The sequence below is a fragment of the Quercus robur genome, chromosome 2, assembly GCF_932294415.1.
Source record: "Quercus robur chromosome 2, dhQueRobu3.1, whole genome shotgun sequence".
NCBI lineage: Eukaryota > Viridiplantae > Streptophyta > Magnoliopsida > Fagales > Fagaceae > Quercus > Quercus robur.
Genome location: NC_065535.1, coordinates 59,028,437 through 59,100,525, shown reverse-complemented (window position 1 = coordinate 59,100,525; position 72,089 = coordinate 59,028,437). Strand labels below are relative to the sequence as shown.

Here is a 72,089-nt window from a genome sequence, read left to right as displayed (position 1 = left end):
GTTTTTTTTGTTCCTTTTAATTTCGCTTCTTCTTTTTGTTCCACTCACTTTGCTTTCGGTTTGCACAAAATTTGTTGCACTTTTGTTTTGTGATCTGATGAATGTACGCGAAATTTTGGATGATTGATAGTAGGGTATTGCTTAATTTCAACATTTCCGAGGATTTCTATTTTCTACATAAGCTTGTAAATCAAACATCATAGAATCTGGGTCTTATAAATATATATTTACTAAAATTTTTGTTATTGTCACCCATTAAGATTTATTATGTTATGCCAATAATTAAGAAAAATAAAAGTTAGATTTGATTTGTTGTAAGAGTATATCATAGACACCAATTAGAAAAAATGTCAGGATTGTAATGAAAATTTGTACTTCTTTGAATGATGATCAGAATGCAGTGTTAATTTCTCATTCTGGGTGTTGATTCTTCTTTGTATTTCCATATGTTATTCTGGGTGTTGATGAATAAAGAAATAATCTTTAATTGGAGCGAGAAAGAATAGAGAGTCTGATGCTAGTGTATGTGAATGGTGGGTTAGCTGAAATCGAAATAGTAGGGGGTGTTAGTTTGAATTTGGCTTAAAATTTATTGAGCCTGATGTGAATGCTCTTTTACAACTTTCTCTAAATTTTGTGAAGCTTTGGCTTCACCATTGCTAGAGCCGGGTAGACAACTCTCTTTGGTTTTTTTGTAATTGTCAGAGATTTTGTAAATTGAAGCTTCAATGGCGACGAGATACTGGGTGGTCTCTCTTCCAGTTCAGAACTCTGCAACTTCTTTGTGGAACCGATTACAAGAGCAAATCTCCAAGCATTCCTTTGACACTCCTCTCTATAGAGTACTCAGTCATTCTCCCATTTCCTTGGAAGATCTGTTTCTCTTTGCTTCAATTTCATGTCATTATAGTCTTTCTTTCGTTTTTATATTTGATTTTTCCAGTTCAATGTTCCTAATCTACGTGTTGGCACCCTAGACTCACTTCTCTCTCTCAGCGATGATCTCCAAAAGGTAATTCCTCCAACATCTGAATCCAATTTTGAAGGTCTTTTTTCCTGATTCACAGAATGTGTTGCTTTTTTTTTTCTTTTTCTTTTTCTTTTTTGAATTTTAGATACAAATTTTGTAAATTTATTTTTATTTTTATCTTTATTTTGATTCACAGAATCTGTAATTTCTTGAACTAATTTCTTGAACTTATTTCTGTGGCTATTTAATTGCAAATTTGGCTTTGATCTGAATCCAATTTTGAAAACTTTTTTATTCACAGAATGTCTTTCTTTTAATTTTAAGTGCAAATTGTGTAGTTTTGTCTTCTTCTTCTTTTTTTTTATCAATATTTTATGAATTATTAAGATTCATGGAATCTGAAATTTCTTCAACTTTTTCTGTGGCAATTCGATTGCAAATTTGAAATTGATCTGTTATTTCCGTGATTTTCGTTGTTATTATTATTATTATTAAATTGGAGTTTTACTGTGGAATTTTGTAGTCAAACAGCTTTGTGGAAGGAGTGTCACACAAGATCAGGCGTCAAATCGAGGAATTAGAGAGGGTATCAGGTGTGGAGAGCAATGCTCTCACTGTTGACGGAGTACCAGTTGATTCGTACCTCACTAGGTGAATCACAATTCTGTAAAATCAATAAAGATATTTTGACTTAGGATTTTGGTTTTTTCTGTTATTGTGAGGGATCTGGGTATTATTAACTGAGAATTTTTGTTTTGGTTTTGTAATGGAAAAGGTTTGTTTGGGATGAAGCCAAGTACCCAACTATGTCACCCTTGAGGGAGACTGTGGATAGTATTCATAGTCAAGTGTCAAAGATTGAGGATGATCTCAAGGTAATAATTAATTTCGTCTTGATTTGATATGTTGGTTATCTATTATTTGAAGGCAGATACAAGGAACCATTGCTTGTTAGTAAACCAAGCCTTGACAACACTGTATAGTTAAGATTCTTCGAGATCAGCTGAGAGAGATAGAATAAGTTTCTTTACAATGACCTATGTGATTTGGTTAGGTGTTTATGGTAAATCAGCTGTTCACTGCACTTGACTACAATGTGTTTTGTTTTCTGTTTAGCTTATGACATGTGATATCTGTGGATTGTGGATGTCTTAAGTGTGGGGTTATCTTCCTTAGCTGGATGAATTGCTTGGGAGAATGCCAAAAATAGGAAGGATGAGCATCTGTGTACAAAGCATAGAGAATTACAATTGTAAAGCCAGGATATTTCAGAGAATGATGGGTATGGTGAACTCCTGTGGCTCATATTAAGATACAAAACCCTTCCAAGAACTCTTCTTAGTGTATAGGATCTTTTTTCTTTTTTTTTTCTTTTTTTAATTGGTGAGTCACACGCACATCTAGTGGGTCTTGGAGCACAATTCAGCTTCCACTCTATTCTTCTGAGGGAAGGATGTGTCATTTGAGCTAGAGCTCATTGAGTCATTGGCTTTAGTGTGTCAGATCTTTTGTACATGGTTATGAAACTTGAGTGTTTGTTTCACCTGCTTTCTTTAGGCTATATAGCACAGTCATGCACTGAACTAGGCAACTGATTAGTTTTGGCACAGACTCTATCATACTAGGAGGTAACAAAAAAGGAGGAGCATAGAATGTTGATTCCCTGACACCTTGTGATAAGTAGAGTGTGGTAAATTGCTGCATGAGTGTTTATGATTTTTTATTTTGATGGAAATAACAACAATTGATACCATGAGAGCAGTTGTTTACTTGTCTGTCCTCATATTTTCTAGGCATGTATTCATTTCTACTTTAATATGATTGGCTACCACCTTACAAACTTTAGTTTTCTCCCCGTCATTTATCATGTAGGTTTTTTTCCTCCACTTGGATTGATTAGATCTGTTATGTTTCTTGACTGAAGAAGTAAACCTCATAATTAAGCCAAAGCTCTTTAGTTTTTTAGATTGACATATAAATAAATCTTTATTTTTTAGATGAATATATATGGGTCTTAAAGCTTTGTCTCTTATATTAGGTTCGTGTTGCTGAATACAACAATGTGCGTAGTCAGCTTAATGCTATAAACCGAAAGCAAAGTGGAAGGTACATGTTTTTCTTCTTTCTTTCTTTCTTTCTCTTTTTCTCTTTTCTTTTTTTTTTTTTTTTTGGGGGGGGGGGGGGGGGGGGTGGTGGTGTTTAAAGTCTAATTGCACATATATGCAAAATAGTTGATTCTGGTTTTTGATCAGACCTAGCTTTCTGCATTTTTCAGCCTGGCTGTACGGGATCTCTCAAATCTAGTGAAACCAGAGGATATAATTACCTCAGAACATCTAGTGACTCTCCTTGCAGTTGTTCCCAAGTATTCACAGAAAGACTGGTTAGCCAGCTATGAGACTTTGACTAGCTATGTGGTATGGATTATTATTTCTGGTTATTTATTCTAGTTCCTGTTGGTTCGGCCTTGTTGATATTGTGGTAGAGTTGTGATTTAGTAGGCTACATTGCTTACAATTTGATATGGGTTCACTTTAATTGATCAACTTATCCATCATGCCCCTTAAATCTGTAGAACAGTTGTGCTACCTTTCTGACAATATGATATGGGTTACTTCAATTTATCCAACTTACCTATCATACCTGTTTAGCAAAAAACAAAAAAACTTTACCTGTGCAATAGTTGTAATCAGTAATCACATTGTTTTATTTTTAGTTTATCGTGATCTTACCTCAAGTCTGATTAATCTTGCTATGTGCTTTCAGGTCCCCAGGTCATCCAAGAAGTTGTTTGAGGATAATGAATATGCTCTTTATACTGTGACACTCTTTGGACGTGTTGCAGACAATTTTAGAACAGCTTCACGTGAAAAAGGTTTTCAGGTGAGTATGTTGTACAAGTGGCATGATCCAGGGATGTTACAACAATGAATCTTCATCATGTCATTTAAAATTTATATCCTGGCATGTTCATTTGTACTGTCTGCAAAGCAGAAATGCATAAAGAATTTGCTGCACTTATGCTAATTTCAGCATTTGACTAGGTGGAACATATCTAATTAGTGGCTTGTTATTTTAATATGTGATTCAGATTCGTGATTTTGAACATAGTCCAGAAGCACAAGAGAGTCGGAAGCAGGAGTTAGAAAAGTTAATTGAAGATCAGGGAAGTATGAGAAGTTCTCTTTTGCAGTGGTGCTATAACAGTTATGGGGAGGTATTTTTCTTTTTGTTTTTTTTATTATCTATAAGATGCATCTGACTAATGTGTGCACCTCTGTAGCCTATTTGCCTATATGTGGTCCCGTTTTTGTTCAGAATCTTTCAAATTGCTGTTTTGAACTAAAATTTTTTAGTTTTGCTGTTTGATCTATTATTATTACTCTTGTTGGTATACATTGTTGTTATACTTGTTCTCGTTGATGTTGTCTTGCCCTTTGCAATAGGTTTCATAATTTTCTTTTATACTGAATAGGTTTCCTGCCTGTAGGTTTTTAGCGCCTGGATGCACTTTTGTGCTGTGCGCGTTTTCACAGAGAGCATTTTGAGATATGGTCTGCCGCCATCTTTCTTGGTATGTAGACTCTTATGTTCGTTTGTGGTTTTCCAACCAAGAATTTGCCTTTTTTGACAGAGCATGGGTTGTTGAAATGATTTCAGGCATGCGTTTTAGCTCCGTCGGTAAAAAGTGAGAAGAAAGTGCGCTCAATCCTTGAAGGGTTGTGTGACACTGCAAACAGGCAAGTCCATAAGCCTTTGTGTATGTCTTATGGTATAGAATGAGTACACCTCAATAATTACAGTTAAGAATAAGAGGGTCAAGGTTGACATGATCTTAACTACCTAGGCCATATGTACTCAGTGTAGATGCAGATGAACTTAAGATCCATTATTTAGTTAACTAATGAGAACATGTTATTTGAGATTGTTACCTGATTCAGTGGTCATGGGAGGGTATATTACTCTGTATGGTGAAGAAAAATATGAAGGTTGTCAAGAGGTTTAAAATTCATTGCTTCAGTAACTGTTTGATGATAAAGCTAAACTCTAAACTATTTTCTAAACTTTTATAGGAACTTCTGACTCTTGAATTCTTTATGCCTTTTTAAGTTCAAAAAATTGGGAGCACATCTTGCAGTTCAATTATGATGTGTATTGTTTTGTTTGCTCACCTATGCAATAATACATAGGATGATACTAATTGCGATGTTGTATTTCTGGAAAATTTTTGTACATTTGTATATCTTAGTGGTTTTGTAATCTGATTTATGTTTCCTCATTTTGTTTTTCCTCTGATGTTTGGATGCAGCACATATTGGAAAACTGAAGATGAAGTCGGAGGAGGGGTGGCTGGTCTGGCAGGTGATGCTGATTCCCATCCATATGTCTCCTTCACAATCAATCTTGTGTGATCAGTGCTGACTCTGAGTTCATTATCTGTTTCGAAGTCAATAGTCCAAGGATTTTTCTAGACACCAATAATAATGGAAGTGTTCAGTGGTAATGTATATTAAATTTAGTTGCCCAATTCTTTGTGTTCAATTATAGTTTCAGCTTTGGGAGTTCCAGTGAGTCTGATGGTACGAGGGTGGAATCTGTGAGAAAGGTTTGCTCTGTAGAAATTTGTATTACAAGATTTATATTATGAGATTGCGGGATCTGCATTTTCAAAGTTGGTAATGCTCTTGGTGTATTTTATAATAATGTTATAATAATAATTTAAAAATGCAATACATTTTGTTTTTAATGTACTACATTCACTTGCCTTTGAAATGTGATTCTCTCAGAACTAGTCTAGATAGGTGATTACCGATTACAACCCTTGAATGTTTAACTGTTTAGTGTGGAGTACGGACCAGTGGGCACTGGTAGAGAAATTGGATGAGAAAATGCATGCTGGAGCTTGGCAAGGTTGATGAAGACTTGGACAGTGAGTCAGTGACATATGTTTGGATTTGGGCTTGGAAGAGCAGTGTGGATAGAGGTAGAGCTGGAATAAATAGAAATGGCTTAAGGGATCCGAGAGCCTGATTATTACTCCTCAGCCTTGGACTATGGCTTGTAGAGGCACTATGGCGCGTGTTGGTGGCTCTGCTGGCCATTACCCTAGATAATTTTTTCCTTTTTTCTATTTCAAGGTAACTTGCACACATTAGAGGGATGGAATTAGAGGTGGAATGTCATTTGGGGTAGAGCTTATTGGTATGTAGCCTGATCTTTATTTGGGCTACGGATCATTGGTATATGGCTTGATCTTTAAGATTATGACAACTCATCATCTAATTCTATGAAATATATATTTAGAGATAATTACAATATGTTGCTAACCCCACAACCTCACAACTCAAACCCTTTCCTTACTAGACCCCAAGTACTTTGTGTAAGGGAGGTGTTAATTCAACTCTAAGGCCCTTGGCAAATTATGCTATGAAATAATTTGGTTGTAACTTGTAATACATTTATTGAGAAATTACTTAGAAGGCAATATTGGGTCAATGATATGTAGTATATACTGTATAGTGTATATTAATTCTTCCTTTACCATCCTATCTATTTTTCCCTTATTTTCTTCTTCAGCCAGTTTGGTGGTGATCTCTCTCTCTCTCTCTCTCTCTCAATTTGCGTGTTTGATTACTAAGGAAGTTCAAGAAAAATAGGATAATATGAATCTGAATAGATTTCAAATATCAGAAGGCATTAGTATTGAATTGGATCGAGCAGCGGAGCAGGTAAAATCGCAAGTATGCCTTCAGGTAAAGTTGGATTGAGCAGGTATAACCGTTGCTCTATGATTCATAATAGGTTCAATGACTGAAAATATGTCATTAAACCTTATATTCATCGGGTTGGATTGAATGGTTCTTTGAGCCCTCCTAAGCCCAACTCACTCTAAAAATTGTATTGGGCAATTTATCCAGTCCAAATATTTCAGCTGGACTTCTAATTTCTAAACCCCCATTCAGACCGCACTAAGATGGAATTTCCTACTACGTTTTTCATACCAAATATTACTAATATGTTATGGGAAAATTTAATAGATGTCCTAAGAGTATTGATTTAGGAAATATTTTTAAAAAAAATTTATGGAAAAAAAATTATCGACTTTTCGATAGTTTTTATATTTTTCATGAAAGTATTATCAAAACATTTCTAAAATAGTTTATTAACAAATGTTCTAAGGGTATTCGTAAACCGGACTCATATTCAATTTATTCTTTGGTAAAGGTCTTTAAAGAGAGTTCAAATCGTCTGTTCCACTTTTCCTGCTCTATTATATACTCCACAAATAAAAACATGTCACATGTTCATCTATTTTATTAAATGCAAAATTTATGTCTTCTATTATTACAATTTCCTAAAATAAATAAATAAATAACCCATCATATTTAGGTAATTGAAAAATAGAAGGCATAAATTTAGTATTTAATAAAATAAATGAACATGTGGCATGTTTTTATTTGTAGAGTATATAGTGGAGCAGGAAGAGTGAGACAGAAAATTTGAACTCCTTTAAAGACCCATCTTCAAATACTTATTATGAATTAAGTAACGTATAGATACTATAGTTGTTACTGTAATTAATTATACATTGACATAATCATTTATGATTATACCAAGTGTGACGAACGATACTCATTATTATGCAAAAATAAATAATAATAAAAAGTACTCATTAGTTAAGAATGTAGCATATCAAATATGGTGAGTGAAGGTGATACTTTTTTTTTTAGCAAAAAATGTAATACGTTTGACTTGACAAATCAACAATCACATCCATTTGTATATATTTAAATAATAATAATAATAATACAATATACTCCAAGTATTTCTCTTATGAATTATATATAAATATGTCAAAAAAATAAATGTGCAATGAAAGATGCTTGTTTGATTGATTACAAGTTGCATGTGTTATCTCTCTCTCTCTCTCTCTCTCTCACATATTAGAATATGAAAATAAAAACTTATACCATAAGTAACATCTCCTAACTTGTGGGACCTTTAGGAAGCTGCATGCACAAGAGAATAATTGTAAAGGATAGGCATATATGTATGTGGAGCTATCATCGGCTAACCGGCCTAGCTAGGGCCATTTTTGCGTGTCAAAGTACTCATCACCTAATCAAACATGTTAGATCTATTATATATAGATAAGGAATCTCTTTTTGCATGAGTTGGAATGATTAGTTTTCGTGTTTTTCTTCTTATCTCTTAAATATGCAAATGGATAATATGTTGATCTCATTTGTAACGGCTGCGTGCACTTGTCACCGTAGAACAGTGACAGACTCTTGTTTTGTTTCAATGTCCTGACTTTTGTGATATCTCAGCCTCATATAAGTAGGTGATGTGTCATATATTCCATTGAAAAGGATAAGTAGTTAATGTTAGTTAAAACTTAAAGAACACTAAGACTGTCATATCCAATCTGCATATACAAAGTTTTCGCTTGATGTTAATTTGCCTCTAAGCCCCATCAGTACACAATCTCCAGATTTTAGTGAGGACGTTGCATGAAGAAATATTGAGTTGTTGAACTTATATATGTTAGAATAAGAACCCAAGCTTTCCAATTTTACTGCCACATAAGTCTTAAGTATTTAATTCCAGCAAAAAATTTGTTTTTGTTTTTGTTTTCTAGAAAACAAAAACAAAAACAAATTTTTGAAAATGGCTGTCATTGATTTTTCAACCTCTCTAGAGATCTCTAGAGAGGTTGAAAAATCAATGACAGCTACTTTCTTTTTAGAAAATAATAGATGACCTTTAACCCTTTAATTTTCACTCACAAGACTTAAAAGTGTCAATTGAAATATGAAGTCTTGGCACAAAAACGTTGAAGCTTAAGCAAGGAAAACATAAAGTACTATTACATTAAAAAAAAAAATGATGATAACTGATACAAGACCGTTGCCTCAGCATTTAAGACCTTGAGTCAATCTTAAGCAATCATCTTTTAGTAGTATTAAAAAAAGAGAGTCAACACACATGGAGATCTGAGTCATCTTGGATAAGGTGGTACGTGGATACATTGGATTGATACACCTTATGATATAGTTCAACTATTTGAAGTCTTGAAATCAAAAAAAAAAAAAAAAACTGTTTGAAGTCTTCAAGGTTAACTGTTTAACCCTGGTAAAATGTCTTTAAGGTCATAGCAACGACCACTTGACCTCATACGTATACAGAGAATCAAGTCAGTAAAATTATAAGTTAGAAAAGTAAGGTAGAAACGTTTTTTTTTTAGAAGCAGGTGGAAACGTTTGAATTGATTGATTGATAAATTTTGCATTAAATCAAGGGATGAGATATGTTAACAAGTATTCTTTGAACATTTGTTAATAGATCATTTTAAGAAAATTTTGAAATTATTTTATGAAAAATATAAAAAGCCGTCAAAGAAATTAATTGCTATTTTTCTTTTCTTATACAAAGTTTTTAAAAATATTTGTTAAACCAATATTCTTTGGACATTCGTTAACTTTTCTCATGGGTTTAAAAAATGTTTTTAGAAACATTTTATGGAAAAGGAAAAAAGCAACTGATTTTTTAGATAGGTTTTTTTTTTTTTTTTTTAATATTTCCCATAAAAATGATATTAAAATTTTCTTGAAATTGTCAATTAACAAATTTCCTATTGACAACCGTTAACAGACCATTTTTAATCACATCAAGCCTACTAATGAAGATATCAAGTACAATTTGAACCTTGAACATCAATCAGTTGATCTAAAGATTATTGGCTTTCTAATAACTAAGACCTAATTTAGTAAATTGGGCACCAAACTGATAAAAACATGAAATAAGTTTTTTTTTTTTGGGGGTAGCTACAAACCGATCTAACTTTTGAGAGACGAGGAATGCAAGCTACTCATGTCTGCATGAGTCAGGGGGTTGAACTTGAAGCCATTGTCCCTGCCAGTTGGTATATATGACCCAATTGCAACAAAATTTATGACATGGGTCTGGTCCCATTGACCCAATAGCCAACCACCCATGTACATATTGGGTTGGATAGGGAGGTTTAATAATTTTGAGCCTATACAGCTTCTCCTATAAGAGAAAATAATGCATTTCGGTTGAGAAAGAGGTAGGTGAGGACTCCTGCAATAATAAACATGGAGTTTATTTTGTCAATGTGAGCCTAATAATAGTTGTAGACTTCTTGAGAAATGTGATGTAGGTGGTAGTGGGTGAACAAAAATGAAATATTTGCTGTAGTTTCAATGTCAAGCAAAGCATGCGGACCTGCATTGGAAATTGAAAGATCTAGGACATTTAGCCGACAAAAAAATTTAAATGCAACAGGCCATGAAGTTTAACAACGAAAATATAATTTTGTTGAAACTTTAATTAGCAAACCTAATAGTAACTAAAATAATAGTAGTCAATGTCAATATATATTTATGTCATTCACTAAGCCATAACTAAACAAGTATAGAGACATTCAGGTTAACAAAGAAGTTAAATGTTTGTTAAGACTTCAATTTAGCTAACCTAAATCTAATCACTAATTAAAATAACAGTTGTCAAGTCAAATAATTATATCATTCTATATGGATAATTTTGTTACCAAGTTATGGCTAAAATATTATACTTAAATGGCTCCACTCCCATAAAATCTTTATATATATGTTAATCTTGGACTACCAAATTTAAAAAAAAAAAATATATATATATATATATATATAAATAAATTTGGATTAGTGTGACTAGTGGTCTAATCCAGCCAGGCAGAAAGGGACAAGGGCATGTGCATTAGTTCTCACTAAGGAGATGTGGACATGTTAGCGGAGGTTACATCTTAATGGATTAAGTTTGTTAGAAGCTTAATTAGCACTCTAAAATTAAGATAAACTACTCATTATTTTTAATTTGAATAGAAGATTCTCAAAAACATTAATTCAAGTTAACAAATACCTAAAACTTAGATGGTCGTTAATATTGATATATCATTTATGTCAAGATGGATTAGAAGTTAGGACATGTATGACTTGCTTGTCATGAAACTCTTTAACATTGAAAATATGATCTCATTCGGTACTTGAATCTTGTTCAAAGCTCAAAAACTATTTTGATATATGGTCACATTTAGTTTTTATTTTTGTTATTTGAAAGAGACAATCAAGATAATAAAAAATAAAAGTAACTAGAAACAAAAAAAAAAATTAAGTGATATAGACTATAGAGCATGAATGAGTCAAAAAGAGAGAAAGCAACATTCACATTATAAATGGATAGCTATGGTTAACCAACTTAATTAGCTTGTAATTAATTGATGGTGTTGATGATATAGAGCTTTGAGCCTCAACTATATGTATTATGCCATATACTATAATACCATCATATATGGATGTATTCATTTCATGATAGTATTCAAGCAAACTAAACCAACATAGTATATACTTGAAAATTTTCTAAGACATTGTGTGGAAACTGCAAAGCCTAGATAAGAAGAGAGAGACAATATTAACGCTTGTCTTTGGATCAGATAGAATTATGATCCCTCTTGTCCCCTTCATTGGATATATTAATCCGTCACCTTTTTGTCAACACGAGTTCGCTTTCAACTTTCCACCAATTTCTTTTATTTTTTAGGCTTCTGCCTTTGAATTTTTGAACAGAGAGAAGAAAAGAAAAAAGCGGGGGATTATCATTAATTTTTTTATATTAATAATGAAACAATTATTATTATTTTTTTATCGGAGAAACAATTATTATTGATCAATTATGATTGATCCATTAATTTGTTTCCCAGCTGGTTCCCATTGATAATAATGGTTCCCAGCAGCTCAATTCCTTCATTCAAAATTTTAATCCTAATTAAAATTCTAGAAAACAAATATGGAGGAGGGAGTCGGTGGATTTAAAATTAAATTGAACTTGAAAATGAATAACAGACAAAAAGATTTTATGCTATTTTGTGCAATTTAATTAATTCATAAGATCTAGAAAACCATATTCTCTAAATTAAGAACAAATTTAAAAACCATATATATAACTGATTGAAAGTTGAGTGGATTTATGATTGATTGTTTTTAGGATCACAATGCGTTAAGGGGCACAAAATTCTTCAATATTTTCATATAAACTAGGTTGACAAGTTATAATTGGAGTAACATCACTTTCATATGATTGCATCAATAATATATTTTATTAACACAAATCACAACATACCACCTCAATTATGAAATGTTGTGTCCTAAACTCATTATTGCTCTTAAGCATGGCCGTTAGGTTAGGTGTATAATGCATTGAACCTTTGCTTGAGCAAGTAGCTTGCAAATTGCAACTGTATGAACACTTCTAATATACGAGTAATTGATTTTGGATATAATCCCAAGTCTTCATCACTTGGGGCCCCATCCAATCAAAGAAATTGGGATATTGGTTGCAAATCAAGTGACTATGTGTGTAAAAACGTGGCACACTCATCCACATAACAAGAAAGACCAAACAAAACAGTCATCAACCTTTGCCTTATCATGAAAAGATTCTGTTCTCTCGGATGTGTCATTCATATCAATAGCTATGTTGCATGCATGAAATGAAAGCAATTCAAGATTGCCTCGTTAGAATTTGTGATAAAGAGAAAAACATAGAATGAGGGAGATAAGAAAGTGGGTTCCATATACCAAGCTGATGTGCCATTCTCATCATCTTCATAGTCTAAAAAATTTGCAATTCTCAAGCAAAGTATCATCTAAGAGATCTGACAAGCTTAGCTTTATGCTTTTCCAAAAGGCATTTGATTTCTGCCACATATCGAATTGTCAAGGGGGTTAGATAGATAGTACCCAGTATTAGTAGGCTTAGCGACACTGACAGGTTCTTTTCAAGCATAAAAATAAATACCTAAAAGAAAAAAGAAAAAGGAAAAAGGAGGGGTTGCTGGTTTGGGCTGCGGATTGGATGAAGCGTGGGGTTCCCAACTTTCTTGACATGATGGGCCCCAAACCAAGAAGTGAAAAATGGATTGAGAGTCTAGATAAAAAATCCCCCCCCCCCCCCCCCCCTCCCCCCCTTCATTTTTTTATGGATAAAACTAGTGACACTGTCATTATTACACATATTCTGTACACACTCCTTTGAAATTATGTTTCGATCAAATGCATGGTTTTAGTTAGAATTATGAAATTATAAAATTGTATTTTCAGAACACGATTTCAAATGAATGTATACAAAATATATGCAATAATGTGTGTGATAATTACTATTCTATTATCATCAGGTTTTGTTCACAAAGAAGGGCAAATTTTAGAAAAAGAGGGAAAAAAGAAGAAGAAGAATAACATTAAATTTAACCCCAAAAAAAAAGAAAAAAAGAAAGAAAGAAGAGGAAACAGAATTATTTAATTTCTCCTAAATCATTGAAGAGTACAATCCTAATAGCAAATAATTAGGATAGAGTTCATCACAATCTATTTGTCTAATAATAGTTAAGAGGTTTATCTATCCAACTAAAATAAAAAGTTCAGTGGAAAAGAAGAATAACAGCATGTTTTTTTTAACTTGGAAAATCAGTAAATAAAAAAATAGTCCATGTTGACCAAAAAAAAAAAAAAAGGTCCCGAACGAAAATTTACTTGTACGGCTTTTAATTTACTTTTGACTACTAACATGGGTATTCTTGTCTTTATAATTAAAATATTACTTTTTTTGAGAAATTAAAATATTACTTGATCATGGAACTTGACGAGGAAACTTTTTTTTTTTTTTTTTTGAGAAAAGACGTGGGGAACTAAATTTCTTTATAGAAGGGTCAGTCACTAAACTATGAAAAAAGAGATTAGGGACCCTCGTTATATTCTTTTGTTAAGTAAAATACACTGCATGACAAAGATTCAAAGAGACATGGCACTATTTTTGGGAATAAAAATCTATAGCGTTTTTCACATTTTATTAGTGGGGGACTGCCAAAGATTTTGATTTTGATTTAAAGATGAAAACGAAAGAAGATTGTCCAAATAAGGACAAACATTAGGCACACATACATACTTTTTTCACACCTTCTAATATAGACTTCTATTTTTTCTAACTTTTTTTTTTCACTCCTCCCTTTGTTAAAATTAGAACTAAATTACTCAGTGTGATGTTCATAATTTCAGTACAATTTATTATTATTATTTTTAATTAATGTCAAACTAGTAAACTACCACAAGGCAAAGCACTATTAAATAGAAGAAATAAATTACCCTACTTAAGATTTCCATTCCAGATAATAATTAGTAATAAGCAAAAAAATAATTTAATAAATCAAATATATAGAATTAATGCATGACTAAAATATTGTTTATATCCACACAAAAAAGAAGAAGAGAGATTTAATGTTTTATTTATCGAATCAAGGAATGTTAAGTGGTAGAAGTATGGTACAAAAAGGTTAAATTAATTCCACATCGTTGGGGTAACTGGGTAAGCAAGGTTTATTCGATTATTACTTTTTGTGCCTACAAATTAGGCAAAGTATCGTTCACTAAAGCTCCTTCTCTTTAATTCTGAGGAAAAGAAAAACATTTTTAAAAGCAAATAGCTAGTGATTCTTTTCACAATCTAATTATGTAGCCGCCTGAGCATAAAACTAAGATCCAGATGAATTATTTAATAATTTTAATTGATCTTTTTTAAATCCATTAGATATTTGAGTCATCTTTTGTGTTGTTATGATTGTTATCATCATCTTCTTTGTAACTAATTGAGTTACAAAGTTAGTGATTCTAATTGAACCCTCAATGTCTTCATTCGAAAAACCAAAAAATTTATTCAATTGAGCTATAAAGCTCTTGATTACAAGACTAAAATTTAGGTTAATGTTTTATGCTAACATAAAATGATATATTAAAAAAATCACAAAAGTTACCTAAAAAAAAGGAAGATATATATATATATATATATATATATATATATATATATCGAGAGACTAGCATTAGAGTCACTCATAGACTCATAGTCCTTATATTTGTTGTTTTGATGATAGTAACGGTGAAAACATCGGCTTGAAAGCCTTGTATGCCTATTTTCTTTGTTCCCTACTTTGTTTTTCTTTATTTGGGTCATATCATCTGGTTCCATCATGAAATTTGATGCGGACAAATTTTATCTGTAGGAAATGCTAAAAATATAGTAAAAATTAGGACCTATAAATATAAAAACATAATTTTTAAATAAAAACTAATTCAAACATTTATTTATTAAATTACTATTATGATTCAATTATATTTATTGTCAATTTATCACGCTTATTTTATAAACTTTCATGGTAAAATTGATAATAATTTTTTCTTTTTTCAATTACCTATTTAGATTTTTTTTTTTCTCTCTCTTTCTCTTCTTCTTTTTCTTTATTTTTAATTTTATTTTTTAAGGTGGACAATGACGACATAACGAGTTAACAACTACCATCATATCCTAAAAAAAAAGAAACAATAACTATCATCATAATGGGTCCGTTTGGATTGAGTTTATTGTTACTGAAACTGAAAACTGAAAACACTGTAGCAAAATAATTTTTAAATATATAAATAGTGCCGTGTGACCCATTTTTTATATTTTTTAATGTATGAATAGTGTTGCTACAGTGATTAACAGTGCGTAAACAGGAACATAATAGTACGTAAATAGTAAAATTTGTTTCATAAACAGTAAATTTTGCTCCCTTAAACGCGTGAAAGCAAAAAAAAAAGAAAAAAAAAGAAAAAAGAAAAAGGAAAACATGAGACGCAAACGCTCACAGTATCATACTAATGGGTACAGACGTTATAGGTCAACTGTTCATAAAAAAAAAAATATAGGTCAACTAGTGAGATTTGAGTTTTCGTGGAAGAAGCATGCTTGGGCGGTTGAGGGGAAGCTCTTGTCTCCTGATAAGAGCAAATAAAGTAATTACGTTTTCTTAATGACCATAAATTTTAAAGTAGGAAAATTTTGGACACATCTATTACCTAATTTGATCCATTGAATTTTGACAACTGCACAAAGTCAGCAATTCCTGCTAATATCTTTTTTTGATATGCAGATAGTAGAAAAAGGAGGTGGTGGAGTTGAAATCATATCACTTGAATCTTATGTTTAGTTTGTTTTGGAATAAAATATTTTTAGGAAAACTTTTTTATTTTATAGTATTTGATTTGTGTACATAAAAATGCTGTGAAATGAAAAAAAAAAAAAAAAAAAAAAAAAAAAAAAAAAAAAAAAAACCATTTTCAAAACCCACTGAATGCAAGCACAGCCACACACTACCACTAAACTACCACAAACCACTTAGAAAGAAAACAAAATTCCACTCTCAACGGTCAAAACATACACACAAATACATGTATAACAAAATAATGTTTCTATCGAAATTATTTTAGAGAGAAACTCTTTAAATTTTTCATATATTTTTTTATTAAATGTGAATTTTAAAATTTTAATTGTTTGATTGTATGTTCTTTATATTCTTAACATGTATGTAAAATTTTGTTTAAATTAAATGTTATTTTACTATTTGATCAATAAACTAATTTTTTATGTATAATATTTTACTACAAAAACTTGAAATTTAAACATGTCATTGATGATATAGCTATTAATTTTTTTATCTTTTTAAAATTTTACAACCATGAAGGATATAATAAGAACAATTTTTTGTCTCTGATAGGTAAGTAAGCATAGTTCATTTGATACGTGTGTTAACAACAATTTTTAGTTTTTTTAGAAATACGTGTAAGTAAAAAAATATGTAAAAATACGTGTAATGTTGTTTTAAAATTAAAAATATGTATTTAAACTTACGTACTAGACGGGGTCTAACTCACCGCAAATACAAAGGAATCATTTACTGTTTGTATGAATAAAGAGTGCATAGTATAACACACAGCATACGGAAAAAATACTCACAACCTTTATAATTTTACCGCAAGTACAGACGCCTACTAAGGCTCCCTCTCACAAAATACTCAATTATGGATTTTACCTTAGTTTAAACCAGCCACGAAGGCTCACAAAACATACACAAATTACATTAATCCCACATAGCCCAATATGTTTTCCCTTTTACCCGTGCTGTTGACACCCCAACAGTTGAGGAAAACACGTTTTCTCTCTCACAACACTCTCCCTTACCATCTAAACGCATCCTTTTCTACGTGTTGTTGTATTCCTCAACAACTTTTAATCATGTAGGAAATAATTATCATGGAAATTACTTTGCCAAGCAACTTCCCTGGACTTGTTACCCAATTTGAACTGCTCTTTGAGACCAACCATTTGCTGTCTTGGAGGTCTTCTATGCTGCTAACACATCTCTAACCATATTTACATGTCAACTACTTGGATAACTGCACTGCAAAATCTGGATGTTGTCACTTGCCCTGCACATTTGCACAACTTTTGCATATGCTCTAACCCATCACAAGTCATAGCCAACCTGATGCAGGTTGTGACCTGCTGGGTTGGCTAAATCAAAGATTTGACCAAAGAAATAAAATGATAGTTTTAGGATGCCACTTAACTAGAGGTAGCAAACACCACTCAATGCAACTAATCGCGAATGCCACTTAACACAACAAGGCACACGCTTGATTATTAGAAGGAGTCACTCAACTCCAAAGCAATAAAACTTGCAAATAATTTTTTGAATCAAATACGCTCTTCTTTGTTTCTGATTTCTCATTGATATTTATAGGTGATTACATTGCATAAGAGATACATGCATGCATACAAATAATGGTTAGAAAAAGATCATTGTCAATGCGGTATCTCTGGTGACCAGACCGCCAACAACAAGAGTCTTCGGTTACCGAACCTCCAACATCGATAGTAGTGCGGCATCTTTGGTCGCCAGTGTGGTGTCTCCAGCCATTGAACTATCGGCACCGATCGCTAATGAGGCTTCTCCTGCCACCAAACCACCAACACTAATTGCTAGAGTGGAGTCTTTGAACATTGGACCACCGACACAAGTCACGGGAGTGTAGTCTCTCTAGACACTGGACCGCCAACACCAGTCTCAAAGCAGAGTCACCGAACACCGAACTAATGGCACTGGTCGCCAAAGCAGTCTTCGGTCACCAGTTGCCAAAGCAGAGTCTCCAATCACAAGTCACGTGATCTGTGTCTCCAACCACCAGACTAGTGACGTAGCAGCCAAATGAGAAAGGGAAAACCATCGTGTGTTTTTAGAAAATGTTTTACTAAATCTTCAAAGGTAAAACATTTTATAAAGGATTTTACGGTTAATGGAAAATATTTTACAAGTTTGACTATATTCTACCTATAAAAAATACCCAAAAATGGAAAAATATTTTACTTCTAAACAAATATAATGTATATATATGTATATTTCATTTTCTGTTTTTCCGTTGGGATTTTTCAAAATTCCCAACGGTAACTTGTTATTGAATTCATATTTTGAAAATCTAACCGTTGGATTACATGTTCTATATGTTCTTAATATGCATGCTAAGTTTCATGCCAATCGGATGTAATTTACCATTTGATCCATAAACTCATCTTTTATGCATTATTTTAAACTTGAATTTAAATAATTGATTGATGACATAATTATTGATCTTTGATTATCTTTAAATTTTGTAAGCACAGAGAATATACAATTATGATTTAATCCAACAGTAGATTTATCAAAATTCACATCTAATTAAAAAACTATTAAGTGGTGTAACATTACTTAAACCCAACCACACACACATACACACACACACACACACACACACACACACACATATATACGATCTCTCTTTTACTCCATTGATTAAATTACAGTGTTTCTAATTAAGAAGGTGAAAGCTCAATTAGTGTGAAAACACTAATACTTGTTTAGACCCCTAATTTTAAAATTACGGCTTAATTGCTTTTACTCTAACTTATCTAAGTGCGGAACAAGAGTAAATGATACGTGTAGGGACGCATTTGGATCTTGGGCCCAAGGAATAACTGGATCCAAGCCCAATAAGTCCAATACAATAAATTTGTAGGGAGTAAGTTGAAAAACTAAGTTCTAATGAATGGGCCAATAGTTAAAATGGAGTTTAAAGGATAATTAAACAGAAATTAATTGGATTTCTCAAAGTAAATTGGTCCTCGGCCCAATTCGAGGAGGTATGTTCTAGTATATATTGATTGGAAATAGTTACAAGTATGGTTCAAGTTGCTACAGTGCTTTCTCCTACAATTTTCCGATCCCCTTCTTTGTCAGGGATCCCTTACATTATATATCTCCCTTCTAATGATCATAACCCTCTATTTGTTGATCATCCAGGCCACTATTTGAGTGCTTGTCGCATCAGACACCCTTTTTGGCCTTCTATAAGTTAGGATAGCCAATGCAATACTGTTCAGGGGTCTTCTCCAAATAAATGCGGTCAGAAAGTTAGTTGCATAGTATTTAATGCGGTAGCAGCAGCTTTCTCTTAGATATTTCTTGGCTCCCACTCTTCCAGTGCGTTCGTAATGCACGCCCTTATCAGTGAAATTTCCTAGAAGGTCACTTTGAGTGATAGGATATGCATTCGATCTGTACTTCGTTTATCCGAGGAGACACTCCTCCTTGGACCACCTGTCCCAACCTTTTTGTCTGCATGTTATTTATGGGGCTCTGAGCTTAACACATTTACTACTGTTTATTCGTCCTCAAACCAATCAACATCCTCGGCCAAGGCCCAATATATGATTTTGGGTCCTTATCCCTACAATACGCAATTACCGAAACTACTTTAGTGCATGAGCAAGCAATAAAAAATAAATGTAAAGCACAAAGAGTAAGGGAAGAGAGATGTAAACACAAGATAACATGATGATGTATTATCGAAAAGGAAATCGAAGAACTCGGCAAAAAACCTCTCCGCAATCCTCCAAGTCGAAATCAATCTACTGGTGAATAAGTTGGAGTACACGAATATCAAAAATACCCTCCAAGCCTAATTTACCCAATGTACTTGAGCCCTCCAAGCTCCAACTACTAACAGATTTCTCGAAGTTTTGTCTTCACTAGTTATCTAGATCCCACAATACCGCCTGATTGCATTCACCAAGCTTCACTAGCTTCTTTTGGCAAATTCCAAATGCTTCCCAAGCTCCAAAATACTTTCCACGCTCTTAATAGATGTGAGTTGTGTTTGGGTACAAATCTCCTCTCAAGATATAACAATGGGAGAGGAAAAGGAGAAGAGACTGTGAGAAACCGCAAACTGGGGGCCTCTAAAAAAAAAAGAGATTTTTTAGAGTGCTTTTCAGGGCACCCCTTTTTCTGGGTAAGTGGTGTGGAGTCGCCACTTATTTTTTTTATACAAAAATAAGAAAAACTAAATACAACATACATGACTGAATTGTTCCTGTGGGGCCCAATAATTTGTGGGCCAGGTCCATTTATTCGTTGGGGCCCAAAGGCCCAAGTCGAGGAAGGTTATGGCCCAGGCTCGGTAACATAAGTACAAAATAGCCTGGGAACACAGCCGAGGACGATTCAGTCCTCGACATGTCCGAGATCTCACAAGAAGAAAGGGCAAAAATGGTATAGAAACAACTTGGGAAAAAAATCTAAAATATTTGTGCCAATAGAAAAGGGTATGCTGGAAAGTATAAACGACCAGGGAAAGCTGCCCTTACTGCCATTCAATACTCTGCACCTGACAGAGCCATACTCTTCAGTTTTTACAACCACTCCCAACCACTCTGGGTATGGGCTGATGGGACAAGTATCAGTCTTGGAATATCGATCCTACACGTGGACGAAGGATAAAAAGACACAGGCTAGTATAAAAGGAAAATGAAGCAATTCAAAGAAGGCAGGCTGGGAAAGATGGCCAAAAACCAGAACCTCCCAGCTCGCCTCCAGGAGAAAGACTCCTAAGGCGAAAACGACGTAATTATGTATGAACATTACGAGAAACCCACCGTCTGGTGACTGAGGCCTAGCCTTTCAAACCCACGCTCTACAAATGATATTGTTTGGGCATTTTTACGCGCGAGCCCAACACTGTTACGGTTCGTTACGAATCGTGCCCTTACAATTGGCGCCGTCTGTGGGAAAGGCTTGTGTGTTGGCATAGACGGTAGGTCAAGGAAGTCCCCTTGTCATTTCTAACAGCCGGTTATAGTGTTCTAACGTAGAATTCCACTAGGGGCTATGATTCTTGACTAGGGGCTACGCTTTGTAGCGTCAATCGCATGGATGGTTTAAGGGGCTTGGCCGAGGAGCCAATCCCCCTAAAACCAGGGTCCCATGCCATAGCTGAGGGGTTATTTCCCCCGACTACCTATCGAAAACTGAGTTTTGGACAGAACCAAGGTATTGTATGGTCCTCAGACTCAAACCTATGGGGAAACCAACTACTTAGATGAGAAAACTGAGTTTTGGACAGAACCAAGGTATTGTATGGTCTTCGGACTCAAACCTATGGGGAAACCAACTACTTAGATGAGAAAACTGAGTTTTGGACAGAACCAAGGTATTGTATGGTCCTCGGACTCAAACCTATGGGGAAACCAACTACTTAGATGAGAAAACTGAGTTTTGGACAGAACCAAGGTATTGTATGGACTTCGGACTCAAACCTATGGGGAAACCAACTACTTAGATGAGAAAACTGAGTTTTGGACAGAATCAAGGTATTGTGTGGTCTTCGGACTCAAACTTATGGGGAAACCAACTACTTAGATGAGAAAACTGAGTTTTGGACAGAACCAAGGTATTGTATGGTCTTCGGACTCAAACCTATGGGGAAACCAACTACTTAGATGAGAAAACTGAGTTTTGGACAGAACCAAGGTATTGTATGGTCCTCGGACTCAAACCTATGGGGAAACCAACTACTTAGATGAGAAAACTGAGTTTTGGACAGAACCAAGGTATTGTATGGTCCTCGAACTCAACCTATAGGGAAACCAACTACTTAGATGAGAAAACTGAGTTTTGGACAGAACCAAGGTATTGTATGGTCCTCGGACTCAAACCTATGGGGAAACCAACTACTTAGATGAGAAAACTGAGTTTTGGACAGAACCAAGATATTGTATGGTCCTCGGACTCAAACCTATGGGGAAACCAACTACTTAGATGTGAAAACTGAGTTTTGGACAGAACCAAGGTATCACATGGTCCTCGGACTCAAACCTATGGGGAAACCAACTACTTAGATGAGAAAACTGAGTTTTGGACAGAACCAAGGTATTGTATGGTCCTCGGACTCAAACCTATGGGGAAACCAACTACTTAGATGAGAAAACTGAGTTTTGGACAGAACCAAGGTATTGCATGGTCCTCGGACTCAAACCTATGGGGAAACCAACTACTTAGATGAAAAAATCGAGTTTTGGACAGAACCAAGGTATTGCATGGTTCTCGGACTCAAACCTATGGAAAGGTCGGCTACTTAATAAATTTTTTAAGTTGCTCAATCCTTGGCTCAAATACCAGAAAAAGGTTAAGGCTATGGAAGTTGTAAGGAAGATGGTGAAACGCCCTATTACTCAGCAACCTGGAGGGGCTGTTCATTTTTGGGTTATATGTCTTCGGATGATTACCTCCTACACCGTGCCGAGCATTCAGTAGTCATCTCGGCTATTTTGGGGTAAGTGTTGTTTTCTTTTAGGTCGGCATTATTGTGCCAGACAACTCTATTAAATTCATGATAATTTTTTTTTTTTTTTTTTGCCTTAGCAAGAGTTTTGACCTAAAGTATCATTTGTTCAAGTCGGTATTATTGTGCCGAACAGCTCTCATAAGTTCGTAATAGTACATTTTTCCTTGATAAGGGATTTCGGTCCTAAGTATTGTGCTCTCAGGTCGGCGGTATTGTGCTAGACCGCTTCAATAAGCTCATCATAATATTCTGTCTTTTTTCTTCTTAATGTGGGTTTTAACCCTAAGTATCATTTGTTCGATTCAGTATTATTAAGTTGGATAGTTTCAATAAACACAGAGTAAGATCTTTCTATTAACTGAAATTTTGGTCCTAGACGTCGGCCAAAGTGTAAAAATAAAAAGGATTCACAAGATAGTATGTCTATTCACGACGTAACCATTTCAGAAATAAAGAGATAGAATATGTGAAGTAAAGCAATAACGACTTTTATTAATATAAAGATGTATTACAACGTACAAAGAAGGGGTTAAACAAGCCTATACAGAAGGTGGATTACAAAAACAATAAAAAAAAAACTACAACAATACAGACAAATAAATAGTTAGATGCCTTTTTAAACTCGTCTTCGAAATCCTTCCAAACTCTGCCCCAGTAGCGCCCATATTGAGAGGAGGACCTTCTTCAGAAGAAGAGGGAGGAGATGAAGAGAAAGATGGAGGAGAAGAAGAAGAAGAAGGAAAAGCACCAGGATGGATCTGGTGGTGGAAAGAAGAAGAAAGAGAGGTAAAAGGAGGCACCAGTGAACGAAGAGAGGAAGAAGAAGAGGCACTTAGTCCCTGCGTCAATCCTGACTCCTAACACACTGGTGCCATGTTAGTTATGCTCATGAGAGAGCGGCTGGTACTGATAATGGGTGACCCCAGCTCAGTCGCGCCGAAAGTTTGACGTGACGAGCCCCTGCTTCGGATTTTGGCTGAAAGGAGGGTAAGAAGGATCTTGAGTCTCCGCCATCCTTGCCCTGACCGAGCCATTTTGAGCTTCGTAAGAATGTGGTGTTTCTGGGAGGGGTATGGTTCTCTCATTACTTACTCCTATCTTGAGGGTGTCACAAGTTAAGATACAACTAGCGGATAAAGTAAACTCTGAAGGAAGCTAAAGGTTTCAGATTTCAGAAGGATTAAAAGGGTCTTTGTACAAGAGAAATAACCTCTTGCCTTCCTTCTTATATGAAGGGTAGAGCGGAAGGTATTTAATCCGTCCAGATTTCCAAGAAGATCTGTAAAACGAGAATGTACCCGTTCCACTTCCCCACATCATCAACAAACCATCGAATTTAAATAGTCTCGTAAAGGTAAGTCATTAAAGGCACGTTTTGGATAACCAAACGGCAGGAACGCATTATGAATGAATTCAGAGGAATGTCTCGTAGACCCAGTACGTTTCCTGGGCAGATGAAGAAATGCCAACATTAATGAAAAGCTGAGTTTAACGAGCCATAATAAAGGCTTGGTATTACCAAAACCCTTCTCTCCAACCAAGAGGTCGGACAGCAGGGTTTTGAGGGGCTGTTGTGGGGCCCAATAATTTGTGGGCCAGGTCCATTTATTCGTTGGGGCCCAAAGGCCCAAGCCGAGGAAGGTTATGGCCCAGGCTCGGTAACATAAGTACAAAATAGCTTGGGGACACAGCCGAGGACGATTCAGTCCTCGGCATGTCCGAGATCTCACAAGAAGAAAGGGCAAAAATGGTATAGAAACAACTTGGGAAAAAAATCTAAAATATCTGTGCCAATAGAAAAGGGTATGCTGGAAAGTATAAACGACCAGGGAAAGCTGCCCTTACTGCCATTCAATACTCTGCACCTGACAGAGCCATACTCTTCAGCTTTTACAACCACCCGCAACCACTCTGGGTATGGGCTGATAGGACAAGTATCAGTTTTGGAATGTCGATCCTACATGTGGACGAAGGATAAAAAGACACAGGCTAGTATAAAAGGAAAAGGAAGCAATTCAAAGAAGGCAGGCTAGGAAAGATGGCCAAAAACCAGAACCTCCCAGCCCGCCTCCAGGAGAAAGACTCCTAGGGCGAAGACGACTTAACCATGTATGGATATCACGAAAAACCCACTGCCTGGTGACCAAGGCCTAGCCTTTCAAACCCATGCTCTACAAATGATGTTGTTTGGGCCTTTTTACTTGCAAACCCAACATTGTTACGGTTCGTTACAAACCGTGTCCTTACAGTTCCATTTCATTAATTGAGTAAAAAAATACATGTTTAATAAATTAAAAATTATATGGCTTTGGGTCCTAGTTACAAACTACCAAAAATACATGGCTTTTTGTCTTAGTTACAATCTACCCAAAATAAATAAAGAACAAAGATAAAGCCTAGGTCTACCTATCCAAAGACTCTAAATTCGGAGGTTAGGCTACGAAATTGGAAGATGTTAGACACTCATTCCGCCCAGACAGAGTCTGGTCTTCTAGACTCTTGTGAGCAATGTACCCCTTTTATGCATGCTATGAATGACATGTTGTACAAATGAACAAAACTAAATCACACAAGTTTATTTATGAATGCATCCTCTTCTTTGTTAAAAAAAAAAAAATTCAGATTTGTGTTGTGAGTAAAAAATTAAATTTGGTTTAGAAAAATCAAATCTATTTTTGTTATGTAAAAAATGTCTTTTTGGAGAGAAAATGCAAATCTATTTTTTATTTTAATTAAAATAGAGTCTTTTAATTTGAAAAAAATATCAGATCTATTTTTGAGAACTTAGAAAAAATGGTTTTTGATTTGTAAATGATCAAATATGTTTTGTGATAATAAAAAAAATTAGATTTTTGTATTTTAGAAAAATCAGATCTATTTCATATGTGTAAAAAAAAATGAAAAAGATTTCTTGAGAAGAGGATTTCATTCATGAAATAAATTATGCTATGTCTACTAAATAAAACAAACACAACAAATACAAACATTCATGATCCTTTTTTATTTCAAAATCTGCAATGTTAAAAAAAATCAGATCTACATCTAATGAAAACGTAGATTAGTTTTTAATTTGAAAAAATGTGCAGATATGCATCTAATGAAGGTGTAGATCAGTTTTTAACTTGAGGAAAATTCAAATCTACATCTAAGGAAGATACATATACGTTTTTTATTTAAGAAAAATTTAGATCTGCATCTAAAGAAGATGCAGATCCATTTTTAGTTGAAAAAAAAATTGATAACATGCAAATTTTGAAACTAGGCAAGAGATCATATCAATAATAAAGAGAATCAAGAACATGTTTCAACAAAACAAGTTAACAATTCATGATATGAATATTTGACACAACTACACTAAAATAAATAAACATGCATCATCACAACAAGAGCAATATAAGAAAAAAGGGTTAACAAGAAACAACCTCTTGCATAGAGCACTCTTCTTCTTGAAATGATATTTTTGGGTTCAAAGAAGTTTATGCAATTATCTTTAAAACCTAAAAACCCTAGCTTGAGAGAATATCATAATAGGGATGAGAAATATGAGAAATTTAGGAGTGTGAGAAAGTGTCTCTCTGAGAACATAAAAGAGTCTGTTGAATTTTGAGATCCATAGAGGCTGGAATGCTTAAAAAAGAAGCAACTACGAGTAGAATGCGAATCATGACACGTCTTTCTACAAAAAAGTCGAAAAGGATGTGTCTTATCATCACCCGAAAAGCGTTGGGCCAAAGCCCTTAAGGGTGCCATTCGTCACTTTGAAAGTGCCAATCGGCACTCCAAAAGTGTTGAATGGTACTCTTTGATGTGAATCGCACTTTCGTTTTCGGATGCGTTTTGGACTCATTTTTTAGATTTTCTTGAGCCGGGCCTTGCACTTGGATGTGTTTTCAATTCGTATTTTAAGATTTTTATCTCTTTTCTGGATAATTCAGGTCTTTTCAGCAACAATTATCTTGTAGATAATTATTCTAAAATAAATCTTGATAAAGTTTAGATTATCCACAATTTTATTGTTATCCAATTATCCCATTTATTCACATGCAAGCAATCCTATTTTAGACACTAATTATCAACCAATCACAAAATCATTTAATTAATTTTAATTGTTTAATCAATCAGAACTAATTTAAACTAATCATGCGTGGTCGACTCTACTTAGACACCATGCATGCTAACCATGCAAACTTGATCATGCAATATCTTTCGATCCGACGGTCCAATTTGGAAATCGGACATACCATCGCGACCGTTAGAATCTCAAGATCATTTTTATGATATGCAATGAATGAATTAATGCATGTAATGCAATCATGATTTTTGGGGTACATGGATAGTCATTCCAATCATCTTCCTTGATTAAATCATGGGTGCAAAATTGAGTGTCTGCAGAGACTACTAAGGAATTCTCACTCAAGGATGAGTAGCTCTCTCTAAGATGGTGGTGTGTTGTAGAAACCTCTCTAGGGTTTTCTTTTGAATAGCCTCCTTACGATTTTGTGAATAAAGAGGGTATATATAGTATGGGTGAAGGGTATGAGAGTCACACTTAAAATCCTAGTAGTTAGTGCATTTCACGAGTCATCTCGCAAGTTGGCCAAGTCGCGAGATGTGTCGCGAAACTCACTGACTCTTCAACTTCTGACATATGCTCCTCATATGACCTTAATGCACTCTTAATGCACGCACTCTTAATGCACACACCCTATCACTTGACATGTTTTGCATATATTCATGCTAGTTAAGTCTTTTTAGACCTTTTAGCACATATAACATGTTCATGTGTCTTTGTTATGATCTTTTGATCCTATTTTAGGGCTTTTTTTTTTTTTCCTATTTTTGCTTGTTTTTGTACTAACTTGTATCTAATCAAGTTTGTTGCCATTTTTGTATATGGTTTGTGCTTGTGTGGCTATTTTGTAGATGCCTCATCGATCTTCACTCGGTAAAGAACCTTTGATTGATTTCACATCATCTCTGATATCAAAGAGGACCCACCAATCATTGGCAAACTTTGATTACAAGAGATTCAAGACTCTTCTGGACTCTCAATCCTTCAACAACAATTTCAAGAATGTCCCTACAGTGGTGGAAAGGATTGTGAGGTTTAACACATTGGGACCAACTTTTATCCCTAAAATCTTAGCTAACAAAGATTGGCCTAACTTGTTTGGTGGCTTTGAAGATCCTATTGAAGAGTTGGTCAAAGAATTCTACTCCAACGCATGGTTCACTAGAGCTGAACTGAAATGTTGGGTTTGTGGAAAAGACTTTGTCATCACTCCAGACTATCTAGCAAAGATCCTTCACATAAATCGTCCGACAAATATGGATACATCCCCTTATGATGATAGATTGGCTCCCGTTGTCGAAATTCTAGAAACTTTAGGAGCCCACCATGAAGTCTCCTCCACGGGTACATCAATTGGCACTTCAAGATTCAAGCCAGAAATGAAGACTCTCACCTTGATTATGCATTCAAACTTGTACCTTTTGATCAACATGGGTTTCATTAGCCTTGAAAGAGCCGAATTCCTATGTGATCTCATTAATGGAGGTCAAATCGACATTTGTGCTCACATCTTTCAAATTTTGGGAAGAATTGTGGGGCGATCAGCTGCAAGGACTTGTCTACCTTTCTGCAGCCTCATCATGAAGATCATGACTCTCAAGGGCATCCATCTTCCTAAAGATGGAACGGTCTTGTCTCGTCAAGGTCCAATTTCCTTGTATTCACTCCAAACCAGCAAGGTTCATTCCTCTGTTGAAAGGGCAAAGAAGAGCCCTTCCAAACTTCCTAAGAGTGGATTCTCCTCTCATGCCTTTCCCATTGGGAAAAGCTCAGCTGCTCCTAGTGTCTCCAAACTTCTCGAGACATCTTCTCCTCACACTCCGAAGCCTCAACCTTCCAACACTCATTCTCAGCTTGGATCATTTATCCCTCATGTGGATAGGATGATGACTTTGGTGGAGGGTTTACATGAACATATTTTTGGATTTGCAAATGTCATGTATTCTCACAATAATCATGTTCAACTTCGCTTGACCACCATTGAGACATAGTTGGATGAGATTCAACACAAGGTCAAGGCAAACCTTTAGCTATTCGTGCAAAAAAGGGGAAGAAAGCTTATTGTGTATATTGTGAATATATCATAGAGTAAGGAGAAGAGCATCACAAAGCAAGGGGGAGCGCATAAAGAAAGGGGAAGCACAGTAAGTTCAAAAGAAGAAAGCTAACATACAACAACACAACTTAAAAGTTCTAACATATGTTTTTATACTAATCGTGCCTTCAGAAGGCCTTCAAATTCAACAATTTAAATGGCTCGGAAGTTGTGCATTCTGATGGAAACAGGTATACAATAGAAGGCCTTCAAATTCAACAATTTTAATGCCTCGGAAGTTGTGCATTCTGATGGAAACAGGTATAAATAGAAGATGTGGACTGCTCGGTGCTTTCAATATGCATAATGGAGTTCTAGAATGACTTCATGCAACAGCAAAACATCCCCTTTTGTCGCACGGACATTGGGACACGCACACACAAAATGATTATCATACAGTTTTTTTTTTTTTGAGAACATTATCATATAGTTTTTACTTAAATAAAGTACAGGAATTCAATCTTACTATAATGTAAAGGTTTGTTAATTAAGTTGCTAGATGGAGATTTCGTGGGTAGGTACTAGGTCACCTAATCATAAGTTTCTTTAACAACCCCCGTGATTGATACATTTATTTCTTCTACTACTCTCGTGGATATTTGTTGATTATTATTTTTTTGCTGGTAGATTTTTGTTGATTAATACACTAATACAACAACAATAATATTGATGATAATAATTCTTACAAAATAAATGGCTTGCTTTTCAAGCTATGATTAATTAGTAAAGCAACAGCTGTTGCTCTATATTAGTTTTAAGAGGCATCATTGGGGTTAGCTTTCACATCAATTTAATCTAACTTGGTAGATATTTTCACTCAAGTCAAGAGTATATTATAAGCAAACGAGTAAAACTTTTGTACCAATTCTTCCTAGCTGAGACCATATTCATGATTAATACTAATGAGTATTTTTAATGATTCATATGTTTGGAATTTGAATAAATTAAAACATAGTGACATTCAACTTACAACACCAAATTAAACATCTATAATCTTGTCTGAAACTTGTGTCTTATCAAAAGGGTGTATATATTCAAAAAAAAAAAAAAAAAAATTTAATAAGAATCAAAAGTGTATATTGTATGCGTAGCCTGCAATTTTAGAAAAATGGGTAATGATTTTTCACGCACTATAGTCATCACTATAATTGGTGTTCTTTTATTTGCTTGTTCTGATAAAAAAAAAAAAAAAAAATTCACCCAACCCAGCTACCTTGCAGTGAGGTTTTGAACCTTTTCTCTGATTTGAAACTAATAATCTCGTGGATTATCAAATGGCCAATGGTAGCAGAGAGAGAGGGTATGTCCAAAGGAGAGGTTGGGTGGACAGGAATCAGGATAACGCTTGGAGTCAAAGGAAAAACGTCACATCGTATAAGTTATGCGGCAACTTGTGTGCTTTACCTGTTTCTGTTGCTTATCCACGGCAACAACAAAAAATTTTGGGTTAGTTTATTTTTATATATTTTAAAAAATAATTATTTTTGGCAACAAATGATATTTTAAAAAATTGTACCTAGCTAACTGAGTCTTTTGGGTTAATATTGTAAAATTCAAAGTTAATTTGCGTTATACGAATTGTTCAAAGATAATTGGAAAATTGAGGAGAGAGACTGAACTTCGGCAATTCCATTGCCGAAATTCAACCAAAAAGCAGGAGAGAGAATAAGGAAAAGGGGAGAGAGAAAATCTTTGAATTCCACTGCCCAGTGCTGCCCGGATTCTGTGTGCCCGAGTGTGGAGTGCTCTTAAAATTAAAAAAAAAAGGCAATAGCGGCAATGTCATTGCCAAAATAGGGGAATAATTTTTTTTTTTAAGCAATTGTGATAATGGCATTGCCGAAAATGGGAAAAAAAAAGTGGTTTCGAAATCTCTAGAAGAGTAAAAAACAGGTTTCATGTTCACAATATTTTTACAATAAATCACATATAATTAGTTATTATTAGTTAAAAAAAATTGTGACAACTAATTGTGGCAATGGCATTGCCGAAATAGGAAAAAAAAATTGTGGCAATATCATTGCCAAAATAGTGAGAAAAATAAAAGTGACAAACTACTTGAGACAATTGCATTGCCGAAATAGGGAGAAAAAAAATTGGAAATACAATTGCGAAAAAATATTTTCCCCTATTTCTATTGCCGTAAATGAAAAAAAAAAAAAAAAAAAAAAAAAAAAAAAAAAAAAACCGGCAATGGGATTGCCGAAATAGGGGGAAAAAAATTTCCCCCTATTTCCTTTTTCTCTTTTTTATTTTATTTTATTATATTTGTTACGGCAACAGTCTCTTTTTTATTTTATTTTATTTTATTTTATTATATTTGTTACGGCAACAGTCTCTTTTTTATTTTATTTTATTTTATTTTATTATATTTGTTACGGCAACAGTATTGCCGAAACAGGGGAAAAAATTTCCCCCTATTTCGGCAATCCCATTGCCGTTTTTTTTTTTTTTTTTTTTTTTTTTTTTCATTTACCGCAATGCTATTGACGAAATAGGGGAAAATATTTTTCCCACAGTATTTCCAATTTTTTCTCCCTATTTCTGCAATGCAATTGTCTCAAGTAGTTTGTCACTTTTATTTTTCTCACTATTTCAGCAATGATATTGCCACAATTTTTTTTTCCTATTTCGACAATGCCATTACCACAATTAGTTGTCACAAATTTTTTTAACTAATAATAACTAATTATATGTGATTTATTGTAAAAATATTGTGGACATGAAACCTGTTTTTTACTCTTCTAGAGATTTCGAAACCACTTTTTTTTTTTTTTCCATTTTCGGCAATGCCATTATCACAATTGCTATAAAAAAAAATTTATTCCCCTATTTCGGCAATGACATTGCCGCCATTGCCTTTTTTTTATTTTAAGAGCACTCCACACTCGGGCACACTCGGACACACAGAATTCGGGTTCTGGGCAGTGGAATTTCGGCAATGCCATTGCCGAAATTCAAAGATTTTCTCTCTCCTCCTTTCCTTATTCTCACTCCTGCTTTTTGGCTGAATTTCGGCAATGCCATTGCCGAAATTCAGTCTCTCTCCTCAATTTCCCAATTATCTTTGAACAGTTCGTATAACGCAAATTAACTTTGAATTTTACAATATTAACCCAAAAGACTCTAGCTAACTTGTACTAAACAAATCTCTCAAATTATAAAAAAACAAATCCAAAAAAACACTCACATTAAATTCATTTTTTCTTTTTTTGCCCCCTTTAGTTTTATCAGAAATGTTTTGACATTATTTGCACAAAGCCACAAACCCAGCTCTAAATATATTCCTCTCTCTCTCTCTCTCTCTCTCTCTCTCTTAAAATTGTCTGATTGATGGCAAGGATTGAATCATCTAGAAGAACCCCTGCGCATATAAAGGTGAGATTTCATCATGAACAAATTGGACTTTTTTTTTTTTTTTTTTTTCTTTTAGTGTCTAGAAAGTGAGAACGAGTTTGATTTTGGAGTAGAGGCTAGTGAAAAAAAAAATCATGAGAAACAAGGGGAAAAAAAATGAGGATTTTTTTTCTTTTGATGGGAAGAGGATTTTTTTTTTTTTTGTGCATCTTAATATCCAAAATATATAATCTTATTTTCAACTTAGAATTTAGCCTAATGACAATAAATCTATTTTTTCATAAAATAAAAATATTCTTATACCTCAATCGATACTTTTTAATATTTTTAACTATTTACCCATTTATTGTTATAACTATTAAATTATAAAAAAGGAATGCTATACTAAGGCACTAAAGAATGAATAGTTAATCATCATATTACACTTGTTATTCTTGATTGAAATGAACTATATCAATAATTATACGGCCATAATCTTTTTCACAACCGTTGAAGTGACAAATAGTAAATAGTTGGCGATAAAGTAATGTTAGTGATGGGTTCAAATAAAAAAAATAACAACTTGATAATTCAATAATTGAAAATTTTGTTATGAAAATATTGTGCATGCATACGTAACATTGTGAACTATTTAAGTTGTGATTGATATTGGCTGAAAAAGTCTGTTTTTTTATTATTTAGAGTCCATTTAGGATTTGTTTATTTTTTTGAAATTGAAAACTTTATATTGAAAGTACTGTAGATAAATGTAAAAGTTAACTGAAATAGTATAGTGTGATCTATGAATAGTACCAAAAAGTGTAGTAGAACCCATAAATGTTAGTAAAAATAAGCTAAATAGTAAAATAAATTGGCAAAAATAATCATTACCAAAGGAACACTTGGCTTATTTTTATTATTATTCAACTTATTTTTGCTATTATTCATGAGTCTCATTTCTATTGTACTATTTCAGCTAACTTTTAACTTTATTTACAGTATTTTCAACAAAAAAAATTTAATTTCAACTAAATAAACTATTTACAAACAAATACAAAGTGCATGTTTGGCTTCAAATTAAAAAGTCAGCTTATTTTATTATTCAGCTTATTTTTACGATTATTCATGGACTCATTATACTTTTTAGTATTATTTACGGGTTTCATTATAATATTTCAGTTAATTTTTACCTTTATTTATAATACTTTCATTAAAAAAATTTCAAATATAACAAAATAAACAGATCTAAACAAACCCTTAAAATTACAAATAACAAGCATACTGCGTACAAAGGAAAAGTCAGAAGTTTTTTTTTTTTTTTTTTTTTTGAGAAAAGAAAAGTCAGAAGTTGGAAATATATATTTTAAATAATTCTTTAATGTGACCATTTTTTATTGAAATAATATAATTTCTCACGTCAAATATCAAGGACACCACTAAAGAAAATTTATTGGGATTAAGGGAATCTTTCTGTAAATAAAAAACAGGAACAAATTGCACCTCGATTTGGCCCCTTCTCACTTTCTTAGACATTTGTCTTAAATGCTAATCTGATTATTTTTTTTACCGCTTATTACTTTTCCCAAAGCAAAAGCTTAAAAGGATACTTAATTGGGTGAGCCTAAGTTCCGTGTCAGGTAGGGTGAGGCCCCCCAAAAGTATGAAAAAACTGGGCCCCATATATTCACATTCTCAAATATTTATTATAAAAGCAATTGTGGAGCTTCTTATTCTTTCATCAACACACAACACCTAAAACTCTCACCCATCTATTCTTCCATGCACTTAACTATTATTACCTGCCAACTTATTATTAGCTTTCTTTTCATTCTTTAAAAGAATAGAAGTAGAAAGTGTTACAAAGTCCAAAAAACCAAACTCTCTCTCTCTCTCTCTCTCCCTCTGGAAGGATTTAAAACAATTTATTGTGTGTGAGGTAGCTACAAACACAAGCCAAAGGCCATTTTACTTTGAGAGACCAAATTGCTTGTTAATATGAGTTTCAGAATTCTAGTGTGCAACGTGTTATGGCCAAACATGTTCATCATGTTAGTGCTATTTTTTAGCACTCTGGTTTGTTCAGCTACAGCCTCTGTGAGTTATGATCACAGAGCTATCATAGTAGGTGGGAAGAGAAGGATTTTAATTTCTGGGTCAATTCACTATCCAAGAAGCACTCCCGAGGTACTGCTTTTATCATCATATATGCCAATGTGGTTCACGGGTTCTTGTTGTTTCTTATTTGTACTGTTTTTCATGTGTTTCTTGTCGATGGGTTTATGTGGGGTTTTGGTAATTTGCAGATTCTTTAGCTCAAAGTTTTTGACTTTTTGTGGGTTTCTCTTTGTGGTTGCAGATGTGGCCTGATCTTATACAGAAGGCCAAAGATGGAGGCTTGGATGTTATTCAGACATATGTGTTTTGGAATGGACATGAGCCTTCTCCTGGAAAAGTACTTCTTCTAATGCATTTTAATTTGTTTCTGATTTTAAATATTGTTCTCTTTTGTAGGTTGAGAAAATACTCACTGGCATTTCCTTGTTTTGAAATTTTCAGTATTATTTTGAGGATAGGTATGATTTGGTTAAGTTCATCAAGCTGGTACAACAAGCAGGCCTATATGTCCATCTCAGAATTGGGCCCTATGTTTGTGCTGAATGGAACTTTGGGTAATAATGTCGATAATATCTATGCAATTTTAACTAAGAGTTTCAATCCCAAGAAAATTTCTACCACCCAAAATAAAATAAAAAAACAAGAAATTAAAATTCTATTGTATTTCATATGTTCTGTTTTTGCTCTGTTTCTGATGCAGGGGATTTCCTGTTTGGCTGAAATATGTTCCAGGCATTGCTTTTAGAACAGACAATGAACCTTTCAAGGTTGGAACTTTGAATTCCTCACTCTGAAACTTTATTCTTTTTAACTTTTTTAACATTTTCTCTGAATTATTTATCGTTTTCTTCTTGTTTTCACTAAAATCAAGGGGGCAATGCAAAAATTCACAGAGAAGATTGTAAGTATGATGAAAGCAGAAAAGTTGTTTGAAACTCAAGGAGGCCCAATCATTCTGTCTCAGGTAGAAAAATTTGACTGAATTATTCTTTGCCACTCTTCTAGAAGTGGGTTTGAAATTGTGTGTTTAAATATGGACTTCAGTTTTCTCAGACACTGGCCGGTCAATCTTGTTAATATCTTAATTAATTTTTTAATTAAATTTTGACAGATTGAAAATGAATTTGGACCAGTGGAATGGGAAATTGGTGCCCCTGGTAAAGCTTATACTAAGTGGGCAGCACAAATGGCTGTTGCTCTTGACACTGGTGTCCCATGGGTAATGTGCAAGCAAGAGGATGCCCCTGACCCTGTTGTAAGTGTTATTCTGTCTCATATTTCCAACGTTTTCTTTTTTCTTGCTTTATATTTGTCATTTTCGAAATAGCGTTCTAGGTGACTTTCATTTATTAGTGTCACAACTTTATTGGTGGGGTTTCTAACACTAACAGTATGTTATGTGTAAAGGTTGTGGCTTTGTCTGATAGAGATTTGTTGGCCATACTTTTCCTTTTCCTGCACAACTATTTGGGTCCTATGATCTATACATCTCATCAGTTTTGTCTTTTCTTCCATTTCTCTAGGATTTGGGTTTTGAGTTTTGTAATGAATTCAATGATGAGCATGTCTCCTTTTCAATTCATCAAAATTTTTCCTGTTGTCCCGTGAGAGTTTAAGTTAAAAACATTTTCTTATTCTTGAGGAGGGAATATACAGTTTAAAAGGCCATGTATTTGGGGGTTAATTTTTTTAAGTAATTGGGCTTTCTATTGTCAACTATTTGACCAATTATTTTCAGTTTTCAAAGCTTCCTGCCATATCTCTCTCTCTCTCTCTCACCCAAATCTATATTTGTTTATGATGGGATAGATTGATACCTGCAACGGTTTCTACTGTGAAAACTTCAAGCCAAACAAGGACTATAAACCAAAAATGTGGACAGAAAACTGGACTGGTTGGTAAGTCAGACATATTGCTTGTGTAGGCCAAAAATTTATTGCTTTTCTTTACATGAATTTTATTATTCTATACCTTATCCTGTATCTGAGACTGCAATTACGTTGTGTTTTTATCCCAAAAAAAAAGGTTTTCAGATATAATTTTCCTCTCATATCTTTTGTATCCCCAGGTACACGGAATTTGGTGGTGCAGTTCCTTATAGACCAGCAGAAGACTTGGCATTTTCAGTTGCAAGGTTCATTCAGAACGGTGGTTCTTTCATGAATTATTATATGGTACACAATTTTTCATTCTGTTTGCACTTAATCTAATTTACCTGGTGTATGACCTCCTAGAGTAAATATAATCTTATTTATTTTAACTTTTTTGCAGTACCATGGAGGAACTAATTTTGGTCGGACAGCTGGTGGTCCCTTCATTGCAACCAGCTATGATTATGATGCTCCTCTTGATGAATTTGGTATGCATTTAGGATAAGGTTGCTAGAGTAGGTTGTGCTAAAGTTGTTTGCCTGCCTCATTAATATTTTTTCAAGTGTAACACCTAATATAAAAAGAATACATGTGCCGACACCAAATATTTGGGAACAAGGCTTTGTTGTTGTAACACCTCATATCATATTGGAGGAAGTTGACTAATATTTGCTCTATTTACTTGAAAACAAATATGTCACAATAGTCTCAACAAGTTTCTGTTCTATACCAGGACTACCAAGGGAACCAAAATGGGGACATTTGAGAGACCTGCATAAAGCCATCAAATTATGTGAATCAGCTTTAGTTTCAACAGATCCCACTGTGACAAAACTAGGAAATAATCAAGAGGTAAGGTTTTTCAATTAGCCAAAAGAAACTATGTATTAACTATTTTTTTTTTCCAGTATTTTTCTCATCTTCAGTGTCATATCTTAGGCTCATGTGTTCAAGTCGAAGTCTGGTGCTTGTGCTGCCTTTCTTGCAAATTATGACACATCATCATCTGCAAAGGTGTCCTTTGGAAATGCACAATATGACCTGCCACCTTGGTCCATCAGCATTCTTCCTGACTGCAAAACTGCAGTTTTCAACACTGCAAGGGTAAGAGAACACTTTACAGAATGTATATGTACGTAAATGGAAAGATTTAATCTAAAAGCCTTTACAGAATTTTTTAACAAAATTTTGAAGTGTAAATTTTATTTTGGAATGTCAAGTTGAGCTCTGCTTTATATTATATTTCTGTTTGAAGATTCCCAATGATGAATTTTAATATCTGATTGTAAATGGAAATTCTATACAGATTGGTGCCCAAAGCTCACAGAGGAAGATGACGCCTGTAAATAGTGCATTTCCGTGGCAGTCATACAATGAAGAAACTGCCTCTGCTGATGACGATGATGCAACTGTGATGGATGGGCTCTGGGAACAAGTAAATGTAACAAGAGATGCTACAGATTATTTGTGGTACATGACAGAGTAAGTAATTTATAACCAATCACTGCATTGCCTTGTTTGAGGTATTGGAGGAAAAAAAATTCTTGCAATCATGTTAGAACTCATATATTTTATCCCTGAACATTTATAAATCTTCTGTTGCTCAGTGTCAAGATAGATTCTGATGAAGGATTTATCAAGAATGGACAATCTCCACTTCTCACTATATTTTCAGCTGGCCATGCTTTGCATGTTTTCATCAATGGACAACTATCAGGTAATTATGGTTCAAGGAAATTAGGCCCAGTACTGCCGGTTGAACTTTGATTTGATTAATTCACTAGCTTCTTGTTCCTAATGCAGGATCTGCATATGGGGGACTCGAAAATCCTAAATTAACTTTTAGTAACAATGTGAATCTGAGGGTTGGCATTAACAAGATTTCTTTATTAAGTGTTTCTGTGGGTCTTCCGGTTAGTTCTCTCACAAGGATTCATGTTCTTTACAACAATATTAACAATAGAAAGATGTGACGTTTATGATCTTTACCTTGTCTTGTTGATGTGTATCAGAATGTTGGCGTGCATTTTGAGACATGGAATGCTGGGGTTTTAGGCCCAGTCACATTGAAGGGTCTCAATGAGGGTACAAGAGATTTGTCGAAGCAGAAATGGTCTTACAAGGTATTTATCAAAAAGAGAAATGGTCTTACAAGGTTTTTGTCTAAATGATTTATGTTCCACTCTCTATCATTGCCCCCATTAGACTTAAAGAGCCTAATCAAATCTTTATTAAAAGTAAATATTAAAACAAACTAGCATTCTGAAAAGGCAGGATTCTTAAGAGGAAAATAAGCTTGTCTTTATCAATTAAGGATTTGTTAAATAAATATAAAAATTTAAACTATGCTCTACGTGAGTAACAATAACAACTTATAACTTAAATTACAAATTGGGATATCTAGGCATGGTTAAAAGGTTTTACATTTTTTTCAATGAGAAATTTGTCCCTATGACAGTCAGTAGATAGTCACAAGAAGCTAAATGACTTATTTTGTATGTTCACTGAGCAGGTTGGTCTGAAAGGCGAAGCTTTAAGCCTTCATACTGTTAGTGGGAGTTCCTCTGTTGAATGGGAGGAAGGATCATTATTGGCTACAAAACAACCCTTGACATGGTACAAGGTTAGAACAATTTCAATACTCAGTTAACACATTCCTTCCAATAAACTGATTTGAGATTTGAGAAAAGCAAGTTTGCCAAACTTAAATTGATGTTGTGATATCTCTCCAGAGTACTTTTAGTGCACCAGGAGGCAATGACCCATTGGCTTTGGATATGAATAGCATGGGAAAAGGTCAAATATGGATAAATGGTCAGAGCATCGGACGCCACTGGCCTGCATATATTGCACATGGTAATTGTGGCAGTTGTAATTATGCTGGAACTTATGATGATAAGAAATGCAGAGCTAATTGTGGAGAGCCCTCCCAAAGATGGTGAGGAAAGATCTACTTAAGTTTTTTATTATTATTATATATTCATGCACTTTAGATATCTGTGATAAAGCTGTTATTTTTCAGGTACCATGTTCCACGCTCATGGCTGAATCCAAGCGGGAATCTATTGGTTGTGTTTGAAGAATTTGGTGGTGACCCAACTGGGATTTCATTGGTAAAAAGAACAACAGGAAGTGTCTGTGCTGATATCTATGAAGGGCAGCCAACACTGAAGAACTGGGGCATGCTAACCTCTGGCCAAATCAATAGACCAAAAGCCCATCTATGGTGCCCACCTGGGCAGAAAATCTCTCAAATAAAGTTTGCTAGTTATGGCCTGCCTCAGGGAACATGTGGAAGCTTTAAAGAAGGGAGCTGTCATGCTCACAAGTCCTATAATGCTCCACAAAGGGTATCTGATCAACTTTAATTGTTATTATTTCCTTTTTATTTCTAAGATATGTATAAATTTCCTAGACTTTTTAATCAATCATTTGTGACAAGCCCTTTGGAAGCTTATAGTTTTGCTTCATCTTAGAACAGTGGTCACTGAAAGAACATGGGTACTCACTGTTTCATTGCTAGGCCTCAAGTCTTCCTGTTATTTGTTGAATTATTCCTTTGATTGATTCTAGATAATTTAAGTCCCACTACAGAATCTGTATTGCTAGTGAACTTCTCTTATTATGCTTTTTTCCCAACTAACCTGGATTGTATCTTGCAGAATTGTATTGGAAAGGAATCTTGTTTAGTAACTGTAGCTCCCGAAGTCTTTGGGGGGGATCCATGTCCAGGAAACACGAAGAAGTATTCACTTGAGGCCGTCTGCAGCTAAACATAGCAGCTTCCATTCCATTAAGTACAGAATAAATGATGAGCTAGTTGTTCATCTTCAGTACATAGACATCTATACAAACCAGATTGTCAAGGCAACTGGTTTTACTATGCGCGAGGACATATGCATGGAGCCACGCCACATGCCACCTGGCCAAACCAAATGTATTAAGTACAGAATAAATGATGAGCTAGTTGTTCATCTTCAGTACATAGACATCTATACAAACCAGATTGTCAAGGCAACTGGTTTTACTTTGCGCGAGGACATGCATGGAGCCACGCCACATGCCACCTGGCCAAACCAAATGTAGATAGAGAAGATGATTCTAAACATGCATCAAAGATGCTTTAGCCCTTATGTGCATAGGCAAGCTGTGATTTGTCAAGTATAGGTTCATACGCTATACATAGGGTTTATTACAACACAAGAATCTCTACACAAGTATGAGGGCAAGCGCTTTAACCTGCTTGCTTGTATGGTACTTAACATTGTAACATTGTAGGAGAAAGCAATTCGGTTCTTGTAACAATAAATTGGCAAGTAAAAAAAAAAACCCAGCTGTTGGTATGCATTTTGATTTGTTAATTTCTACCATTGAACTAAAAGAACAATATCTTCCTCGTTTTACTTGAAAGTTGACCCACACTTTGCTACCTAATTAGATAATCTTTTATATCACATAAATACAATAATTTAATAATAAGCAATCACTATCGAGCAACATGTGGCAATTTCAAACTATTAATTTAAGCTTTAGGCTTGCTTTCTGACAAGGAAATTTCTTTTTGGAATTATGTAATGCGGACTCCTATTCCAGAGGTTGATTATTTGTCAGTCCAACCAAAAAAGACTTATACTCTGGTAAATATTTGGAGTAATACTAAGTGTGGGAGCTTCTTGAGGTGCGGAAAGGAAGCAGTGGTGTCAGCCATCTTTATAAATACTCATTAAGAAACAGAATATACAATATTTTTCTTACACCTTAGGGGTATTCATAGAACAAACAGAATAATACATTTTTATACCACCTTATCATTTCCCTACATGAGACAAAAATGGTTAGGAACAACTTCTGTACAGGGGGCCTATTCCTTTACAAAAGTGAAGATAATTTATTATTCAAGCTATTAATTACATCATCTAGATCTTTGTTAACCTGTGATACTTCTTGCCCTTGATTCCTCCACTTCACCAGTCTACTGCTGAGATCCATTAGCATCAGGACTCCATCTTCATCAATTCTGAAATGAATTAGCCTCTTGATACAATTAATCAAGTACTTGCACACCCTTACCTTCACCCAGAAAATAAATTGCAGTCCACTCTCTTCAGTTTCAAACATCAAGTTAGACATGCTCTCAACAGTATCTGTTAAACTGAAGACAAGACAGGCACCTTCTACAGCCTCTCTTTTATTAAAATTTTCAGTCCATCTAACTGATTCTTCTGACCCTACAGAACTCCGCTTGACATGATTCAATGTAGTGCTCTTGCTTTCTATTGACTGCAATATTCTACCAGTTGCAGCAAAATGTAGCAGCGTGTGACATCCCTCTTCATCTATATTATTAGGGCACCCTATCAAGACGCCTAATGGGATTCTTCTGAACAACACACTTTGCTGCAAGTTAAGACCATAGGATGTTTTTTCCTCACATGACGAATAGGTGTTGACAGTTTTATCCTGATACCACATGCATATGTCTTGGAATTCTTTCAGCCAGAGTCCAATGATTTGACAACCATGCTCTGTTGTGAGAGTGTAATCCTTGTTGTCACGAGATTTGAGTTTCTTCAGTTTCTTACCAAAACCAGCTGCTTCTTTGTCATGTGAAACTGAACCAAATTGTTTGGGCCTCCAGGACTCTGATATTTTAGTTAAAGAATCAACAAGCAAATCCTGATGAGATTTACTAATGGGGCTCAGAATCCATGCAATGTACCTTGCTCCAGCAGCAGAATAAGGTTGTTCCATGTCATGTCTTTGTCCAATTTTGGCTGTCCCCAGTGTGAATTTCATATGAAAATTGTCTGGAAGAGCTTCCTCAGTGAAGAGCAAAACAGAGGCAAAATAGAACCAATCTGGGAAGTTGATTGCCAGAGCCCTGCTATGCAACATTTAAAGATGAGTCTTGGAATTTAGATCAAGATGCTGTAAGAGCCATATTGCTTTCATTTGGACCTATGGGGTAGGAATTTACCAAGAAGATTTGTGATCAACTGTTGAAATCTTCATTGCAGCTGGCTTGGTTGTAGAATCAAAATGTTTTCTAGCACGAGAAACTGGTTCATTTACAGACGAAGTTAAATGCAGAAAGGTTTCAGATGAGATTGGTCCAGCCAAGGTCCTCAATAAGTGGTGATGGCTGTAGGGAAGATATGCATTAGAAAAAGGCAGCTTTAATCCCAATTCCACTGATATGCCCCACCATGTTGGTCTGGAGATTATATCTAGTATTATTGAGACCAACTTAGTTAGAAACTCTTGTACAGAGGCCAGACCCCTGTTGTACAAGTAAATTAGAAAACTGGATTAGATAAGCTGGCTAATTTGAGTATTTTATACTTATATGACACAATTTAAAAATAAGTATTAAATGTCATTATTAGATTTATCTGTAATAATTTATCTTAGATGTTAAATTCTGAAATCCAAACGACGTAATCTCAAAATGTTCACATTCATTAACACTAGGATTTTGTTCCCAAAATAAAGCCCTCATTTAACACGTACTACATCAACAAAACTATCAACATTTATTAAGTTTATATAAAAGGTTAATTGACACAAATTTATTTGAAAACATAAATGAACACAGCAGTGAAACTCCAAATAACCTAGTCACAGGACAAGGTGTTATTGACACAAACAGAAAGCATGATTATAATTTATAGCTTGGAAAAAGTAATCTACACATCAAAGACATCATTATGAGTCAGTCATGGAAATGATTATGAGAAAGTAAGATGCACACAAGAAGCACAACACATTTACAAACAACTTAACCTAAAACTTCAATCCCTTCAGGGATGATAGAGGGAACAACCAACAATGCAAATAGCTAAAGTATTCATGGGATCAAGAAACATGTACTCACGTCACTAGAAGCCAGTTATGTAACAAAGCTCTGGTCTCAATAAACATAGTGGGAGAAAGTACCAAGCAAACAATTGTAGAGCGCCAGTCCATCCTCTCATGAAATTCTTCATTTAAACAAATGAAAGGCCTCTCCATAGTGTCTTGTAAAATCTTCAAAACATCATGCTTTAGAGTTAAAGGGTCAAGATACCAGGACAACAACCTGAAAAGGGATAACATATAAATGACAAATTTACAAACTCACAAATATTGATAATGTAGAACAGTGTTACAATCTTAAAATTGCCATTGAAACAATAAGGGCCCGTTTGGATTGAGGTGGGAGGGAGGGAGAGTGGAGGGGAGTAGAGTAGAGTTGGCTGCAAATAGACTAATTTTGGGCTAACTCTACTCTACTCCCCCTTTCTCTCCCTCAATCCAAACGGACCATAAGGTTTCATGCAAATAATATGGCCTTTTTTTTTCTTGAATATGGATGAGAATACTTTACTTAAGTTGAAAGCATAATGGTAAAACTTAACATAACCCAAAAAGTAAAAGAGGAATGATAGCAGTATAAGGTGGAAAAATTAGATAGGTAAGTGAAGCATTTTGTGGGGGAGGGGGGGGGGGGGGGGATTGTTAAGTAAACTCTGTTCAAAGCAAACCTGAAAGGTATTTCATGGTTCTTAAGGGAGAACTCTCTGGGCAAATGGCAAAGCAGCTGTGAAACTGCTGTGCTTCTTCTATCAATTGATTTTGCATTAAGAACAGGAGTTGATGGCAAAAAATGTTGATAACAAGATGCAGAAACCACTACTCTTACAACAGCACATGCTAACATTTGAGAAAGCATCCCTGCAGTACATGAAAAAAATGTTCACAAACTCAATGAAAATGACCAAAATTGTTCGATAAATAACATAATTCAAAAGACAAAAATACAATTCCTGGTAAAATTTACACAAATGGTAAGTTCTAATTCATAGTCTCTACTCATATAACTACTAAAACTTTGTACATCATATCACAAAACCTATCACATTTTTAACAATGAACTAAAAGGGCTTAGAAATAAAATTCTCAAACAAAGACCTATCCTACATTTATAAAAAAATCATAAAGATGAGGAACTCATTTGGAATCCAATAGCAAAATACGGGTTTTCAAAATTTAACAACTTTTCCAATCACAAAATCTATTACACTTCTAACAATGAACTAAAAGGACTTAAGACATATAATTCTCAAAACCAAGACCCATCCTACATATCAAGAAAACATGAAAAAACTCAATTTACAATCCTACCATGTCCCTCCAATTTTCCGACAACATCGGCACACGCTTCCACCATTTCTGCACAATCTTGATGTGAAACCAAGCTACCGACCTGAAAAACCTCGTCTTTTTGAAACCAGAAAACCCGGCAAGCAATTGAAGATGACAAGACAGTAACAATAGTGTTGACCAAATACTGGAGCACCGAGTTGAAGACCTAAACAACAAAAAATCACACCAATTAGACATAAAAGAAGCTAGCTTTACCACATTTCCTACCTACCAAAAAAAAACCTAACCCTAGAAGCTCTGATTTCAGCTTACCTGTGGTGCTTTGAAGCACATTAGGGACAGTGCGGTGTCCAAAACCCTAACCCTAGAATCTTCGTTGCTGAGGTTCAGGGATTGGTTTAGCTTTGCAATTGAGAGGCTAAGAGCATCTTCTTCTTCGTGGTCTTGATTTAGGGTTTTGAGGTGCGAAGCGAGCTTCGCGAAGAGATCGGTGAGCTCTGGTACTGTGGTCATTGGCGCAGAGAATCGGAGGCGACGAATTCTGGGTTCGCGCCAAAATTTGCATCCTTTAAAGCTGTTGCTTAGAGTCTATGGGTCCTAGTGAAGCCCATTAACGTCATAAGCCCATAAATACAAATACTCTAGTCAGCTCGGTTATGAGTTGAATAAGATATATGGAATTGAATCCCAACACACACACACACACACATACACACACAAAACAACAACAACAACTGATTAGTGTTTTAGTTTAATGATAAAATTAGGAGTAGATGCCATAGGTTAAAATTTTCAACCAAAAAAAAAAAATACTATAAAGATAGTAAGGTAAGAAGATGGAATTCTAAGAGCATCCACAAATTTTTGTTACAATTTTGACGTGGTAGACTGTGAATGTCTATCAATTACCATGGATCTACCTTTTTTTTTTATCACTACTCACACTCTGTCACATCATAGTTGAGTAAAAAAATTCAAGTTGGGAAATAGTTTGTGGTACTATAATTTTTTTCCCATATATATGAGCTGATTTAATGCTTGGGATATTGTTAGAACAAACTAAGTATACTCTGTGTAATCCTATTTTTCTATCTAAAATCTCATAATCTTGTTTCTCAAAAAAAACAAAAACAAAAACAAAAACAAAAAATAATTTTGATTAGTTGATGATATGCACAAGAAAACGTGTAGTTTAAGTAAATTGGGTACGTAGCAACCCAATCTTTTATTTATATTATTCTCTTTCTGGATAAGGGTATTATCCATATATGGCCTAAAAAAGGGAGATATATATATATGATTAATATCTCACCAATAGCATGCCTTCTAGGTTTGTTATCTGGTCAAATTAATAACGTGTATCTAATGAATTGAAACTCTATCCACTTTTGGAAGAGGAAAATTTCATAAAATTTCAAGGCCATCGATATCAAGACCTCTGTATTTTAAATAGGGGATTAACGATAAGACAGGAATATATATATATATATATATATAGTTACTAAAGTTCTGTATTTGTACGTATCAAAAAAGAAAAAGCTGTTTGTCTGTATAACAATAATAGTATGACATCAACACCAGAAGTAATATACTAGAGATAATGATAGTATGACATCAATACTTGAAGTAACAGTAATACTAGAGAAGTAGAGATAATGATAACAATGATACATATAACAATTGAAAAAAAAAAAAAAAAAAAAAAAAAACACATCACATGATAATATTATGAGTTGGCTTCAAGTTATGTCTTATATAACTTTAAGTAATGTTACACAATTTAATATTTTTTAATTGAATGTGAATATTAACAAATCTACCATTAAATTACATTATTTTCATATATTCTCTATACTTGCAAAATTTCAAGGTGATAAAGATTAATAGTCATGTCATCAATTAATTGTTTAAATTCAAGTTTTTGTAGTTTAAAATAATGCATAAAAAATGAGTTTATGGATCGAATCGTAAATAACATCTAATTGGCATGAATGTTAAGAACATATAGAACACGTAATTCAATTGTAAGATTTTTAAAATATGAAGTCTATAACAAGTTATTAAGTGGTATAACAATTCAGGGGAGGACCTAGGATTTCAAGTTAGGGGGGCCGAAGTATAAGAAGAAGAAAAAAATCCAAATAGGTATCCATGTAGTACTAACAAACTATAAACCAAGATCAATACACAAAATCATTGTTCCTTAATACAAAGACATAAAAATACAAAATAATATTGTTTCTTAAGAGCATCAACTGTTGCCAAAAAAAAAAAAAAAATTCACAAACCAAAACTTACTTTTGCTACGTTAATATAGCATTTGAAATGTCTCGTAGAGTAGCATTTTTGGTATTTGGTGTTCTAAATACTAAATATTTACCATTTAGAACACCTAATGAGCTTACGATGGTTTGGAATTGCATTCCTAAGATTTTTCTTTTTAAATGGTGGCTAAAAATAATAATAATAATAATTAAAAAAAAAAAGGTAAAATTTTAAAATTAAGCTTGTTACGTGGAAGATTTGATTAAGAAGTGGTGCATGAACTAGTAAAGTTCAACTCTTAGTGAGATTTGCATTTTGAAATGGTGAAGCAATATATCTTCAAAGTCTGCTTATTTTTGTCTCTATCTATAATGAATCCCAGTTCTTGTACAAGTTTGTTCTCTATATCTTGGTATTCTTAGTTGAGGACAGTCCGAAATGAATTTCTTTGAAGTTAATTATAAGTTATAATGAGTGTTGGATCTAGGGGCGGCGCCACCTTAAGATGTTTCAGGTGTACTTTGTTCACCTTACATGTTTAGGGTTATTTTGGTCATAATTTAGGTTTCAGGGGTTTTTATCTATCATTTTTTTTAGGTTTTGGGGTTATTTTGGTCATTTTTTAGGTTTTGGGGTATTTCGATCATTTGTTAAGTTTAATGGCATTTTGGTTATTTTTTAGGTTTCAAAGGTATTTCGGTCATTTTTTAGGTTTAAGGGGTATTTTGGTAATTTTTGGGTTTTGGGGGTATTTTGATAATTTTTAGGTTTCGAGAGTATTTCGGTCATTTTTTAAGGTTTTGGGGGTATTTTGGTCATTTTATAGGTTTTGGGGCTATTTTATTGATAATTTTTTTAGGCTTTGGGGTTATTTTGGTTATTTTTTAGGTTATGGGGTATTTTGGTAATTTTTTAGGTTTCAAGGATATTTCAATCATTTTTTAGGTTTTGGAGGTATTTTTGTCATTTTTTAGGTTTAGGGGGTATTTTGGTAATTTTTTAGGTTTATGGTGTATTTTGGTAATTTTCAGGTTTCAGGGGTATTTTGGTTATTTTTTAGGTTTTGGAGATATTTTGGTCATTTTATAGGTTTTGGGGGTATTTTGGTCATTTTTTAGGTTTCGAGGGGTATTTTAGTCATTTTTTTAGGTTTCAAGGTATTTTGGTCATTTTTTAAGTTTAGGGGGTATTTTGGTAATTTTCTAAGTTTCGGGGGGTATTTCAGTCATTTTTTACAAGGTAATTTGGTAATTTTTTTAAGTTTTGGGGGTATTTTAGTAATTTTCTTAGTTTCAGAGGTATTTCAGTCATCTTTTAGGTTTCGAGGGTATTTTTTGTAATTTTAAGGTTTCGGAGGTATTTCAGTTATTTTTAGGTTTTTGGGGGTATTTTGGTCTTTTTTTTTGTTTTGGGGATATTTGGGACAATTTAGAGTTTTTGGGGGGGTATTTTGCTAATTTTAGAGATTTTGGAGGTATTTTGATTATTTTAGTGGTTTTTAAGCATATTTGGTGATTTTAGAGAAATCATGGGTATTTTGGTCATTTTAGATGTTTCATGGGTATTTTGCTCATTTTAGAGATTTTGGGGATAATTTTGGATGTCTAAGGGTATATTTGTAATTTTGGAAGTATAGGGGTATTTGCATCATTTTAGGTATTTAAGGTTATTTTGATAATTTTAGAGGTCAAGAGGGTATTCAAGTAGTTTTAGAGATATTTGGGTCATATTGGGTTAAATGGGTGGGTTACTATTTAAATGGGTTGGGTTGGTAATGAATAATTAATTTATATATAAACGGGTCATAAATAGATAAATGAATAATTACACACCCACCCATTTATGACCCAGCCCGTCCATTTGCCACTCCTATATGTGATACAATAATGGTTTGAACTTTTCACGGTTAAAAATGTACAAAATTTTCTTATAAGAAATAAAAACAGCTATATAGTTCTATGGTTATATGAAACATAGGCAAGAAATTATATATGCTTTAAAATTCTATTTGAGATTTTTAGAACAATGCTGATCAACTAGAAGAATTATATCCGTATAGATGAATTACATGCATGTTCTTTGTGTAAACCGGATGATATAGCAACTACATTAGTTTTTAATTACCTGAATCCAAAACTAAGCTATTTACAAATCTATAAGTCTAATGACACAATAATTTTTATTACACTTTTCATAATTGTTAATGTGATAAATTGTGATTTATACATAATAAAAACAATATCAATGGTAATTTCAACACTAATCAACTAAACAAGCTGTGAAATTTAATGTTGTCTTTGGCATTGTTGTTTACAAATTAATATAAAATTTTTCCACATATGCAAAACAATTTGTCATGAAGGACATTACAGAATAGTGATGGAGAAATGATGTATGAAGATATTTATTGATATTTATTTGCACATAGTTTGTGAACATAATTTATCTTCGTTTTTTAATGAAGTCTCCATTTTACAACCCAAAAAAAAAAAAAAATCTTCATTTCTCTTGTCAAATCACAGTTGTCAAATCTGTATTTATTTTTCCAAGTTAACAACAAAACAAGCTTGAAATGCAGTACACACAAATAGCTAGCATCATTTAATGTGAAATAGATAATGTCAAGTGCCCATATATTTGTAATTTTGCGGGAGTCTTTCAAAATTTATAGAGCTACTTTTCCCGTGGTACATGTGGATCATGCTAAAGGACTTGTGAAAAGTGAAGATTATTTGAGCGGGAAAGGGAAAGGAAAAGGAAAAATTAGGCTATTTTACAATTAGCGCCTGCATAACGGATGCATGCATTTATCAATGTTGAATTTTATAACACAGTTGATTGATATTTTTTATTAGGAATGAGCCATTTTCAATTTAGAAGATATTTATTTATTAGTTTTTGCTACTTCTCAATGTAAGTGAACCTGTTTGAAGTTAGATCCTTAATAAGTGTATAATGACTTCTGTTGACAAATACCTTACTAGTATTCAATAATTTGTACAATTTTTTGGGTCTGCCTAACAATTTTTGTCACCAAAGATTGTATAGTATAGAAATTGCTATTATTTGTGAACGTAGTTTTGTCCAATTCTTTTTTTTTTTTTTTTTGATCTACTAGTTTTGTCCAATTCTTGATTGTGAAATTAATGGTACGTGCTCTGTACAAAAAAAATTTCAAATTAATGATAGAGATGATGAGATTAAGTGTGTGTTTGGCAAAAATTAAAAAGCTAATTTATTTTACTGTTTAACTTATTTTTACTATTATTTATGGGTTTCACTGCACTTTTTGATACTATTCATAAGTCTCACCATACTATTTCATCTAATTTTTATTTTTATCTACAATACTTTTAGTAAAATGTTTTCAATTTTAACAAAATAAGCGGATTCTAAACAGATCCTAAATGTGAAATAGATGTTGCGATTAAATGACAAGTGTAGATTTGTTTATTTTTGTAATTTAATTTTGGTGGCGGCTCCCAAAATTCACGTGGTCACTTTCACCCATTGTAGGTTTAGCTAGCTAATAGAGTGCGGACCATCGTACTAGGAGCATTTGCATCAGGTTTCTTCAAACTATTCTATTTTACCATTTCAAAATCTACTTTATCATTTATACCGTACTATTTTACATCACTCTCAACATCCCAAATTTATATCTTCATATTCTACTCATTAAAATAATATTTCTACACAATAAAATAATATAATTTATACTACCCAATAAATTACCCACTACCATCACCACCAAGCCGCCACCACCACCACCACCATCAACCCAACCAAAATTAAAACTCTCATCCAACCACCACCATCAACACAACCAAAACCACCACCATCAACCCACAACCAACGCCGGACTCGCCAACAGAAACCCAGCCTCATACCAAAAACCCAGAAACATTGACCTTGCTGTGACCCATGCCAAAAAAAAAAAAAAAAAAAAGCAACCACAGAACCCACCAGATCGCAACCCACCATAAAAAATGAGCCACTATGATGTGTGATGTTTATGTTGGGAGGAGGATGGTGTTTGGGTTTGAAGAGAGGAGATAGCAGATGAGAAAGAGAGAGAAGAGAAGAGAAATAATGAGAGAGAGGAGAGAGAAATTTCGCATCAGGTGAGAATAAAATATATATATTTTTTACAATACTGTTACAATGCAATTCTACCTTTAGAATTGCATTGTAGTAGTATTGCAAATTTTTTTGCAATATTTGGTATATAGCATTCCGGATGTGGGAGGTTTTTGAGGGAAAAATATTAAATGAAGCTTAGATATGGCATTTACAATTCCAAGTGCGAATGCTCTAATGGTAGGGAAAGTAGTAGGGCAACTTTTATTGCCCTGAGCAGCAAGGAAAAACTTGTTTGTTTCATACAGGAATGGTGACAAGATTGCATACCCCCACATAATGCAATATTGGTGTTCCTTTCTTTGCTTTCTATTTGGTGGATATATAGGTTTTTATCTGTGGAAATTATTTAGGGTTAGGCTTTTAATCAACGTACGTACACACCATAGGTATATTCCTGTGGCATTATGTGTGTCCCATATGGCTATTTGTAGTTGTAAACTGCATTAACTCAAACATGGAAAATTTCAAGTATAGGGGTCCAATACATATAGAGCTTAGCGATAATGCAATTTTAGGATATAGTGGCTATTCTTCTGCAGAATCTAACTCATTTATACAACCCCACATGCATTTAAGACTTTTGGGTGTATATCATTATCATATGAATGGTAGGATTACAATCCTTGTAGTAAAATGAAAAAAAAAAAAAAAAAACTTTCGTTTTCATGGAAGATGAATGATTGTTGTCAGAGATAAATAATGTTGCTATCTAGTATTGGTGTAATCACATATACGTAAAATGGCTCTATGAAAAGTTTGAAAAGTTCTTTAAATACATACATACATATATATATATATATATATATATATATATATATATGATCTGCTTCTTGCCACGTTATTGGGATATTAAATACGCAACTCCCATTTGGATATAAATTTTTTAGGACTTTGTTAACAGATGTGGTTCATTAACAAGTGTCGGCCAGTACCTGTTAATGAACCAACTATGGTTAATTTATGATCTATCACAAATCCCACCTGCATAGGAAATTAGCAAAGTTTTTACTTTTCAACTATAATTTTGCAAAATGATTTGACTTTTTCCATCTAAACTGACACGCATTTAATACATATTCAGTTTTTTTCATATCTCTAAAAAAACGTGAATAACTTATTTTAAATTTTATCACATTAACGAGTGTTGTATAGCACCTGTTAACAGCACCCAATTTTTTATTACATAAATCAAACTATTATTGCTTTTAAAATGTATAGTATTTTCTTTATTTTTTTAAAAAAAAAATTATTGGCCAGCTTTCTTTTTTTTTTTTTTGAAAAAAAAGGGAAAGAAAAAAAGAAAGTCAATAATTTCTCATTCTTATAATTTATGCTACTCTACTATTGGGCTGATTGTAATTTTTTATTTTTTATTTCAAAATTTTGTTTTTGTTAAGTTTTTGAGTTGGGTAGTTGCTAGTTGTACTAGGCTAATTAAAAGAGATGGAGTCTAAGTTTTTGGAAGAGTGAGGCACAACTCTAGGGAAAAAAAAAAAAAAAAATATATATATATATATATATATAATCATTAAAAAAAATCCTTTTTTTTTCTTTGGGCTAGGGGGCCCAAATTTTTTTCTCATTTTTTTTCTTTGGGCCAAGGGGACTAGCCCCGCTATGGATCCATCACTGTGTAACATTGCTTAGAGTTATACTTAGACTTACACCGGCCATGTAAAACTTAAACCCAACCCTAATATTATATCACATATGTAACATATATAACAATACTAATATATCCAACTCAGTTGTTCTAGTTATTTTAATCAATTGCATTACTCTTATATTAAAAGAGAATGTAATAAGGTTGTTCATAGTCTTGCTTGATATGTTTAAATATCTTTGACTTTATTGTGTGGATAAAGGGTGTTTCACCATTGGTTTCTTTTGTACTTTAGGCTGATTTAGCCAATTTTATTTAATAAAAGTTAAGCAGTCTTCTTCCTAAAAAAAAAAAAAAAACATAATATTAATTAAATTGAAGTCAACCCTAATGATTCTCATCAATGGGAAATTTTATTTATTTTTTGTCATTTTATTCTATCTCGTATTGTATTTTATATGACCTTGTTCTTCATTAATTTTACATTTTAAGCAAAAAAAGCATGAGCCAATTTGGCTGAAGGGTGGGGGTAAGGCAATGTGGCGTGCACGTGAGCATGCATGTGGGCCCAAATAACCTCCTAGGCCATGGCATGCTTGCGTGATAAGATTGTTCATGTTATATTAAAATAATAATTTGTATTTTATATTAATAACCAATGATTTCCTTTCAATATGTATATCTCCAATGATTAATTGCCTATCTTTTTATGTGATGTTAACATATTCTCTCTCTCTCTCTCTCTCTCTCTCTCTCTCTCTCTCTCTCTCTCTATATATATATATATATATAATATTTATCTATATATTTTAATTAAAAAAAATTTAAGTATTTTTATTGATCAATAAAATGTATTAAAAATGCCACATTATATCTTAAAATAAAGAATACTGCACAATAACAATGCACACAACTTGATAGGACAAGACTGCACAGTGCTGTGTCCACAAGCCCTAACACATCACAAGGCCTAAACTAAGCTGGCCCCCAAACAATCCCACACTAATTAATGAGTTATCACATTTTTTTTTAATACAAACTCTTACTTTATCAATTATTATAAATTATCACACTAACTAATAATTTGATGTATATTATATCAACTCATTTGTATTATAGTGATATTAATTTATTGAACCATGTAATAAATTAATTTTTATCTGTGTAGATTTAGGTGGGGTTTGGATCCACGTTGCGCGTCTGCGTTTTCTTATTTGCACGTTTTCTCTCTCTCTCTTTCTCTCTTTTTTTTTTTTTTTTTTTTTTAGCCACAGATTTTGACCACAAATTCCACTTTTCAGCCACTTTTTCATTAAAAATGGGTCTCACGACACTATTCACATATTTAAAATTTATTTTGCTACAGTGTTTTCAATTTTCAGTTTCTAGAAAAAATTAGTTCTATCTAAATGGACCTTTAGACTTTAAAGTTTAAAAAAGAATCCACTTAATGGTACGTACTCTGTACAATTTTTTTTTTCAAATTAATGATAGAGATGATGAGATTAAGTGTATGTTTGGCAAAAATTAAAAGGCTAATTTATTTTACTATTTAGCTTATTTTTGCTATTATTTATAGGCCCCACTGCACTTTTTGGTACTATTTATGGGTCCCACTTTACTATTTCAACTAACTTTTACCTTTATTTACAATATTTTCAGTAAAAAAGTTTTCAATTTCAGCAAAATAAACAGATCCCAAACAGATTCACAATAACATATACGGTCTTTGTAGCCAAGTTTTTCTATTCATTTTGTGTGGAATGGAGGATTTTTTTTTTTTTTTTTTTTGAGGTGGAGAAGAACCTTTGAATGGGCAAATCTTTAAGTCTTGGCTTAAAAATAGGGAAAAGTGACTTAAAAAAAACGCTATAGGATAGAATTTCCTACAAATAATTGGGTGCAAGGTACGTAAGAAAATTATCCATATGTATCGTTAGCTTTTAATTAGATCTCACACACATATAGAAAGATCTGCCAACATTCCTCCAATTGGATTGAAAAAGAAGAATAAAAATAAATTTTTTTTATCCAACTCCCTATTTTCTCTCATAATTTGTTACTTCAATCAGTTTACTTAGTTTATGTACTAACTTTTTAAAATTTCACCTTTTTAAAAAAAAAATCTAAAATAAGCTGAGTAAAAACAAACCTAAATTCGCTCAGGCATCCTAATCACTCATTGTCTTTTTTTTTTTGTTAAAGGGATAATATATTAAAAAAACACTAACCAACCACAGCAATAAGTCTATTACAAGAGGTTGCTGCCCTATCAAGAGCAAGCAAATTCACCACCACATCCGGTGGACTATCAAAAGAAATCAACATAGCAGAAAACTTGGCCCCTAATCACTCATTGTCATTACTCGTCATAAATACACAGCTCGCTCTCTCCATTTCCAATACACAAATATTAATACGTACACAAATAGAACAAGACAATTATTTTCCTAGCTATATATATCTCTGCTTTTGTTGTGGTTTCTATACCAATATAAACAAAAACTTAAGGCTGTCAGAGGATGATGATGGATTCAAAAGTTATGGCGTCACAAGCATTGAGAACCAACGTGCTTTTTCTACTAATAATTTTCTCATATGTTTTGGCCGTAAAAGCCACAGTCTCTTACGATAACAAAGCTATCCTCATCGATGGAAAAAGAAGAATTCTCATTTCAGGCTCTATTCACTACCCAAGAAGCACTCCTGAGGTACCAATATATGCAAACTTCTTCTTCTTCTTTTATACTGCATTGGTTATATATATCAATATGTGTGTGTTAATATATTCATATGTATGTATATGTGTGTATATATTATACCCTTAAAAAGACATTGATATATGGTTTTCTTTGTGGTTACAGATGTGGCCTGGTCTAATTCAGAAAGCTAAAGATGGAGGCTTGGATGTTATCCAGACCTATGTTTTCTGGAATGGACATGAGCCTTCTCGTGGACAAGTATAAATCAAGAGCATATGTGTTATAATTTTATCTATTTTTTATATCAAATAAAGGAAAAAAGTTAATGGATGCACATAGATTTAGAAAAATCTTTTAGAAATTTGTTGTAAGGAAAGAAAAAAAGTAACTTATCGACAACTTTCTATATTTTCAATAAAAGTGGTATTCAAGCTTTTTTTGAAATATGGTCCATCAACAAATGTCTTAAAGAGCATTAACCGGAGTTTTAAATAAAAGTTAATGTCTTTCTTAATATATATTTTTGTTTCTATGCTTTCCAGTACAATTTCCAGGGAAGGTATGATCTAGTTGGCTTCATAAAACAAGTCCAGAGTGCAGGCCTTTATGTGCATCTTCGCATTGGTCCTTACGTATGTGCTGAATGGAATTTGGGGTAAGAGACATAACAGTAGTTACATATATAATTATATGACACATAGCTACAAAAAATTAAAAGCATAGAATAAAATTTTGTGACAGGTTTTAATTAGTTTATTATTCATTCTTATTCTGACCAACCTGTTTTTAAATGTTTAGGGGCTTTCCTACTTGGTTGAAGTACATTCCTGGAATTTCATTTAGAACCGACAATGCCCCATTCAAGGTTAGTTTTTTTTTTGTTTTTTTAACCGAATGATTTATGTAGGTTAAAATTAAAGTCGGGACATAATATTGATATCATATTACAAAAATGATAAAACTTAAATACAATACTTTAAGTGCTATTCTTTAAAAAAAAAATTTCTTAATATTCAGCATTTAAGTACTCTTCCTAAGTTCTACCCTTACAAAAATATTATAATATGTAAATTGTAATAAATAATAGTAATTGAAATTTTCATTCTACTAAAGTTTGGAACATTACTTCTAATAATGTATCAGAGTCCAAACTTGTTTGATATCTGTAATATATAAACAGTCAACTAACTATGATTTTAATTTATTTTGTGTATGATATTCTAAAATTGTAGGCGGAAATGCAAAGGTTCACAAAGAAGATTGTCAATATGATGAAGGCAGAAAAATTGTTTGAACCTCAAGGCGGCCCCATAATTCTAAGCCAGGTATGATATTAATAATTATTTTGTGTGAACAATAATAACAAATATATCCAGCTTTGTCTGTAGTATTGAATCTATTGGTTGTGAACGAATTTTAGACGTAGAAGAGAGAAAAAATATATTCGATCGGTAGACTACCAATCTTATTATCATATATTTATTGCTACGTTAGGCCAGTTTTATAATATAGCCACCTGCTTTTCATGATTGTGTAAATGATATTATGATGCCCTCTCGTGCACAACTGCACATAATCCTTACGAAACCTCATCAAAATTATTGCTTTTAATTACGAAGATTGAAAAAGATTGATTTTGAAGGGGAAAAGTACAGTCAAGTTTCAATCCTTTTAGTCAACTATTTTATTTATATATATATATATATATATATATACACACACATATGTATGTATGTATGTGTATGTATATTTGTGCATGTATGTATATCAAGATAGATAGTGCTCCTTTTAGGGCATTCAGATCAGTTCGTGTATAATAGAAAAATGTGTAAAATTTACATAGTTATGTCAAAAAATTAATCAAATCAATCTATGTAAATTTACACTGACACTATTAATTTTATATTTAATTATTTATTTTTTTCTTTATAAATCTCGAGGATAAAGGAAAAAAGTGAATGGTAATTGTTGTGTGTAAAAAAAAAAAAAAAAACAACTAATTTTTTTTAATTAATATTTAAATGAAATGTAATGTAAAATAGATAATCTGATGTAGAGTTTTTTGAAAATTAAGTACTCGTTTGGATCCCATGTCTAGCGTTTCATCTTTTTTTTTTTTTTTTAGAAGAGCGTTAACTGAGTTCCAGTGGGTCCCGTGCACTGTTTACAGGACCCATAAATCTTTTTTTTAACAAAACTTTTATTAAAAATGGGTCCCACAGCATTATTCACACATTTAAAAATTATTTTGCTACAGTGTTTTCAATTTTTAGCAAAATAAGCGGTATCGAAATGGACCCTAAGTATGTAAAATAGAAAAAGAAAGTTCTTATACTAAAATAAACAGAAATTTTTACACGAATCGATGCGAATGCTCTTACAATTTTTTAGAAACTTGTAAATTGTTTCACTAAATCAGATTTTCTTTTTCTTTGGAAGTGGTTCATTTATGGTTTTTATTTATTTATTAATATTTTATAACGGTGCAAAGCTTTTCTAATAAACCTTATCCACTACATTTTTATGACAGATAGAGAATGAGTATGAACTAGTGGAATATCAAATTGGTCGTCCTGGAGTAGATTATACGAATTGGGCAGCAGGAATGGCTGTGGGTTTAGGCACTGGAGTCCCTTGGGTCATGTGCAAGCAAGCGGATGCACCTGATCCAATCGTAAGAATTTTTTATAAGAATCTTCTCTATTTAAACTTGATTCATTTCATGATTCAGATTACCATGAATTAGAAATTTAAAAATGCATTTAATTTCGTATCATTAAATTTTTTAAATAAGGTGTCACGTCTAGTCCACATTAGCGAAATAAGAAAATTATGGTTTTTTCTATTAAGCCCATTTTTTTGTATTGGTATTACAGATAAACGCCTGCAATGGTTTCTATTGTGAAAATTTCTTGCCAAATAAAAACTACAAACCCAAAATGTGGACAGAAGTTTGGACTGGTTGGTAAGTCACACTCACAAAGATGTCTCCAATATGGTTCAATTATTTTCTTCAATTATTAATTTATTATGTCATTGGTTTCCAACCTATCTAGAAATTATAATGACATTAATTAGTCATTAAAGTCCTTTGTAAATATAATTTTTCATCTAGGTTTTCAAGCTTTGGTGATCCAGTTCCATATAGACCGGTAGAAGACTTGGCATATGCAGTGACAAGGTTCATACAAAATAATGGTTCATTTTTTAATTATTATATGGTAAGTCAATCCTTCCAAATATTTCTGATTATAATTTAATTTAATGTGATTTGAATTTCTCTCCAAAAAAAAAAGTGTGATTTGAATTAAATGAAATCATGCTTTAATTTTTTTTTGCCCTTTTTTATTATAGTATCATGGAGGAACAAACTTCGGCAGGACTTCTGGGGGTCCTTTTATTGCAACTAGTTATGATTATGATGCTCCAATTGATGAATATGGTGAGTGTTCAGGAACAGTAATCTACAGCATTGGAGTACTCCTGCAGAATTTTTTTGTGCTATATTTTAAGTTGATCATCTAAAATATGTCATGGCAGGTCTACCTAGGGAACCAAAATTTACACATTTGAGAAATTTGCATAGAGCCATCAAGCTAGCTGAACCAGCTCTAGTCTCCAACAATCCCATTGTGGCATCACTAGGGAAGAATCAAGAGGTTTTCTTCTATATTAGCTACCCTGAATATAAAACACTTTTTGTGCTATCTTGTGTTTATAAAGCAAGGAGTTTTGTCACAGTTAATGTTCTGATTTCTAGTTCTTCTTAAAACTAACTTGAGTTCTCAATTCTAATCATTGAAAGGCTCATGTTTTCAAGTCAAAATCTGGGGTTTGCGCTGCATTCCTATCAAACTATGACCCAACATATTCGGTAAAAGTGAGGTTTGGAAATGGTCAATATGATCTGCCACCCTGGTCTGTCAGCATTCTTCCTGACTGCAGAACTGAAAGTTTTAACACTGCAAAGGTAAGCAAATGAGAAAACTTCAAGTTATGTGGAGACAATCTTTTCTGGAACATAAGTAACTAATAATGATCATCTATAGTTTTGCAACTTGTGACTCAATGCCTTCCACATTGCAAAATACAAATTCTAGCTCTTGTCCTTAGATTATCTTCTTATAGTATTTAATTTCCTAAGTACACTCCTTCACATCAGATCAAATTTTGTATTCAGGTTAATATCAATGGCTTGCATTTGAAAATGGTGGCTTCGGGTGGTGCATTCAGGTGGCAGTCATACACGGAGAGAATTGCCACTGCTAATGATAAGAATGCATTCACAGCAAATGGGTTAAAGGAGCAAATAAGTGTCACCTGGGACACCACAGACTATTTGTGGTACATGACAGAGTGAGTACTGTAGTTACCTACTAATCATGGTGCTCTTTGAAATTTTGATCAGAATACATTTTGAGAGTTGCTAAACTATCAAATTGTAGTTATTGCTTATCACTTTTGGATCTTCTTTTGCTGCAACAGTGTCACCATAGGAGCCAATGAAGGATTTCTAAAGACAGGAAACCTTCCTGTCCTCACTGTTAAATCAGCAGGCCATGCTTTGCAAGTTTTTGTCAATGGTCAATCAATTGGTATACATCCTGGCAACACAAGCAAAGCTTTTGGCAAATAAAGCTGAGTGTACCTGAGTTTAACCTACTCATCATCATCCTTTAACTTACGGGTTTTTATACTCTTTGACAGGAACTGCATATGGGAGTAATGCAGATCCAAGACTAACATTTAGTAGCAAGGTGAACCTGAAAGCCGGTATCAACAAGATTGCTTTGTTAAGTGCAGGTGTTGGTCTCGCGGTCAGTATTTGCATTCCTGATAAGTCTACTTCTTTATTCTTGATGCCAAGAAACCTAACTGTTATACTTTTCTGGTCTCTATATTTGATTAATTTCAGAATATTGGCCTGCATTTTGATCAATGGAATGTCGGGGTTCTTGGCCCAGTCACCTTGGGCGGTCTCAATACAGGAACATGGGACATGTCTAAATGGAAGTGGTCCTACAAGGTTAGTTTCCTCAATCCTGCTGTACTGTTCTCAAACATCACACTTAAAAATCTGGAATTCAAAGTTACAAGAAGTGTGAATTGTTCACAACCCAAGTAGTAAATAAGAACATAAATTCAAAAGAGAATCAGATCACTGTTTTTTTTAGTAAGTAAATGAGAATCAGATCATTGTTGAGGCATAAAGAAAAGAAGAGCACTCGATGGTAACTTTTAGAATGATTTGGATAATAAATTTTTCTGAAGCAAACATGCTAAGATGAAAGCAATACACAATGTCATTCAACAAACAACTATAACAGATTATAAATCCACACAATTAGTACATGAAATCATATTATGTATGATTAATGATGTTGCGATAATTGTTAACAAAAACAAATAAGTAGAAGAATTAGGACAATGATAGGCAGCAAGTCATGCTAAGTACTCACTGGTGTGCTTGGTTTTGAGCAGAAAGGTCTAGCAGGTGAAACTTTAAATCTTTATTCATTCCAAGGAAGCTCCTCTGTCAAGTGGGCGGGCGGATCTTCATTGACCATCAAATACCCTCTGACTTGGTATAAGGTGAGAACCATCCAACTTATACCCTTTCCAATTCTCTTCAAGAATTTTTTGGGACAAAAATATGCAAACTTCTTTTAAAGAAATCTTGACTTGATGGTGGGAATTTGCAGACTACTTTTGATGCACCAGGAGGAACTGAGCCATTGGCTCTAGATATGAGTAGCATGGGAAAAGGTGAGATATGGATAAATGGCCAAAGCATTGGGCGCCACTTTGCTGCAAGTAAAGCATCTGGTTCCTGTGGCACATGCAGTTACACAGGCATATTTAAGGAAAACAAATGCCTAAGTGGTTGTGGAATGCCGACCCAAAAATGGTGAGACTAATTTTAATTTGTTTCAATATCATCCATTATTGCTTCCACATCTTAAATTTGAAAATGGTTTCTAATGAGGCTACTAATTCCAGGTACCATGTTCCGCATTCATGGCTGAACCCTAGTGGGAACCTACTGGTTGTGTTTGAAGAATGGGGTGGTGACCCAAGGGGGATTTTTTTGGTCAAAAGAACAAAATAAACAAAGTGTTGTGGAAAGACCATTGTCTGGGTGCTGTAAAGAAGAAGAGATGATTTTCTTTTTCTTTTTCACATACATACCACATGTATAGATGCACATAAAGACTGTACTCAGAAAATTCTAAGTGCAAGCTTTCTGATGCAGCAGAATAAATGGATAACACAATGTAAATTATATGGTGCGAAATTATATTCCTATAGCAACCTTGAACCATGTCTTGGCTTTGTTTGGAGCATTTGCTAGACCGTAGAGCCGATCTTGTGATTGCTGTATATTTAGCACAAGGTTTTCCAAGCTATCGTTTACATATTACATGTATCTAAAACCTAAGTGAAAAAGGTACAACAATTGCATAAACAAGCTAAGTGACATTCAAGAACATTAAAAAGCTTCTAATGGCAGTTTCTGTCCATAGCTTTGCCCCAAAATATGACTTAGAACGGTATAAAGCTAACAATTTAAACAAATAAGTGGCAACATATCTAGTTTTCCGGTGAAAAGTGAAAATAACAAAGGTGTTTGACTCATACAACTTGGTTAAGCAGATACAAAATCTAAAAAACAACCCCAAGTACCCCCCTTAAGAAATGCAAATATCCATATGACCTGCAAATTTTAGAAGGTTCTTAGAGTTTAGTTCGATCCAAAACTTGAGATAAGGGGTGTAATCCAAAAAAAGATTTATAACTGGTTGTTAATGGAGTCAATTCTTTCTTGATTTGCTTCATTATTGTAACTGTATTTATTAATAAATTTTTTTGTTAATTCAAGAAGTTAGCCATACACTTCACACATTTCTAGCGGTTCTGCATTGCTAATATTGACCCCAAAAAAGAAATAGTAGGTATAGCTAAACCCGAAACTCCTGGTGGATGACCATAAACCCAAGGAAAGGAAAGAATCAGCTGTATGCTTTGGAAGAAGCTTGTACAGTTTGGGAAGAGGCTTTGACTGCTTCACCTTAATTGTTGTTTGAACAATTAAAAGTTAAATAAATAAAAATGCGCAATTTGAGGGGCTCAAAACTTTCCATATATATAGAAATAGAAACAGATAGATTTTTTTTTCCTTTTTTTTTTTTTTTTTTTTAAAGCAAAAGGTATGCATAGGAGACTAAGAGACTAACAACCTTCTCGAGAAGTTAATACATACACACAGATACATGACTTTTTTGCATGACATATGGTAATCCAATCTATGAGTTATGTATAACAAAGTTTTATGAGGCATGTTACTAATTCAATTTTCCTAGTACTGCAGATTGTGAATCCCCAACATACCTCCCCCGCACCACCCCACCACACCACCCCCCCCCCCCCCCCCCCCACCCCCCACCCCCAAAAAAAAAAAACACCCAAGAAAAAATAAGAGTAATCTAGGCTACCTCGTTTTTTTTTTTTGGTTGAGAGTAATCTGGCTACCTTGAACTCTCATTCATTGGAGTAAAAAGAAAGTGCCTTAGCCAGGTGCAGAATGGAATATTAGAAATTATGATGGACCTTTTATTATTAAAATTAGGCCTAAGTGCAAAAACACTCTTGGGGTTTGGGCCAGTGGCAAAATCAACCCCTAGAGTTTTAATTCTTCCTTATAACTTCTTAAGGTTTCTATATCCTTCTAATTAACCCATGTGACTAACTTTTGCTAACTTCTTTGGACGGAAAAATGACCTAACCATCACATAAGCAATGACATAATAAGTTGGTGAATCTTCTTAATGTGGTCACATGATGATCACGTGATTTTACCGTCCAAAGAAGCTAATAAAAGCTAGTCCCAATGGTTAATTTGGCAGATATAAATACATGAAGGAGTTATAAGGAAGAATTGAAACTCCAAATATGTTTTTGCACCTAGTCCAAGCCCCAAAGGGTGTTTTGCATTTTGTCCTTAATATTATTATTAAAGTTACATTACATATGCTTGACGTTGGCATGGATCAATATGACTATATCTGTCATGGGTTAAGAGCAATGCCATTGTTGAAAGCCATTTTTTTTTCACTTGCTTTAATAAATCAAGGGTTAATTCAAAAGACATTGAATTTTTTTTTTTTGGAAAGGGTAAGACTTCCGTCAATTGCAATGGATCATTGGACGAGACATAATTTTAATACATGGTTATTTTTGGACATGTGTTGTGTCATTCTATTTATCAATGACGGAGGCAGGATTTGGAGTGAGGGGGCAGCTCTACTACTGGTTACGTGCAGTAACTCCAGCCTCTAACTTCACTGCTTAGACGTTGAGGGTTTTGTTTTTTTTTTTTTTTTTTTTTTTTTTTTTTTGGTTGTCTTTGATGTGTGTGTTTGCTACTAGGTAAGACAAAATTATTTTGCTAAATTTTTTTTAAAGAGTCAGGTTGTTTGTTTTGGGTAAAATTTGTTCACTGGACTTAATTTTTTTAGTTTTGCTATAGGTAATTTTTGTTGTTGCGCTAATGTTTTTGGCCTTGTATATTTTGTTTTAGATTTTTAGATCTATAAATTTTTTATGGCCTTTAAAAAGAGAAAAATGTTAAGGATACAAACTTGTTTTATAAATTAATTATGTGATGAGTGGTATTGGTAAATAAAAAAATGATATAAGTGGCGAACTCAAATACAAACCAATAAGAATTTGCTATCTCAACACTTTGTAAAAATATTGTAGAAAAGTTTGTGACTATAGTATTACTCTTAAAAGAATCAATGATATTGTTAGGGGCGAAAGTCTAATTTTATATATTGGGTTAAAATGAATTGACCATTTACAAATTAATTAATTACCCAAGTTAATTAATTAGTCAAATTACATGCAATAGCGTGGCAGCACAAACAAATCACCAAATAACTAAATGCAGTGAAAAATAAATTTGACACGGGTGATTTGTTTACGAATGGGGAAAACAACCGAGGCAAAACCCCACCGGGTGAATTTAAGGTCACCAGTCCCAAGAATCCACTATTATCAATCACAAGCGATTATGAGTATAAGGAACTTTACCAAACCCTTTGGCCTATCTTGAAATACCAACATACAGTTGAATTCTTACCCCAATATCCAATTGAACTTGTATTGTAGCGACAATCTCTCCTTTCAATGCACGAATTCCAGTATGTGACTAATCAATGATACATGGATTCCAGTACGTGACTAACTTACCAACTTGAGAAAGATTGTTGGTTACAAAGTTTTTCAGTTCATCAATAATAAAGATCAGGAAACTTCTTGGTCACAAAACCTTTGGCGTAAAGACGTAATAGCTTCTACAGAGAGAATGATGAACTAGAGCAATTTTTGCCTCCGATCACAATATGCATGTATTATCACTTTGAATCACCTCGTGACGGCTCTTAAAATAATCCTTATATATGTCTAAGGTTGTGAGAAAAGAAACCCTACATAAATACTTAAGGATATGCGTGTAATCAGATCTGAAAAATCTGATTTCGTAATTCTCGACAGATACAGCTTCCGTCAAGCTTCTATCGAGCTTCAACATTAAATCCCGATAGAAGTCTTTCTGTTGAGATTGCTGTCGAGTTTTAATGAACAGCACTTCCTTCACTTGTTTCTTGGTCAGACTTGCATGACTTCAATACTTAACTTGAACACTTACTTCTTGAAGTACTAAACTCATTCTAGATCTACCCAATTACAAATAAAATGTGTTTTGTCAAAGGATTAACTAATTACATAAAAATTTCCCTAACATTATAAAACAAAATGGCTAAAATTAATACCCATATATATACAAATATTTTTTTAAAAAAAATTAGGGGGCGAAGTCCAAGCTTAGCTCTGTCCATGCCTCATGCCCTTCTTGGGATAGGAGAAACCCATATAATGCAGAATTGGAGCAAGTCCAAGCAAGATGAGTTGGGGGTACTTGCTATTTTAATAAGGTGGCTTTGATATTAAAAAGTAAAGATAAAAAAAATAACAAAAGATTAAATCATACGTATAAAAAATTAAGTATATATTAAATAAAAATGTATATACACACATTCAGAGCAAGATCAGATGGGGTAAGCATAATCCATCCCCCTATCATCTCTTTAAATCGGGAAAAATTTATGTGGAATAGGTAAGATATGATGAATCAAACAAGATGGAGAATTTTTGTTATCCTCACAAACGCTATTTGTTGTTTCAAACTTTCAAGAGCAATTATAACTCCTTTAGTCTAAAAAAATAATAATTAAAAAAAAAAAAATTACACGCTTTATCTAATGGTTTTCGTAACTTGCAGGCTTGCAGCAAGTAAAATGTTACCACCAAATTTAAATGATAAGATGTATTTTTAATATGACAAGTTAAAAAAATTATACGAAAAAAGTTTTTTTTTTTTTCTTTTTTGAGAAATATTATATGAAAAACGTTAATTATATGAAATGGCTTAATTTTTTTTAAAGGATGACTTGATTTTATTAGTTCGGAGTATAGACTAACTAATTATGTTTCCTGCATTGAAAGTGATCTTGGACATCTCAATAAGGTTCCAATTTCCTTTTCTTTTTCTTTTTCTTTTTCTTTTTCTTTTTAGAGTAGATAGAGGAGAAGGGAGAGGGGACATCTCAATGATTTTATTCCTATAGCTTTTCATGATCAGGACAATGGTTTTTTTTTTTTTTTTTTTTTTTTTTTTAATTCGATAATTGTAGGAGAAACCGAAAAAGAATTTGAATTCTAAACGTTTAAGGTGAAAATGCCAGAAAGTATTAGTTGGGCTAGGCCCTTGACCATTTGGCAATGTTAGTCGCATTGGATTTGGAAACAGAGGCAGTGTCAAATGTCAATGACCCTAATCCTAGTATTTTGCTCGAATGTTTCTTTGACATAAGAAACCGATGTACCTCCTTAATCCGGGCTTTTCTGAAAGTAAGAAACGTACAGGCCCATTTAGCCCTTTTCCAATATGGGCTTTTTTCATTCTATTGGTTATGGGCTTAAGATCTTGCTCTGAACTACTGACTTGATCACTTACGAGCGAATAGAACAAATTTGGGCTCACGTTGGGCCGATTCTTATGGGGTTGAGGATTTATTCAACCCGAAGCAATTCATTCAAATCGTTAAGTTTAGCCGGCAAGGTTCCATTTCCAACGTAGGAAAATCCTTTACATGTGATTAATGAAACCTAATAACATAATATAATAATAAATGAAAAACAAAGTTTGGCTACAAACTTGATTATAGCCAATAGTTACAACTCCACAAAATATCTTTTTATGAGCTGTGTATTTTGACAAATTCACCATTAGATTACATTTTCTTCTTATATCCTCTATATTTGCAAAAATTTCAGAAAATCAAAGATCAGTAACTATATCACAGATTAATAACTATGTCACCAATCAACTATTTATATTTTAAATTTTTTCCATCTAAAATTATGCATAAAAAACAAGTTTACAGATCAAATAATAAATAATATTAGATTTATATGAAATTTGACATATATGTTAAAAACATACAATCCAACTATTAAATTATCAAAATATGCAGTCATACTAATTTTTTTATCGAGAGTTGTAGCCACTGACTAAAACAAAGTTTGTATAAATAAATATATTAGTTATTATTTGTTTAGAATAATGTTAAAGGTACTTCTAATTTTACGAAAAAATTTAACAAATTGGCATGACTAAAAATATGAGTGGTGCCAAATCAACAACATAATAAATAAACATCCTATTTACTATTTTTTGTGTATTTTAAAAGTTAAAATATCAACTTTTTAAGGTAATGTAATAAAATTTGTAGTACTTGTAGCATGACTCTTTTTTTTATATTGTAAAGTTAACACATCAATTTCTAAAATTTAACTAGTAAATTTTGTAGTATTTAGCATCATCTTTCTACAAAACCTAGAATATATCTATATTAGCCTATGTATCAAATATCAGGATTTAGGTCTTGTGGATTTTTTATTTGGGTGCTTAAATCAAAATATCTTATTTGGATAGTTTAAAAGTTCAAAGATTTACATTGCACCAAATACACAAGGGATTTGGTTGAATTTGAGTTATAATATGTTCAATGGACATTTCAAAAAATATTATGTATAATATTAATTATTAATTGTAGGGGCAATTTGATATATCCAATAAAACAATTAATTATTAACTTGACTAAAATCACCTCCCCCTTCTTTTTCCTGATCAATGCAATCCCAACCATTAGATTTTAGTGTCTATTTGGGAACAGTTAATCTTTTTTTTTTTCTTTTCCTCTAAAAGTACTATAGATAAAAGGTAAAAACTATTTAAAATAAGTAGATAACTCACATAGAACCCAAAAATAATATGAAAAATAAACAATAAACTGATTTATAACTTAGAAGTGCATTCCAAATAGGCACTAATGAAAATGAGCTGATAATAGGATTTTATGGTTGAAATTTTTTATATAAAAATCATATAAGAAATGTGAACAGCGTTGATGGTCCGAATAAAGACAATTAGTATCAAAAGATTGGGTAAGCACCATATCCACTTATGTTTGTCCCTTCATCCTTGATTTGGAATTTGTTCTTAGTGAGATTTGCTCATATGATGCTGGCACTATATTCCTCTAAAATATGTATGTTATTATTGGAATAAGCATTTCAGAGTTTCAAGTGGGATATGTAAAGGCAAAATTTTTGAGGGCCTAACTTTTAAACCAACCATTAGTATATCACATCGAATTTGAACATTTTCTTAAAAGCGATATAGTATGAAAATCCAAATCTAAAATTTTCAATTTCTCCATAGTGGGAATACAATATTGAAAACACTGTGTACGAGATATATAATTGAAATCATATTTTCAAAACACGATTTCAATTGGGTGTGTATGACAGTGAATAACTCAATGTGTGCAACAATATTTAGCGATCGAAAATGAAGAAATTGCTCATATGATGATGACACCATGTTCAGGGCAGCTCTAAGAATTTTTTTTAGGGTGATTACTAAGAAATTTAAATTACCACAACATTTCTCTTGGTACCATTTTTTAAAGAAAAATGAAAAATGAAATTATTTTTATTGAATAGGTTGAACAAGTTACAAATTTTATCTTTTTGTTTTATACTAGGCTTTTTGTTGAATAATTTTTTCATTTGTTGTTGTTTGGTCTTGTCTTGTTTTTGTTTGGTTTATGTTTGTTGTTATTTGAGCTAATATTTATTGTTGTTATTTGAGCTTTAAAAAAAAGGATTAAGAATTATGTTTGGAGGCAGAATTAATTTTGGAGTAATACTACATCCACAACATTTTTACAATAAATTTTATGCAAAAAGCTGTTATTAGTGGGTAAAAAAATAATCTTAGTATTTGGCCCAAATTAGAATTAGTAACAGCTTACTACATTAGATTTATTGTAAAATTATTGTGAAAATGTTGCGAATATACTAGCACTACTCTTGAACCCAAATCTATATATATCTAAAGTAAAAGCTAAGACATAGAGTTTAATGTTGTTATACTCCTATTGAGCCACCTCATTAGCCACATCATACTTTAAAAAAAATTCCTTTGTGATTTTTCTATTTTATTTTATTTAAATAATTAAATATAATTCATGGACAAACCTGTTAATGCACTCCATTACTATTCAACATATTACTATTCATTTGTTTTAAATACAAATATTTGACTATTCAGCTGCCTATATTGATTTCAACTTTTCATTTTCTTCTTTCTAATTTCAAATAATTATTTTTGGATACTAATTTCAAGTAATTGTTCAAATTGAATAATTTTTTATTTTTTTAGTGGATATATATACATGTTTGACTATTCATTACAAATATTACTATTAATTTGATGCAAATGTTTGACTATATTCAGCTACCCAAATTGATTTCAACTTTTCGTTTTCTTCTTTCTAATTTCAAGTAATTGTTAAAATTGAATATTTAAAATTTTTCATCTTCCTATTCTAAAAAAAAAAAAAAAAAAAAAAAAAAAAAAAAACTCTTCTTCTCTTACTCCAACCTTTCCCCTCCCTCTTTACCTTTTTATCTCCTTACTACTATTTATTTTACTATTAAACTTTCTTCATCATTTCCTCTGTCTTATATTTTAACTCTTCTTCTCCCCACTTATTTTGTATAAATTTGATATCATTTATTCCATTCAATCCCTATTTTTTCCACACAAAAACTATGAGTACTCTCTCTCTCTCTCTCTCTCTCTCTCTCTCTCTCTCTCTCTCTACTGTTTGATGTTTGTTTTTTCTTATAACTCTAATTTCGGTTGATAATTTTTTTATTTAATTTTTTTGTTGTTGTATTTTTTAAATTTCCCATCACAAATCACTCTTGTAGCTTTGGTTGAATTTTGGTTTGGGTTAATACGTAGTTTTTTTTTTTAAATAGAAATTTCAGTTTATATCAAAACAAAATATACATGGCTATGAATTTGAATGTGCCTACCAATGGACTTCCACTGAACAAAGATGTATTCACAATGTTTTTAGCTTCGTATACTTCTTTGGTAATGTGAATTTGAGAAAGAGAAAAGGGTAGGCAAAGGATGTATGGTCTTCCATAATCCCCTATGTCTTGAAGAAAGTAGAAGGCCTATTAATCTCCCTTTTACTGGAATTTTGTATAGAAAGTCTTTTGCTATAAATTCCTTGACTTTTTGCTATTTTATAATGAAATGGAACTAAAAGTTTTCCTTTGCTTGACTAAACAGCTAGAGATAGATTTACAAATACTTATGGAGAAAGCTAATATGATTTTTAAAAAGTACAAGATGCATATGGTTGTGGCAAATGAGCTTTTAACTCACAAAGACGAGGTTGTAGTTGTTGCAAACAATGAAAAGATATTAGTTCGCTGTTACAAGACTCAGGATGGTGATGTTGTGGAGAATCCCCTGATTAGACTTATTGTGGAGAGACATTCAGCTTATGTTAAGAAGCCGGATCTATGATCTCTAAGCCTAAAATATCATCAAATGTTTGATATTTGGTAGGTTGACTTGCCTTTGGGAAAAAAATGAAAAAGAAATAAAAAGCGAATATAATAAACATTGTAATTGCTTATAAAAATGAAAAAGAAATATCATCAAAGTGCTTATAAAATAACCTCTAAGGGGGGGGGGGGGGTGGGGGGAGGATATAATAAACATTGTAATTGCTCTATAGTCTATACTGTGACAAAAAGCGAATAAAGTTGTTTTATTTGTAGTGTATCAAAAAAGTCAAAAAAATATTCAGTGTGGTAATTATGTGCTTTTCTCAAATCTATTTGTTATTTTTATTTTGGTCATTTTGTTACAAATAATTATCATCTCCACCATCAAATTTTTAGTTAATTTAAACTTTCTTGGTAAGCTTTTACTTTGCTTAGTTGATCATCTTTACTGAAAATGCCAAAAAGTGAATAAGATTAAAAATATATATATATATTTACTCTAGAACATCGTTATGCTATTAATGTTTTTATATATAGATACTTAAGTAACTTTTTCTTTTTGCATTTTATTTTATATTTCCATTTTATGATATATGATTATTGATAGTGATCTATTTCCTAGTTATCTTTATTTACTTTTTCACTTTGTTTCAATTGTGAGGAAGAAAGAGATCGATGCGGATCTATGTTTTGGAGAAAAATATACCTATAAGAATTGAATCGCATACATCTGTATAGTAATAAATAAAGTATACATAGTTATAATAGTATAATAGTTCTCATACTATCAATTTTTAAAAAAGAAAAAGAAATATATATATATATATATATTGCATAGTGTTTTCATACATATCTCACTATATATAATACCTTACTACAAAATATATTTTGTTACACTACAGAAAAACTTCTAATTTAAAACATAATTTCAAATAACACATATTGAATTTTTAAAAATATACAATCTAATATATTAATTCAATAATTATCCAATAAAAAATAATCATATTAAATTTTCTAGCACATCATACGGGTCTACGATTAGTTTTTGTAATTCTCAAGTCAGGGTGTTCAAAATTTTTATTAGGGTAGTCACAATAGATTAGTTTAGCATATAGTATTTTTTTGGCAAGTGTATATATACATTTTTTTGCAAGTCATGATGGTCCTATGACCAATCTGGCTTGCATGTAAAGCCGCTACTGACCATATTCCACTAAAATATGTATGTTTATATTGGAATAAGCATTTCACAGTTTCAAATGAGGCATGTAAAGGAGAATTTTTCAAAGGCCAAACTTTTCAACCAACAATTAGTATATCACATCGAATTTGAACATTTTCTTAAAAGCAGTATAGTGCAAAAATCCAAATCTAAATTTTCCAATTTCTTCGTGGTGGGAATACAATATTGAAAAGGAATGGTAATGGTTACACACTGTGTATACGAGATACATAATTGAAATCATGTTTTCAAAACACGATTTCAATTAGAGTATGTATGACAATTGTCGAGGGTTCCTTTTACGTTTCTTTTTCTAAGAATGAAGTTGGGCTTGGTGCTTCGCAGAATGGGCTTCAAAGTACCATTTTGCCGCTGCCAATTTGTGCGCAAACGTTGAGTCCAAGTCCAAGGAAAAACGCTGCAAAGTGGGCTTATCTTCTGTTTCTGCCGCAGAAGGAACTTTTCTCTAGTTTCTACCATAGGACTAACTTTTCTGCTATAAGGTAAAACTTCCTGCTGTGTAATAAAACCGTCTGCTATGCAGTAAAACTTTCTACGGTGCAGTAAAGTTTTCTGCTATGCATTAAAGCCTTTTGCTATGCAGTAAAGCTGTCTGCTGTGCATTAAAGCCTTTTGTAGTGCAGTAAAGTTTTTTGCAATGTAAATGACTACTCTTTATTTTTTACTGCAGAAATACTTTTTTACTTCATGCACATAAACAAATCTAAAACTCAAAAAAAAATACCAATCAAGCAAATGTTAGCTTACATGGGTTAGCATATTCTCAAATATATACATACACATATTGGTAAATATACTTATACGTATTCACATATACATCTATAAAATATATTTTGTAGAAAATGAGAAACAAGATATATGTATATATATACTTATGGCAGGATAATGATTAGTTTGTGTCAAAAGTAAAACACGTAATAACAAATAAAGAAGAAAGCTTTA

General features: G+C 33.0%; 4 protein-coding genes across 7 annotated transcripts in view; 3 read left to right on the top strand and 1 right to left on the bottom strand.

The window, feature by feature from the left end:
- LOC126714230 (V-type proton ATPase subunit C) overlaps nt 1-5,717 on the top strand; it is a 5,881-nt gene extending 164 nt beyond the window's left edge. Inside the window, exons 2-12 of one of the 3 annotated variants that reach the window (XM_050414270.1) lie at nt 706-842; nt 944-1,012; nt 1,494-1,621; nt 1,746-1,845; nt 3,009-3,076; nt 3,246-3,387; nt 3,737-3,853; nt 4,062-4,187; nt 4,461-4,544; nt 4,631-4,710; nt 5,280-5,717. In XM_050414270.1, the coding sequence (XP_050270227.1) occupies nt 729-842; nt 944-1,012; nt 1,494-1,621; nt 1,746-1,845; nt 3,009-3,076; nt 3,246-3,387; nt 3,737-3,853; nt 4,062-4,187; nt 4,461-4,544; nt 4,631-4,710; nt 5,280-5,382 (1,131 nt within the window). In that variant the 5' untranslated portion in view covers nt 706-728 and the 3' untranslated portion in view covers nt 5,383-5,717. Of the gene's footprint in view, nt 1-642; nt 843-943; nt 1,013-1,493; nt 1,622-1,745; nt 1,846-3,008; nt 3,077-3,245; nt 3,388-3,736; nt 3,854-4,061; nt 4,188-4,460; nt 4,545-4,630; nt 4,711-5,279 lie in introns of all 3 variants that reach the window. The other 2 variants (XM_050414269.1, XM_050414271.1) reach the window with 2 other exon arrangements.
- A 28,070-nt stretch (nt 5,718-33,787) lies between these two features.
- LOC126714228 (beta-galactosidase-like) lies at nt 33,788-40,383 on the top strand. Its single transcript, XM_050414266.1, has 19 exons — nt 33,788-34,238; nt 34,411-34,506; nt 34,611-34,723; nt 34,870-34,936; nt 35,041-35,133; nt 35,281-35,424; nt 35,979-36,067; nt 36,238-36,343; nt 36,441-36,528; nt 36,774-36,892; nt 36,980-37,144; nt 37,347-37,522; nt 37,648-37,757; nt 37,844-37,953; nt 38,053-38,163; nt 38,553-38,663; nt 38,773-38,978; nt 39,063-39,390; nt 39,703-40,383. Exons 1-19 carry the CDS (start codon nt 34,050-34,052, stop codon nt 39,811-39,813), a joined length of 2,532 nt encoding a protein of 843 aa, XP_050270223.1. The 5' UTR covers nt 33,788-34,049; the 3' UTR covers nt 39,814-40,383.
- A 336-nt stretch (nt 40,384-40,719) lies between these two features.
- LOC126714229 (uncharacterized) lies at nt 40,720-44,778 on the bottom strand. Of its 2 annotated transcripts, XM_050414268.1 has the most exons (7): nt 44,498-44,778; nt 44,204-44,390; nt 43,564-43,753; nt 42,915-43,118; nt 42,018-42,320; nt 41,760-41,921; nt 41,459-41,682 (listed from the first exon to the last, which is right to left on the bottom strand). In XM_050414268.1, exons 1-7 carry the CDS (start codon nt 44,696-44,698, stop codon nt 41,643-41,645), a joined length of 1,287 nt encoding a protein of 428 aa, XP_050270225.1. In that variant the 5' UTR covers nt 44,699-44,778; the 3' UTR covers nt 41,459-41,642. The 2 variants fall into 2 exon arrangements, with proteins under 2 accessions (XP_050270224.1, XP_050270225.1); XM_050414267.1 differs by having other exon boundaries at nt 40,720-41,921; nt 44,498-44,776.
- A 9,807-nt stretch (nt 44,779-54,585) lies between these two features.
- On the top strand, nt 54,586-61,220 carry LOC126714227 (beta-galactosidase-like). Its single transcript, XM_050414265.1, has 18 exons — nt 54,586-54,907; nt 55,061-55,156; nt 55,441-55,553; nt 55,697-55,763; nt 56,131-56,223; nt 57,429-57,572; nt 57,775-57,863; nt 58,014-58,119; nt 58,253-58,340; nt 58,439-58,557; nt 58,704-58,868; nt 59,079-59,254; nt 59,384-59,493; nt 59,606-59,715; nt 59,814-59,924; nt 60,380-60,490; nt 60,601-60,806; nt 60,899-61,220. Exons 1-18 carry the CDS (start codon nt 54,719-54,721, stop codon nt 61,005-61,007), a joined length of 2,202 nt encoding a protein of 733 aa, XP_050270222.1. The 5' UTR covers nt 54,586-54,718; the 3' UTR covers nt 61,008-61,220.
- Nucleotides 61,221-72,089: the final 10,869 nt, after the last annotated feature.

Bases quoted from the DNA above. Each gene is read 5' to 3' on its own strand.
- LOC126714228 (XM_050414266.1), top strand. From the start codon at position 34,050: ATGAGTTTCAGAATTCTAGTGTGCAACGTGTTATGGCCAAACATGTTC. The intron at 34,507-34,610 runs GTACTTCTTCTA...TGAAATTTTCAG, and splicing joins ATGAGCCTTCTCCTGGAAAA to TATTATTTTGAGGATAGGTA. The intron at 35,134-35,280 runs GTAGAAAAATTT...AAATTTTGACAG, and splicing joins GCCCAATCATTCTGTCTCAG to ATTGAAAATGAATTTGGACC.
- LOC126714229 (XM_050414267.1), bottom strand. From the start codon at position 44,698: ATGACCACAGTACCAGAGCTCACCGATCTCTTCGCGAAGCTCGCTTCG. The intron at 43,754-44,203 runs GTAGGATTGTAA...CATGTACTGCAG, and splicing joins CGGAAAATTGGAGGGACATG to GGATGCTTTCTCAAATGTTA. The intron at 43,119-43,563 runs GTTTGCTTTGAA...ATCCCTTTTCAG, and splicing joins AACCATGAAATACCTTTCAG to GTTGTTGTCCTGGTATCTTG.
- LOC126714227 (XM_050414265.1), top strand. From the start codon at position 54,719: ATGATGATGGATTCAAAAGTTATGGCGTCACAAGCATTGAGAACCAAC. The intron at 55,157-55,440 runs GTATAAATCAAG...TATGCTTTCCAG, and splicing joins ATGAGCCTTCTCGTGGACAA to TACAATTTCCAGGGAAGGTA. The intron at 55,554-55,696 runs GTAAGAGACATA...TTAAATGTTTAG, and splicing joins TGTGCTGAATGGAATTTGGG to GGGCTTTCCTACTTGGTTGA.